General features: G+C 43.6%; 4 protein-coding genes across 4 annotated transcripts; 1 reads left to right on the top strand and 3 right to left on the bottom strand.

Annotated features, from left to right (window-relative positions):
• Positions 1 to 8,232: 8,232 nt before the first annotated feature.
• On the bottom strand, positions 8,233 to 10,340 carry LOC121435693 (saoe class I histocompatibility antigen, A alpha chain-like). The gene is made up of 4 exons (XM_041635157.1): positions 9,968 to 10,340; positions 9,455 to 9,733; positions 8,496 to 8,771; positions 8,233 to 8,381 (listed from the first exon to the last, which is right to left on the bottom strand). Exons 1-4 carry the CDS (start codon positions 10,260 to 10,262, stop codon positions 8,233 to 8,235), a joined length of 999 nt encoding a protein of 332 aa, XP_041491091.1. The 5' UTR covers positions 10,263 to 10,340.
• Positions 10,341 to 13,706: 3,366 nt separating this feature from the next.
• On the bottom strand, positions 13,707 to 17,726 carry LOC121435500 (patr class I histocompatibility antigen, A-126 alpha chain-like). Its single transcript, XM_041634884.1, has 6 exons — positions 17,660 to 17,726; positions 17,167 to 17,436; positions 16,701 to 16,976; positions 15,840 to 16,115; positions 15,601 to 15,708; positions 13,707 to 13,927 (listed from the first exon to the last, which is right to left on the bottom strand). Exons 1-6 carry the CDS (start codon positions 17,724 to 17,726, stop codon positions 13,884 to 13,886), a joined length of 1,041 nt encoding a protein of 346 aa, XP_041490818.1. The 3' UTR covers positions 13,707 to 13,883.
• Positions 17,727 to 30,460: 12,734 nt separating this feature from the next.
• On the top strand, positions 30,461 to 42,135 carry Zfp57 (ZFP57 zinc finger protein). The gene is given in 5 exon segments (XM_041635156.1): positions 30,461 to 30,478; positions 31,700 to 31,844; positions 36,306 to 37,209; positions 37,211 to 37,246; positions 42,096 to 42,135. Coding segments are annotated over 5 exon segments (1,143 nt in total).
• On the bottom strand, positions 41,513 to 57,315 carry Mog (myelin oligodendrocyte glycoprotein). The gene is made up of 8 exons (XM_041635105.1): positions 57,049 to 57,315; positions 54,714 to 55,061; positions 48,468 to 48,581; positions 46,236 to 46,256; positions 45,886 to 45,906; positions 43,964 to 44,080; positions 43,667 to 43,687; positions 41,513 to 43,192 (listed from the first exon to the last, which is right to left on the bottom strand). Exons 1-8 carry the CDS (start codon positions 57,128 to 57,130, stop codon positions 43,179 to 43,181), a joined length of 738 nt encoding a protein of 245 aa, XP_041491039.1. The 5' UTR covers positions 57,131 to 57,315; the 3' UTR covers positions 41,513 to 43,178.
• Between the last annotated feature and the right edge of the window lie 3,842 nt (positions 57,316 to 61,157).

Raw genomic sequence — 61,157 nt, 5'->3', positions numbered from 1 at the left:
GGGAGTCCCGTACACAGAAAAGTTGAGACTTTCTGTGCTTTTTTTTTTTTGTCTTTTCTTTTCTCGTACAATACATCCCAACCAAAGCCTCCCTTGCCAGTCACCCTGCAACTTCCCCTTCCTCCCAGTTCCCTATAACCTCCCCTTTCCCTCAGATCTACTCTTCCCCCAGTTCACTTTGTACAAAAGCGGGCCTCCCAATGATACCAACCAAATATCATAAGAAGGTGCATTAAGCCGGGCGGTGGTGGCACACGCCTTTAATCCCAGCACTCGGGAGGCAGAGGCAGGCAGATCTCTGTGAATTCGAGACCAGCCTGGTCTACAAGAGCTAGTTCCAGGACAGGCTCCAAAGCCACAGAGAAACCCTGTCTCGAAAAACCAAAAAAAAAAAAAAAAAAAAAAAAAAAAAAAAAAAAAAAAAAAGAAGTTGCATTAAGATTAGACATAAACCATAATATCAATGTTGGAAAAAGCAACCCAGTAGAAGGATCAGAGTACCACTAGCAGGCCCCACACCAGGTAAAAGAGTCAGAGACACCCCCACTCCCACTGTTAGGAACCCCACAAACAACCCAAGATAAATAACCACAGCATGTATGCAGAGGACTTTGTGCAGATCCATGCAGGCTCCATGATTGCCATTTCACTCTCTGTGAGGCCCTATGATCCCTGCTTAGCTGATTTTGTGGCTGTGTTCTCCTCGTGTCCTTGACCCCTCTGGCTCTTAATCCTTCTTCCCCCTCTTCTTCGAGATTCCCTAATGTTTGACTGTGGGTCTCTGCAATTGCTTCCATCAGCTACTGGAGGAAGCCTCTCTGATGCCGACTGGACTAGGCACCAACCTATGAGTATACAAAAATATTATTGGGAATCATTTCATTTGCTTTTTTATATTTTATTTTATTTTTCATTTGTGTTTGGGTCTACCCTAGATCACAGAGCTATCCAACTTCTGGGTCCTGGTCATCCAGGCAGTGTCAGGTTTGAGCTCCCTCTCATGGCTTGGGCCTCAAGTTAGATCAGTCACTGCTTGGGCCTATCTGCAAGCTCACTTATAAATGAATTTTAGCCTCCTTTCTCTTGTTCTCCCTCACCCACCCTTTCAGTATCTTTTCTCTCTCCCTCAGGAGCTCTACTTCCTGTGAAACTCTACATCCAGCACTGTCCATATCTCTGAACTGCAGTTTGAATGATTTTGATAATAAGCCTCTCAGCTATATTACCACAAAAACAATGATTGCTGAAAGCTTCCCTGAACAGCCCTTCCCTTATCAGGTCCATCTAGTACCTTACTTTTCATAACGATTGGACCCCAACACAACACATGGACTATGTGCAGTGGCAGCAACAGTCATCCTGATTGACAATCCTAGCCTCTTATACAAGGATCCTCATTCACCCCCCAGCTCTTAATGCTGCGGTGTCTACTCCCTTACAAGGCCTTAAGACAAAGTATCTATGGGCCAGCAGACCTCCTGTGAAGAGGTCCTGTCAATATTCCTCATCATCTTATATCACTTAACACTTTACATCTGTCTGTATCCATCTCTTAGACTAGATCCTCTTTCCCTCAGCATGAATGTTATAAAAATGGTGTAAAGAAACAAGAGGCTCTTGGATGCCTCTTCAAATAACCCAGATTTATTTCTCTGTGGTGATGCCTCTTAGAAAGCAGTTTTAGAAGACAAATTATAATTGGCTATGCCATAGTTTCCCTAGGACACACTAAGCCCTCTAGGAAGTCAGCCTATGCTAATGCAACCAGAAAGACCAGCTTCCCAGGCTGCTCCGGGGTTGTAAAAAGAATGCCACAGAGTAGCAGGATTTAGGATTTTTTTTTCCTGAGGGTCTTAGAAAGGGAATGAGATACACATGTGTACTGACGCTCACTCTCTTTTTTTCCTTCTCCAAATCCATCCCTCTCTTTGTCACATACAACTAATATATATTCAACAGAAATTCTTAGGCAATAAAAGGTTCACTTGAAGTTTACATTTCATTTCTAAAGTAAATGATAAGGAGCAGAGTTTCTGATAACACACGTGTAATAAATCTATCAGGTTCCTAATTAGTGGGGCAGCTGCAGCTGTAAAGAAAATCCAGCCACTCTGTTATCCACTGAGGAGAGAGCCTATAAAGGGTTATAAAGGGGGCTATAAAGTTCAACTATCGTGAAGTCTAGAAAATAGAGAAATTGTGCATTATATTCTATATTTCTAAGTAATAAACATTTTTAAACTAACATTTTGTGATTGACAATCATAAAAATGTCAGTTTCTCTTGAACATAGAGCTCTGACTGACAGGGAAGTGCAAATTGCAGCTGGCACAGCTGGGAGTGAGTCAGGACTTCAAGGGGCAGATGGGAGGCTCCTCTTTGGTGTGTAGCTCAATAAAAATCAATAAAGAAGAAGAAGAAGAAGAAGAACAAGAGATAAACTCAGGGACTCAATCGACTGCCCCCTTCTAAACATTCTGGATACTGCTCAAGACAATACAAGTAGGATTTGTTAAAGTAAAAATCTCAAGAGACAACACAGATAAAACTCTTGAACAAGACAAAAAGGCCTTGGTTGAGTCCCAAGACATTTCATCCCAATTAAATGTAATCTGATCCAAGTCAGTTAATTAGACTTTTCTATTCAAACTTCAACAGTTGAAGAACTGCAACATTTCCACTCATTTCATAATCTTATTGCTCAAGTAGGATAATCTTGATGAAAGTGTTAGAAAGGGCCGGGCGATGGTGGTGCACGCCTTTAATCCCAGCACCCGGGAGGTAGAGGCAGGCGGATCTCTGTGAGTTCGAGACCAGCCTGGTCTACAGAGCTAGTTCCAGGACAGGCTCCAAAGCCACAGAGAAACCCTGTCTCGAAAAACCAAAAAAAAAAAGTGTTAGAAAGGCTAAAACATTCCAGGTGATGTAGAACATCTATACCAACGTGTCATACAAAACAAATTCAAAAGTTCTCTTCAAGTAAAGAAACCTTTCAGTCCTGAATACATCAATAACAAAAAACATGGAAAAGAAAAAAATCTTTCTTCATAAATAATTACTGATACCTGGCAATATCTTTTCCCCAAAGCAAAAAAATACACCAAAGATCAATCATTTATAGTTGATAATAACAGCAACAAAATATTAGTTTCCAAGTATTTTTTTTTTTTTTTTTTTTATATTTATTTATTTATTATGTATACAATATTTTGTCTGTATGCCCAAAGGCCAGAAGAGGGTACAAGACCTCATTACAGATGGTTGTGAGCCACCATGTGGTTGCTGGGAATTGAACTCAGGACCTTTGGAAGAGCAGGCAATGCTCTTAACCTCTGAGCCATCTCTCCAGCCCTTTCCAAGTATTTTTATCTATAATTTCTTTGAAGGTCAAAAAGTAAAAACCACAGCAAACAAATAAACAAATGCACAAAATATCATGTCAGAAGGAAAAACAAATTCTTCTTAGAGACATGATTACTTGCAGGGAAAAATTTCTCCAGTTACTAACTTTAGAGTCTTTGGGGGCACTAGTTTATGGCCCTCTCCTACCAAAGTCTTTATGTCTTAAAAGAAAGAAACAATAAATCCTTGTCACTCTAGAGCCCACATGTAACAAAGAGCAAAAATGTATCCATCCCCAAACGCCTTTTTCACAAAACCTGCAGTAGAGCCCATAAATTCTTAAAACTAGGAAATCATTTACCCTTATCATCCACCTCCAAAACCAAGAATGACTTTTAATAATCAGTCCAAAGCTATGTTCAGTTTGTTTTCATTTCTCACTAACTTTTTCCTGTTTTAAAGATAAAAGGCAGAATCTTGACTTCTTTTGATGAGAGATCAGTACCCCCCCACCCAGTCATGGGTTCTATTGGGAATACAGATGTTTCTGTTTATATACCATATAACTGTCAGCTTTGTACTAGATACTAAAAACTACTATTGCATTTTAACTGTCTGTCAATAAACCCAAACTCCAGTACACTCAGGTGTCATTTAACATCACTGGGTGATTATTTCTGACCAAATAGAATATTCTGCAGATATCTATTAGATCTATTTGAGTTATTCTATAGTTTGATTTTGGAGGGTTATTTTTATTATGCTATTGATTTTAGGTTTGGATGACCTATGTATAAAAATAAGAGTGGAATATTGAAATTACCCACTACTACTGTATCAGGAACTCTGTCAGACCTTTTATACACTCATTAATGTTTGTTTTAGGAAATAGTCACTATTCAGAGCATATGTGGTATCATCTTTCTGAATAAACCACTTTTGAGTAATTTTGCTTTGAAATTTATCAAATATCAGAATAGCCATGCCAGCTTTGTCTTCAGTTTCCATTGTCTTGACTCACTGTTTTCTGCACGTTCACCACATTTCTGATGATGTTTTCTGGGAGAAAGCAGATAGATGGGTCTAGTGTTATGATCCAGTCGGCCAGTATATGTGTTACTTACAGGTCAGCTGAAACAATTACCATCATGAAGGTAGGTGCTAGGGGAGTTTTACTAATTTCTTTGGCTTTTCAGGCTATTTCCCTGGTTGTTTGATCATTATGTGCTCGGTTCTTTCACCCCTACTAATATTAGGGATTTGCTATTTTATGTGTTAGACCGGATAGATTTCTTTCTAACTCTCCCTTGTCTGTTTCTTCTATTAATTTTATGTTTTCTTGTCTTCTCACACTTAAAACCATCTTTCTACTTCCTCTGTGTATACTATTCTTTTAGGTTTAGTATTTTTTGGAATACTGGCTTGGTTTTGTCAAGACCTGCTTAGTCTATGCTATTTGAATCCTTATATTTTATCATTAATTAAGACAGATTAAATAAATATGATATTCTTAGATATCAATGAACTACTTTTAATGTTTAAAATAAATTCTTCCATTCTTTCCATGCTTTTTGCATAGCTGAAAAGGGATTTGATGTTATTCTGATCTGTCTTTGTTGGATAAACTATTTTTTCATTAAAGTTTTAAGATTAAAAAAAGAAAGAAAACAGATGTAGAGAACCACAGTCAAACATTAGGGAACCTCAAAGAAGAGGAGGAAGAAGGAATAGGATTGTAGGAGCCAGAGGGGTCAAGGACACCAGGACAACACAGCCCACAGAATGAATTATGCAGGGCTCATAGGCTGAAATGGCAATCATGGAGCCTGCACGGATCTACACTCAGTCCTCTGTGGTTGTTTAGCTTGGGTTGTTTTGGGGGCTCCTAAGTGGGAATGGGGTGTCTCTGACTCTTTTGCTTGCTTGTGGGACTTGCATGTGGGGCTTCATTCCTTCTACTGGGTTACCATATCCAGTCTTGATGTGATTGTTTATACCTAGTTTTATTGCAACTTTTTATGATGTTTTGTTGGTATTATTGGTAGCCCATGTTTGTCTGAAGGAACTGGAGGAAGAATGGAGCTGAGGGGAGGGGAGGTTATAGGGAACTGAGAGGAGGAAGGGGAAGTTGTGGGAGACTGGCAGGGGAGGCTTTGGTTGGGATGTATTGTATGAGGAAAAAAAAAGACAAAAAGAAAAAGGCACAGAGTGTCTCAACTTTCCCGTGTACAGGAGTCCCCTGGACATCTCAAGATTCAGGGTGTCTGAAGTGAGATTCTGTATATTAAACTTGGACTGAGCCTGCTGATGTTCAGCTGAGAAGCTGCAAAGATGTAGACCAGGATCTTCTAGGCAATGCATCAGACTACCTCACAGCCAGCAACAGGAGTCATTCTTGAAACAGTCTTGAATTACCACTTGCAATACCAGCATTCAGGATGAGGTAGGATGATTTATGGGAGTAGAAGCTGTATCACTCAATTTACTCATTAATGTAAAAACAAAAAACAAAAAAAAAACCAAAAAACAAAACAAACAGAAAACAAAGACAAAATAACCTGAAAGAAGCAACTTAAGGCAAGAAGGATTTATTTTGGTTTTGATTTAAGACAGCTCAATCCATCCTGGGAGGAAAGGCCTGGCTGGATTCATGGCAGCTGGAGCTGTGGCTGGGATGACTCACATCTCCATGCATCAGGAAGCAGAGTGTGGGGATGCTGGCTCTTATCTGGCTTTCTCCTTTTCCTCCCTGTTATTCATTCTGGGTCCCAGATCATGGGCTGGTGTCACCCACATTAAGTGCAGATCTCCCCTTCTCTGTTAATCTTCTCTGGAAACACCCTTCACAGACATTTCCAGAATTGCAAGTCCTGGGAGATTCTAAATCCAGAGCTGACACTGAAGCCCTCACAGCTTCATTTGAGTTCCAGACCAGCCTGAGGCACTGTATGACACCCTGCCAAAGAGAGAGAAAAATAGTGATATCTGAGCTCCCTGCTTTACAGTCTAAGTCAGTGGGGTCTGAGAGAGGCCTGGGAATTCTAGGAAAAGGTTTCAGGTCACTGTTGTCAATCATCACAGTAGCTCCCACAACAAACAAATGTCATCAGCCCTGAGTTGTCATGTTGACAGGTACATATCGTTTTCTCCCCTATGGGGTGTAGCCTCAGGCATGAGAAATAGGAAGCAATTAACACAATGTAAGTCTCTGGCTGATAGCTACTTATATATTTTATATTCCCTAGACTGATTTACAACTTATAGACAAAAATAATGAAATCCAAATTCTTATCATTTATCCATAAACTAATTCTATATGTAAAATTAGGGGCTTAAAAACTTTTTATCTTAGAAAAATAAAAAGCTGCAAACTTGAGTCTTCATATTTAGGGACAGAACACTAAGGTCCATCAACACCAGGACCTGTACAATGTGCAGGTACACACTGGTGGAGCTAAGGACTCAAGCTGTGCTCAGATGCAGGGATGTTTAGCAAAGTGATGGGGGGGGGGGGGACTGGGTCTCTGCTTCCTTTGTAGACTTTCAGGGAGAAGGGATTTCTAATGTCAAGACATGAGGTCATGGGGTGGAAATAAGATAAAAGTTAACTAACTACACCCTTTTTTATTTCTGGGAGGATAAAGACAGAGAAGATTGAAGACCAATTGGTGCCAGAGAAAACTCCTAGTCCTAGACCACAGATAATATTCCAGGGTATGATCACAGACAGACATAGAACATGGTCACGAAACATGAAAAAAGGATCAAGTATCTTCCCAGTCATTTCCCCCTCCTGGAGACTCCACCTCAGATTTGTGTCACACCACGAGAATATTCAATATGAATCCCTTGTCCTCTATTTCCAGGTGTTCTTACAGAGGTAGTTTTTTTCTGTTTTTTTTTTTGCTTCTTTTTTCCCCCTTTTTAAAAAATGGTCCCGAATAAAATGGGTGAAAGACACTTAAGGTAATGCTCAACATCCTTAGTCATCAGAGAAATGCAAATCAGAACAACTCTGAGATTGCATCTTACACCTATAAGAATGGCCAAGATTAAAACACTGATGACAACTTATGCTGGAGAGGTGGTGGGGTAAAGAGAACACTCCTTCATTGCTGGTGGGAATGCAAGCTGGTACAGCCCCTTTGGATGTCAGTGTGGCAATTTCTCAGAAAATTAGGAAACAACCTTCCTCAAGACCCAGTAATACCACTTTTGGGTATATAGCCAAAGGATGCTCAATTATGCCACAAGACCATGTGCTCAAATATGTTCATAGCAGCATTGTTTGTCATAGTCAGAACCTGGAAACAACCTAAATGCCCCTTGACCGGAGAATGGATAAGGAAAATGTGGTTCATTTACACAATGGAGTACTACACAGTAGAAAAAATTAATGACATCTTGAAATTTGCAGGCAAATGGATGCAGCTAGAAAACATCATTTTGAGTGAGGTACCCAGACCTAGAAAGACAAATATCATATATACTCACTTATAAGTGGTTTTTAAACATAAAGCAAAGAAAACTAGCCTACAAATCACAATCCCAGAGACCCTAGGCAACAATGAGGACTCTAAGAGTGACATACATAGATCTAAACTACATGGGAACTAGAAAAAGACAAGATCTGAGTAAATTGGGAGCATGGGGACCATAAGAGAGGGTTAAAGGGGAGAGGAGAGACAGGAAGAGAAGCCAAGAAAATGTAGAGCTCAATAAAAAGTAATTAATTAATTAAAAAAGAAAAAATTTAAAAAGCAAAGAGTTTTAGGAAGAAAACAAAACAAGACAAAAAAGGTCTGGAAGTGGCTAAGCACACAGGAATGGATACACTTTATAGTAACAAAACAGGACATGGGCACATTTACATCCAGGGCTTGAAATTTCTCAGGAAGGCCCAAATCTCAGACACTGTCCTGTCCTACCTGTACTCTTCCTCATCACAATGACAGCCACAGCTCCAGCAACCAACACTCCAAGGAGAATCAGACCAGCAATGATCCCCATGATGGGGGTGGTGGGAGATGGAGGAGGCTCTGCCAGAGAGAGTAGGAGAGGATAGAGGTGAGGGACCCTGACCCTGCTCAGGGTCTGCAGAGGGGCTCCTGCTTTCCCTAAGACAGACTCTGGGCCTACACACACCCCTTTACCCCATTTCAGGATGAGGGGCTCAGGCAGCCCCTCATGCAGCACATGGCATGTGTATCTCTGCTCTTCTCCTGAAGGCACCACCACAGCTGCCCACTTCTGGAAGGTTCCATCCCCTGCAGGTCTGGTCTCAACAAGGTCCATGTCCTGGGTCAGGTCCTCCTCATCCCTCTGCCAGGTCAGGGTGATGTCTGCAGGGTAGAAGCCCAGGGCCCAGCACTTCAGGGTGGCACCTCCTTCAGGTCTGGGGTGATGAGTCACATTTGTTTTTGGAGGATCTGAGAAGAGTCAGAGAAGAACAAACTTCTGTTCCTTCCTGAGGACAACTTGAGCTCTGATCATTGATCATACCCAGAGTTGGGCTTGGGATCTACAGAGAAGCACTTAAACTTCATGGGCCCAGAATGAGGACCTATCTATTCCTACAATAAGTTCTACGATAAAGGTGTGAACTTGTATACCTCTGAGTGGGTTAAAACTGAGTAGTTACACCTGATCTGTGAGCAATGGCAGAGACAGGGACTGAGATCAAAAGGGAATTACCTGACATGGGATGTCCTTCTGTACATGTGTTGCTTTTATTGATTAATGAATAAAGGAAGCAGTTTCGGCCAATGGCTTAGCATAGTAAAACTAAGCTGGAAGTCCAAAGATACACAGAGAGAAGGCAGAGTCAGAAGACTCCAAGTAGCCACCCAAGAAGCCGCAGGATGAAATAGAAACTAATAGAAATGGGTTAATTTATAGAGAGAACTAGCCAGTAATGGCCTAAGCCATAGATAGGCCAGACAATTGTAACTGATATTAAGTCTCTGAGAACAGGCAGGCAGAGAGAAACCGGTCCGGAGGACCAGCTGGACAGAGAAGATCCTTCCCTTGCAATAGGTGGCTTAGGAATTTGTTTTCTTTCTTCCCAGAAATTCTGCTCCAAGGCGGACAGAAACTACCCTGACCCTCTTACCTGCACGCTGCAGAATCTCCTTCCCTTTATCCAGGTATTTGAGAAGCCACGTCACACACTCTCCTTCCAAGAAAGATTTAAAAAGCCTTGCATACCCAGCTGCCTCCCACTTGCGCCTGGTGCTCTGAGCCTCCTTGGTATCCACTGCGATCCAGGAGCGCAGGTCCTCAGTCAGAGAGATATAATCCTGGGTATCATAAGCGATCTGCTCATACCCACGGAGTAGACGGTGGTCTGGCCCTACGTCGCAGCCGCAAATCTTCTGGATAGTGTGAGACCCTGTTGCAGCAAGGGAGGTCAGTACAGTCTCCTAGATTAGCGCCATTCAATACACATAGCCTGTGCATGATTGCTTAAAGCCTATTTCACAGTGAAATAAAACCCCAATAAATTTCCTCAAGCTTCCCCAGGATGGCTGAAACTTGGCGGATTTCACTAATCCAAGATATGTTCCTATGTCCCTCAGAATATTTGGAGACTGTATACTAGCATTACGAATCTACGGTCGCTCACCATTCTCTCTCTTGCTACGGTAGTTGAACAGGGTCCTCAGTTCGATTCGGCCAATTATTAAGATGCGCCTGCCGAGACGCGTCAATTCATCCAAATGCTCAGGATCCTGCGCCATGAATGGCACCCGCGGTTCCACTCGCTGACTCTCATTGTCGCTGTCAAAGCTCAAGATCTGTGTGTTGTCCACACAGCCTACGACCATGACCCGAGGTTCGCCGTGGCCAGGATTGTAGAAGACGGTGGAGAAATAACGCAGGGAGTGTGAGCCTAGGAGTGGCGCGCGGTGACCCTGCATCCGGCCAGATCGAGGAACAGGTGCACCCCTTGGGAGGTGTGCAGGGGGCGCAGGTCCAAACGTGGAGAGAAGGGAGCTTGGAACTGACTGCCCATCTCCGGGAGAAGGGAGGGCTCCTTGGGCGGGGGCGGAGACGCGGCTTTCTGGGTGTGGTCCCAGCCCAGTGACCTGGTTTCTTTCTTCAGAAATGGTTTCTCTCTCCACCTGGTACTCACCAGAGAGGGCCAGAGTTGGGGACAGGGTGGCTGCCAGCAACAGAAGAAGGACCCTTGGCACTGTGCACCCCATCCTCGGTGTTTGGAGAACTTGAAGAGATTGGGTCTTTGTTCCTCTCTGTGGAGTTTTATAGCATTGTGGGTATGTGGGGACGGATCACGATGAGTCTGAGTGGGTTCTCCGAAATTCCCACATACAGAAGAAATGAACATGTGGGTGTCCAAACATTACTGGGAAATAAAGGGTTCCCGTTTATGAATTCTTCTTTATTAAAAAAGAAAAAAATTAAGGCTAACAACAAAAACAATAACAAAACCAGACTCAGAAGACGCTCTGGCTGGCACCATTTCATTACTTTTAGCAGGGGCTGGGGTTAGGATGAGAACAGCTCTTGCAAGCCTTACTCTTGGAGTAATATAGAGAGGAGAGTGATGCCTTTGAGTTAGGGTCTGTAATAGAGGACTATAAACAGCTGTAGAAAGTGTAGAGGAAAAAAAGCATGCAGTTAAAACACCAATACACATAACATAAAAATAACAAAGTTTTAAAAAGAACAACTGGCCAGGTTGTGGTGGCACAGGCCTATAATCCCAGCACTCGGAGGCTGATGTGGGTGGATGTTGGCAGATCTCTGTGAGTTTGAGCGCAGTCTGATCCACAGGGAGAGTTTCAGGGCAGCCACGGCTACACAGAAACACCCTGTCTCAAAACACCAAAAACCCAAACTAAACCAATTCAAACCGAAGCAAAACATAAATAAATAAATAAATAAATAAATAAATGTGTCCTAGCCCCTTAAATATCCATTATTACTCCTCTCTCTATGTGACCTGACATCCTTGTGACTATTAGGTAAACCCCTTTGGAATGTACAAACAGACCCCTAGCTTCCACCAACTCAGGTCATCAGAGAGCATCTCAGGTCTAACAGATTTCCCTGCATGGATACAACCTGCCTGCCTGATGTTTCCACCATTATATTTCTAAGATGTGTTGTTTGTGCCTTGTTGTTGCTGTACTATGAAAACAATAAAACTGTTACCATTTTAGGACATGGAATTTATAGAAACTGAAATCTGTGTTCCAGGCTATTGTCACTTACATTTGACTCCAGAATAAACTACCTTTGAGTTGTGATCTCTGTTTTTATTTTTTACATTCACGGTGTATCAAGAGTATTCTGCTTACATAAGAAACATAGATGGTCATGCTTGTATCTTTCCACTGTAGTGGGAATCTAGTAGAGTCATTGTATCTAGGGTAAACATTACAATGTAATAGTTGTTTCTCACTGTTTCTAGGGTATCAGTAGAATGTATTAGTGTTGATGAATGTATCTAGAACTTGAAAAATCATAGTACAGTGATTGTTTTCTATGATTTATAATTTTTTTCTGAGGAAATTTTCAGTCCCTTGCATGACTTTGGTCACAAGACTATCTGGGTACACTTGCAGGTCTTGAATTATTTGGTATTGCAAACAGTACACAACAAAGATTAAAGTTGTGGGGGTGTGATTATTTTCTTCAGAGAATATATAGATCAAAGGGGCTTTGGTATAAGGACCTTGTTGTGCTCCAAACACAACCTTTGTGTGCAATCAATAAATTTGTTTTTAAGAGAGGTTTGAGGTTCAGTTCTCAGAATCTGTTTCCCCTGATACCAGAGAGCCTAAAATCACATTCTGGGTGACTCTTGTTCTTTGAACAGCACACACAACACAGAACATCCGACATTCTACAATGTCACAAGTAACAATAAATTCACTAAGTGTGATGGTATTCATTTCAGGAATTTAGCAGGTAATACTGATTTCCATGGTAATCTAATTGAAGCAGCACACAGGCTCTTTTATTCCATTCTCTGTTTTTTTTCTTAAAGATTTATTCATTTATTGTGTGTACAGTTTTCTGCTTGCATGCATGCCTGCAGGCCAGAAGAGAGAACCAGATTTCATTACAGGTGGTTGTGAGTCATCATGTGGTTGCTGGGAATCTAACTCAGGACCTCTAGAAGAGCAGGCAATGCTCTTAACCACTGAGCCATCTCTTCAGTCTTTTTATTTCAATCTTAATTACCAATATTAATTGAAATGTTACATATCACACAGTAAATATATGCACATATGAGGGTTATAGAATAGATAGATGCCAAGGTTAAGAAGGCTGCAGTAGTATTTTGTGATGCTTCAGAAGTGGGCTTATAGCAATGTAAATAGAGGGCTAGAGAGATGGCTCAGCTTAAGAGCATTCATTGCTTTTGTAGAGGACCTGGGTTTGATTCTCAGCACTCACATGGTGGCTCACAAGCATCTGTAACTCCAGTTCCAGTGTATCTGATGCCCTCTTCTGGCCTCTGCAGGCACCAGGGATATACCTGGTGCATGGCCATACATGCAAGCAAAATGTTCATACACAGAAAATAAAAATAACCCTTAAAGAAATGTAAAGAGTCTTTTTAATATGGTAGGGAACCCAAACAATGCACAGAAGAAGCTGATGCTCTAGAGTCAGACACTGAGCAGAAGACTGAAAAATGACTCTAGCTGCAGAGGTAAAAGGTGGGATCAGATCTAGGGAAAGGAATGGACAGATGGATGGACAGAGATCTAGATGGATGAAAGGAAGATGAGTAAATTATAATAAAACAGTCCACATCAGCATAGTCGAGCTGAAGTCCCAGGGACAGTGTGGAGTTCTCTGTCAGCCACTGGTCCACACACTGAGTGTCAAATGACAGATTGGTGTGGGGTCCATGGCATTATAGTGCTGGGTGTTCACGTATTTCTGGGATTTTGATAAAGATTGACTGGTGATGTCTCATAAGTTCTTGGGCCTGGTTCCCCTCACATGATTCTAATATACAGACATACTCCCACAGTCTCAATTCATCCCAATACATTTATAGAAGATTATATTCCCACACTTGCAACACCAGCTCTCGGAGGGAGGTGGGATGATTTCTGGGAGGAGAAGGTCAACCCAAACTGCTCTATCACTCACTTTTATCTTTCATATAAACCAAACAACAACAAACCTGAAAGAAGAAAGAAGCATCTTAAAGCAAGAAGGATTTATTTTGGTTTTGATTTAAGAAAGCTCAATCCATCCTGGGAGGAAAGGCCTGATTGGATTCATGGCAGCTGGAGCTGTGGCTGGGATGACTCACATCTCCATGCATCAGGAAGCAGAGTGTGGGGATGCTGGCTCTTATCTGGCTTTCTCCTTATCCTCCCTGTTCTTCATTCTGGGCCCCAGATCATGGGCTGGTGTCACCCACATTCAGTGCAGCTCTCCCCTCCTCAGCTAATCTTCTCTGGAAACACCCTTCACAGACAAATCCAGAATTGTAAGTCCTGGGAGATTCAAACTCCAGTCCAGCTGACACTGATGATTAGCTGTCACAGCTACATGGTGAGTTCCAGGCCAGCCTGGGGTACAGTGTGAGATCCTGCCAAAATAAAGATAAGGGGAGAGCTTGAAGATGGTTCAATAATTAAGAACATTTGTTGATCTTGCAGAGAACCAATGTTCAGTTCCCAGCATCTTCATGGTGGTTCACAACAGCTTGTAACTCCAGTTCCAGAGAATCTAATGTCTTTCTGGCCTCCCCAGGCTGGTGCACACATAATACACATAAACACAAGAGGCAAACTTACATACACAAAATAAAATAAGTAAAAAATTCTTTATAAAGGCTAATTGGCTGGAGAAATGGCTTAGTGGATGAGCTAAGATGGTTTACTGGCTGCTATGGCAGGGGACCTGGGTTCAGTTCCTAGTGCATGGGTCCAGTTCCATGGCTCACAGTCATCTCTGACTCCATTCCTAGGGATCCAACATGTTTTTCTGACGTCTGAAGTCTCCTTTATGCAGGTAATATGCATGCATACATGTACACACACATAAATAGGGAAAACATTTTTAAAGCCTTTCTCAAGGCAGGGAAGGAGGACTATCTGGGCTCTATGCTCAACTACCCAAGACAGGTCTGGGAAGAAGACTGAGTATTTTAGAAAAAGATTTGTGGTCACTGATATCCATAATCATCCACAATGAAAATCAACCTCAAATGGGAATATAATATTCCCCCCTGAGATTGTAAGTACAAGGACTGTATCTGCCCTGAGTTTTCATGTCAGCAGATACCTATTGCTTTCTCTCCCATTGATTTTAGTTACAGGTGGAAGACTTAGGAAGCATTTCACATAATGGAAGCTTCTAGCTATTTGCTATCTGAAAGTCTCCTCATTGATTCTTTTACTTTTAGGTAAAGATACTAGAATTCAAATTCTTGTCACTTATTAAACATAAAGGAATTATGTATATGATATTGGACCATTAAAGGTCATTTTATTATGGAACCAAATTTGAGTATTCACAGCTAGGAGGAGAACACACAGGCCCATCAATGTCAGGTGCCACACAGGATACACTGTTCCTGCCGCAGGACATAGGTGCTGGTCACTGTGGTTGGGACCATTTCCCTGCAGCTCCTGGAAATGCTGTGGCAATGTTAGCCCTGCTAAAAGCATTCTCTGTGGTTTCAGCTTTTCCTTAACACTGTGTGCTGAGACAATGTCCAGCATGTCGTCCTTTGACCCGTGGAACCAAGGACTCATGATGTACTCAGATGCATGAATGCTTTTGGGAAGCTGATGGTGACTTGGTCTTTGCTTCCTTTCTAGACTCTCAGGGAGTATTCCCTGAAGTATGCAGAGAGTTCAAGAGCTGAGATAGATCATCAAGGGATGGAGACAAAATGGGAAAAGTCAGACTAGACTTTTCAATCTGTAGGAAGAAAAAGATGGGGAAAGATGCAGAATGGGAAATCCTAGAATTCCTGGGTTCAGAACCTTGGGAATGTTTTTAGAATTATTATATGAAGATCTAGAGCCAAAACAGGAAATAGGAGGGAGATATGCAAGAAAACCCAAGCCCTAGCCTGGAGATGGGTCCCAACCACAATGGCATGTCCAGTCACATCAGTGTGAGATATCTGTCACCTATTTTCAAATATGTTTTAGAAAGAAAGCACAGGTCCAAACTAGATAATCACACATGTATGTATGCATCTTATAATAACGTTAAGACAAAAGCCCTCGGATAAGACACATTCCCTACCTCTGCTCTTCCTCATCACAATGGCAGCTGCAGCTCCAGTGAACACAGCTCCAAGGAGAATCAGCCCAGCAGTGATTCCCAGGATGGGGATGGTGGGTTGAGGAGGTTCTGAGAAGGGAAGGGAAAGAAAGAAAAGGAGTAGGCGCTGGCCCGCTGCTCTTAGTCATAAGCCCCCCAGGGTCTCCAGAAGGGTTCCCACTTTCTCCAGTGGTCATCTCTGTGTCCACACCGCTCCTTACCCCATTTCAGAACAAGGGGCTGGGTTAGTGCTTCATGCAGCACATGGCATGTGTATCTCTGCTCCTCTCCTGAAGGCACCACCACAGCTGCCCACTTCTGGAAGGTCCCGTCCCCTGCAGGTCTGGTCTCTACAAGATCCATGTCCTGGGTCAGGTCCACTTCATCCAGCTGCCAGATCAGGGTGATGTCTGACGGGTAGAAGCCCAGGGCCCAACACCTCAGGACGCTGTCTCCTTCAGGCCTGGGGTGATGGGTCACATGTGCCTTTGGAGGATCTGAGGGAAAGAGTTGGACAATTCAGGTATCTAAGATTCTTTCCTGAACTGCACAGTACTTATGTGACCGAACGGAGTGAACTTAGGTAGGTGGAGGAATATTACAGTAGTCTAGACTTAGGCATCTGGGATAACCTACTCCTTGGAAAGCTCTAGAATCAGGATGATTCAGACAATAAGAGTTGAGGACCCTCAAAGGAGAAAAGGAACTTCTGGTCCTGATTGTGTGAGGGCTGAGAGACTCAGCATCCCTGGAGCCAGACTCCAAAGACTTTGGGTACGGACAGAGAGCGCAGCCCAAGAGAGGCTCTCAAAGGGCTGCAGACTAGGAGCTGCTGTTGGTTATTTCAGGGATCTTCTCTCCTTCCTTCCTCAGACTGACTCGCGACCGTCCTGAGAGAAGGTGGACTCCTCGGGAGAGTCTGTCTCTGTCTGGCGTTTGATCAGGTAACCCAGGAACACTCTTCCCTCTCCAGATGCAAAGAAGAGAAACAATATCCGAACCCAGTCCATTTTCCTCCCTTCTGAGTGGACGTGAGCCCCAGTCAGAGAACAGATGGAGGAGATTCCTCACGGCCCCTGTACCTGCTCTGAGCAGAGTCTCTTTGCCAATCTCCAGGTATGTGTGGAGCGACTCCACACACTCCCCCTTCAGGTAGGTTCGCCTTTGCTCCGCCACACCAGCTTCCTCCCACTTGCGCTGCGAGATCTGAGCCGCCGAGTCACCTGCGATCCAGGAGTCCAGGTCCTGGTTTAGGGCGAGGTAATCTCGGCCGAGGTAGGCGTGCTGCTCACACCCGTGGAGGAAGAGTCCCTCTGGCCCCACCTCGCAGCCGGACACACACTGAAAGACGTGAGAGCCTGGCCCCGCCCCCGGTCTTATTTGAACCAATAACGGTACTGAAAAACCCGTCAAGGAACCCTTTGAGGTCCAGGGTTTCCGCGAACCCAGCAGCCTCTAGTCAAACCTCACACCTGAGGACCCGGGAATTCGGTGTCGTCCATGAGGATGAGGGATTGTGACCTGGGTCCCAGCCCTGGAATCTCTCACCATCCTCGCTATGGTTGTAGACGCCCATAGCCTCCCGCAGGTTCACTCGGGAATTTTTTTCAATTTCCTTGACGGTCCGGGTCTGCTGCTCCCAGTACTCTGGCCCCATCTGCTTCACCCACAGCGCGCGGGGCTCCATTCTCTGGCTTTCCTCCTGGTTGTTGTAGCACAGGAACTGTGTGTCGTCCACGAAGCCGACGAAGATGAAGGAAGGCTCTCCCAAACCAGGCTGGGACACGGCGGTGGCAAAAAACTGCAAGGAATGAAAACCTGGCGGCGGAAGGCGGTGAGATCCTGATCCTTCTCCCGGGACCTGTGCAGGTGATTTGGCCATGAGGGGAGCAGGGGGCCGGGCTCAGGATGCAGGCAAGAGAAAGGAGCGAAAGAAGCGGGAGGGTCTGGCAGGGCGATTTGGAGAAGCGGCCTCCAGGGTGCTGTCCCCGCCCGATGCCCTTGCTCTTCCTGCCAACGGTAGTTTCTGACCCGCACTCACCTGCGCGGACCTGGATCAAGGCCCAAGCTCCGATGAGCAGGAGGGCAGAAAGCGCGGAACTTCCCATCCTCGGTGTTTAGAAGGCTTACAGTGATTGAGCCTTTGTTCCTCTCTGTGGACGGTTTAGTATTGTGGGCTATGAGGAAAGACCGCGGTGACTGAACGGCTTTCTCCAGAATTCAGACATGCAGAGGGACCAAGACAGCTGACAAAAAGTGGTGAGCTGGAGAATCAACTCAAAGGAATCCCTAACCCCCGGGCTTCTTATCTCCCCAGATACCTCCTTTGCAGACCAGACCTGGGAGTGAATCCTGAGACCAGGGAATTTTACATCCTGCACCTAGTGCCAGGAGTTGTGTCTGAAATTCTCAACATTTTGTTCTCTGCATCTCTAAATGCGAGGCTCTCAGATGTTGCATGTTACATCTGCTCACATTCATCATATTAAAAATCAAAAACAGTAGGGGCTGGAGAAATGCAGAAGACGTGGTTTCCAACATCCATATTGGGCGATTTTGTTTTGTGGCAATATAAATTAAGGTTCCTAAAAATTTGACAGTCTACAAACGAGGAGTAGAGACACAACTACCTGTAAGCAACTCCACAGTTTCTGGGTTCTAACTCCCTCTCCTGGCCTCCTGACTCCTTCAAACAATTGGTGCACATACAGACAAGCAGGCACACACATATACACATGAAATAAAAATAAATAAGTCATAAATAAGTCTTTTTTTCTTGTTTTTTTGAGACAGGGTTTCTCTGTGGCTTTGGAGCCTGTCCTGGAACTAGCTCTTGTAGACCAGGCTGGCCTTGAACTCAGAGATCCACCTGCCTCTGCCTCCCAAGTACTGGGATTAAAGGCATGCATGCACCACCACCTCAGGGCCGGTCAATAAGTCTTTTTAATTGATAGGTCAGGTGTGGTGGTGTCGGCCTGTAATCTCAGCACTCGTAGGCCTTCATACATTTGAAGCCAGCATAGACGGCATGAGATCCTGTCTCCGCACAAACAAACAAAACACACAAAACAGGGCATTTAAAAAGTGAAATTGCCCTTTTTATCCTGTGAACAGTTGGTGTTAGATAATACAATTATTAATAATTCCAATTGCAATTGAGTTTTTCAGTCAGGAATCACATTAATGTGCTAACAAATCACTGTCAGGAGTGTTACAATAAATATGGCAAGTGAATTATAAAAGCATGGCAATATTCATGGATGCCATGAAAGTGTCTAGGTGACTCTGAGGGTCCCACAGAACACGCTTGAATAACTGCTGGTCTATGTCGAGCCTCTTCAGATAACTCAATTGTGTCTTTGTGGTGATGTCTCATAGAAAGCAATTTCAGAGGAAAGAGAATACTTGGCTGTGCTCTAGCTTCCCAACAAGTCCCCCTCCTGCTTTCACAGTACTGTGTCCATCATGAGCATCAGGGCAGGTGAGGAACCTAGTATAAGAGGCTGGCAGACTAGGGTGGCAGATTCTGTCAGGGCACATGGGCCTTGGGCATGCCTGCTATCAGAGTGCCACAGTACAAACCTGGGAGGCAAAGGGTTGTCCCATAATGCCTTTAGCAACCCCATTCTGTGGCAGTACAGTTCAAAGGTTTCTCAAAATCAGGTAATCTAGAAATAACAGGCAGGGACAGTATTAAGTGGAGGATTTCAGAGGAAGCTAAGGCAGAGAATGGGCTTTAGAATGAGAGGGGGGCACAGAGTGAGAGAGGTAACACCCCAGAGTCCAGTGGGGTGGTAGCCAGTTGCTCCCTAAATGTACCTAACTGCTTCTTTGGAGGACTAGTTTGGAAAAAAGGAAAAGCATTTTGAGTTGAGGTTGGAGTCTCCTGCGGTAGCTCATGCCCTAAGCTAAAACAGGTTTTTGAAGACATTGACATTTAGATCTGGTGGCTTTACATCCACATTCAGCAGGAGCTTTCTGGATAATGTCTATAAGGACACCCAAAAATAAAAATTAAAGCATGGTAGTAGTGCATGCCACGCTTTTAATCCCAGCATTTGAATTGCAGAGGCAGGCAGATCTCTGAGTTCAAGGCCAATCTGGCTCCAAAGCTACAGCTAAACCCGGTCTTGAAAAAGCAAACAAACAAACAAAAAGCAAAAGATAGAATGAGAGAGAGAGAGACAGAGAGAGGAGAGAGAGAGAGAGAGAGAGGAGAGATCAGCATATTGTAAAGTGCTGGAGCCTTGGGTAAAGGCAATGGAATCTTAAACTTCTTTAGGTATTGAATATCCTGAGGGAAATTCACACACCTTTCATGTACCTAAGGTAGAGGATTCCAGATTAACTTTTTCCCTCTAAATGCAAATGCAGAGAGAAATAGGAAGTCTGAGTGTGAGGGAATCACTGTAAACTATGGCCCAGCATCGTGGGGGAATACAAAGAATCATAGCACTTAGGGTTTGTTTAGCTGTTTTTTTTTTTTTTACAAATCAATATATTTGATTTCTGAATCCAACTGCCTTCTTCCTTTACTGACAAGATTGGCTTTATAGGATGAATAAGTGGAAACAGAAATCCAGTTGGAAGGGGGAATTTACTACAGGTTTTTTCTTTCTTCTGAATCTTGTGCGAGGTCAGGTATGAGGCTTCTAAAGGGACAGACTTACTTCCTTTTCAGAAGGGATATGGGTCTGTGGTCAGCAGCAGTCCAGCCTCATTCGCGTGTGATGCCTAGAGCTAGATGAAACTTCCTATCACATTTTTTCCTTAGGTATTAAATCCAGATAAATTTCCATAAAGGCAATAAAGAAGGAAGCTTGGGGTTTTCTCTGAAGACATGGGGATAACACTGGTGACACATACAATAAAAACACTTCCATTAATGGTGACGTTAAACTTATATAGTGAAATTCTCTCACATGAACTGGTGAGAAAGAAGGCAGAGACCCCGCGGGCCCGGGGCACTAAGAGGGCCTGATAATATGACGTGGACTCTGATAGTTGAACGGAACCAAAAATGTCAGATATTCACAATTTCTATGACCCAGGAGTAGAGAAAAGCACACCTGTGTCAATAAAATCCAGTTCTGAATCTTCTCTTTCATTTCTAAGATGTAACCAGAGATGTAGTTGGTTACCCATTCGTGTGTGTGGTTTCATCTTACTGGAGGGTCCTGATCTTTGAGGGGTGTACCCTGTAAGTGTTCTCCCCAAAGCAATAATGCTGTTTTTGTATGTAGGAGTCTATCTATAAGGCAAGATTTGATTTTTAAACATCAGTGATTTTTTAAAATTTTAATTAGATTTACCCTCACTTCATTTTATATGCGAGTGTTTTGCCTGTGTGTATGTACGTGCACCATGTGATGCTTACATACACAGAAATCAATAGGAAGCATAGGCTCCTCGGGAATGGAAATTACAGACGATCATGAACCACCATGTGGATGCTGGGAATTTAACCAGGATCCTCTATAAGCAATGAATGCTCCTAACCACTTCTCCAGCACCAAAATTTGTGTGTTTAAAAAAATTCTTTTCCTGGGGCTAAAGAGAGGGCTCAGCAGTTAAAGGCACCGGCTGCTCTTCTAGTGGTCTTGAGTTCAATTCCCAGCCACTACATGGAGGCTCACAACCATGTAATGGGATCCAGCGCCCTCTTCTGGCCTGCAGGCATGCGTGCAACAGAACACTGTATACATAATAAACAAACAAATAAACCTTTTAAAAATTGTTTTCCTTCTGGGTGGTGGTGAGTGCTTTTAAGGCCAGCACTTAAGAGACAGAGGCAGGTGGATCGCTGAGTTTGAGGACAACTTGGTCTACAGAGTGAGTTCCAGGACAGCCAGGACTACACAGAGAAACCCTGTGTCAGAAAACCAAAATAGATGGATGATGATGATGATGAAGATAGATAGATAGATAGATAGATAGATAGATAGATAGATGGATGGTAGATAGATAGTTGGTAGATAGATAGATGGTTGGTAGATGGATAGATAGATAGATAGATAGATAGATAGATAGATAGATAGATCTTTTCCAAGCCGTGGTGGTACACATCTTTAATACCATCACTCAGGAATCAGTGACAGATGGCAGATCTCTGTGAGATCGAGGCCAGTCTTGTCTACAAAGTGAGTTTTAGGACAGCCAGAGCTACACAATGAACCCTGTCTCACTCCCCCCCCCCCCCCAAACCAAAATTATTTTCACTTCTTGCTTTCCTATACACCGTTTCCAAAGAATTGTGTGGGTGCTTTATTGGGTCTCAAAGAAACCCAAGATAAGTCTCACTCAATACCTGTAGTTCCTCCCAGCCTTGACCCCCCCCCCCCCCCAGCCCTTCCAATCTAGGGTTTCACTTCCCTTCCTCAGCTTCTCTTTCCTATATAGTTCAGTCATTTCGGCTATACACTTTCTTGATGTCCTGGATCACCCTATGTCTCTTGGTCTGTGCCCCCCCCACTTCCTCTCCTGCTCTCCCCCTGTCTCCTCTCCTGGCTGGTTCAGTCTATAGGCCCCATACAGTCTGGGCCCTCTGGATGCATCTGGCTGAACTCTTCCCGGCAACCGTTGCTAGCAGCAGTCCCGTCCTCATTTTCATCCACACTTCCCTCTATTTACAGACGGAACAGTTCAGCCGGCTATGCATTTCCGGGCCTATTGCTTAATACTAGGAAATTAATTCCTGACCACAACAGAAAGGAGGAAACTTTTAGGCTCAAGTTCCTCCAGGTCCAATATAAATATGTCTGGAAAACTTGATAATCTTTTAAACAAAATCCTTGAGATAAAAAAAGCAACAAATCACAATGCAGATTTCTAACCCAGGTGTTACAGCTCACACCTCTAATTCTGAAACTGTGGAAGTCAGGCAAGAGGCATTGCTACTGTTCTAGGCCAACCTTGGGCTACACAGCAAGACCTTATTTCAAAACAGTAACAACAAATAGGCAGACGGTGGAGCCCACCCCACAGGGGGGCAGCAAGTGCTGCAGGTGGTAGGATTGGAGGAGCTGAGCTGACGTGGTTGGTGGAGCCCAGATGGCGCCATCAGGAGACCTGGACAGGGCACAGAGCTGCAGCAGTTAGTGTTTGCTTTGCCCTTGCTGGGTTTTAAGCAAACCAAAATATCAATCTTTTGCCATCTTTCCACTCCTCTTTTTTCTTTTGAAATGGAAATATTTACTTTATGCTAATCTTGGAGTATCTAAGTCCCCCACCACTTGTTTTTTGTTTGTTTGTTTTTTCTGTATTTTGTTTGTTTTTTGAAACAGAGTTTCTCTGAGTAACAGCTCTGGTTGCCCTGGATCTTGCTTTGTAGACCAGGCTGGCCTCAAACTCACTGAGATTCCCTTGTCTCTGCCTCCCAAGTGTTGGGATTAAAGACTGTACCAGTACCACCCAGCTATTGTTTTGTTTGTTTGTTTTTTTTAAAACAGGGATCACAGTTAAGAGTATGCCTTGAGCTTCAAAGGAGATTTTGGACTTAGACTTCTGAACGTTTGAGCTGTTTAGCTGTGGAAACTGGGTTTGGAGAGATGGCTCCATGTTAAGACCATTTACTGGTCCTCCAGAGGAGCTATATTGTTCCCAGCAACCATCTGCATTTTAAATAGTGACATGGATTTGAAACTTTGTGGGATCTAAGGGCAGAATATTATGGATTAAAGTGCTAGTTTGGGTGTAAAGTTGACCTGGGATGGACTTATGATTAATCTTCGTTTTAAAAATAACTTATTTAATTTTATTTAATGTGCATTAGCGTGATGGTGTCTGACTCCCTGGAACTGGACTTACTGACAGATGTGAGCTACCACGTGCATCCTGGGAACTGAACCCCAGTCTCTGGAAGGGCAATCAGTGTTCTTAAGGGCTGAGTCACCTCCCTAAGTCCCCTGATAAATCTTCTTTATCATCTCCTTTGGGTTTGGAATCACACCTCTGGGCGTACCCTTGAGGGAACTTTTAGAGCCGGGAAGGCCCACCCTGAATATGAATGGTCCTCGGACTGAATGACAATGGGAAAAGGAGAAAGTCAGCTGGGCTCTGGTGCTCTTTCTGTTTTTGCTTTGTGACCCACCCAGACGGGAACAAGTTCTCACCACCACCACTGCAAAGGTCTACTTCCCGCTGCGATGATCAGCCGTGAGCAAAATTAACCTTTCCTCCCTTACATCACTAAAATACTTGGTAACAGAGATGAGAAAAGAAATTTTATAGTAATCATTATGTGTAACAGAAACCCTCATTTGTTGTTGACAGGGATACAAACAGTACGGCCATGATGGGGGAGACATTCAGCAGTTTCTCTACAGTACATAATGGCTACTCTTAGAGGTATTTGCCCAGGGCAAGTCAAGAGGTTGCTTGACACAGTGCAGGGAGCATTTTATCTCTCTGAGTGTCTTAAAAACGTGGTTCCTGTCAAACTCAAGTCAAAGAACATTCTTAATACACTGCCCCAGTCCTCAAGTGTCAAGGCTATCAAAACCAAGGAAAGTCAGAGAAACTGAGACACCTTAAGGATCAATTGAGACCGAATGTGTGGTGCCTTATGTCACATCCTAGAAAAGACAAAGGACAATGGTGATAACTGGAGTGTAAATGAAATAGGTATAGATGAATGTGTCAATATTGCTTCATGAATTATAAATGTATGGTGATGCGAGATTTATTTTCATGTGCGTGTGTGCTTGCCTGAGTTCATGGGGAGCACACACAGGCAGTGCCCTGGAGGCCAGAAGATGCCTGAGCCACTATGTGAGCATAGTACCGAACCTGGGTCCTCTGTGAGAGCAGACAGTGCTCTTAACCACTGATCTCTATCTCCAGACTTGCAGGATGTTTTAAGCAGAGAAGCTGGAGGCTCTGTGCCTCAATTTTGCAGTTTCTTTAGAAATCTAAAAGCATTCTAAATTTTAATTTAGGATTTATTTGTGTATGTGTGTGTGTGTGTGTGTGTGTGTGTGTGTGTGTAAGAGGAGCTGGAGGTACAGGCTTGCTGTGAGTCATCTGATATGGGTGCTGAGAATCAAATTCAGGCTCTTTGCAAGATCTGTAAGTGCTCTTAACCATCTGTCCAGCCCCATACAATCTAAAATTTAAAAGATCATGTTTACAAAATAGTCTTCAGGGGCTAGAGTGTTGTTCTTTGCTTAGTCTATGCCCTGGGTTGAGTGGGTTGAATTTCCAGTTTTGTTCCTATGTGTATGTGAGCACGCCCCTCCCCCCAAGTTCCCAAACCCTCAGGGATCGAACAGAAAATGGAAAGTAATGTTGACATCAAGGGGTTGAGTAGGGAAATACTAAGAGAGACACAACAGGACTCCTTATAACCGCTCTACTTTCTTCCAACCACTGTGTAGTCCTGGTCACTCAGAGGCATCTTCATCCCCTACACCCTGGCCCAGCCTTCAGTAGGCCCTTACTGGCTGATTCCCTAACAACCCTGCTCTCCTGGTTTACACAATCTAAGAGGATAGAGCAGCAGCGCCCTCGTGTGGCCATGATATTGAAGACAGACGACCCCAGGTCTTTATCTTCCCGCGGAAACTTCCCCGTGGCCCAAAGCTTTCAGCAACCAGAGCCTCTGGCTCAGTATTCAAAACTGTGTCAGGTTCAGGGTGTGAGTGCTTCCCAAATCCTCGCAAACACAGATGCGTCCCTCCCTTGAGTGCTGGAGGACGCTGACTCGCGACAGAAGGCTGCAGGTTGACTACACAGCTCGTTCCTGCTCCCATTGTGCTGGGATTTCCCTCCTGAGAACCAGCCCAGAACTCCACAAATAAGATGGAGGAGGAGCCAGAGACACCCAGGGCTTTGTCCTGGGAAGACAGGGAGGCCCCGGAAGTGAAAAACGAGGCGTTGAGACCAGGAGAGAGTTCAAAAGGAATGAATGGTGGGCGGAAACCTGAGAGAAAGGGATACAGGAAGTCCAGACTGAAACAGCAGTGCTTCAGGGGTGGGTTCAGTTGCAGACAGGCTTAGGAGCTTCTAACTGGAGTGCCACTTTTCAGATGGAAATGACCATTGGAATGTCAGGTTCTGAGAGGGGGAGAGGTAGGAGAACAGAGGGCAAGAGATATCAAAACATTTTAAACAATTTCTTTTTCATTGTGTTTTATGTGTGTGGGTATATATTTCGCCTAAATGACTACTTGCACGGTTGGGACTCTCAGAGGCCAGAAGAAGGAGTCTGATCCCCTGGAACTAACTGGAACCACCCAGGGATGGGATCTCATCTAAGCGGAAGTATCTGACATTCCAAACAGCACAGCCATTAGATAAGATTAAGCAAGAGCAGCAGATGTCCTTGAAACCAGCCTGCACCAATTCCCTTCTTCCAAGACAACCCACGACAAATGTCAGTCAATCAGGGTCTTGAACCCTGAAAATTCCCTCACCCCCAATCTCTACTATGATAAAGAAAATTCCTATCCTGCCCAGGCTGGGCACTCTCTGTTTCTACCGCTGGGTTGGACACAGGAAGGGTTCAATCCTGAGCTTGAATGAATAAAGCTCTTTGCTTTTTAATATGAATCAGATTCTTTGGTGGCGATCTGAGAAGGACACTTTTCTGCTTCAATGTTGGTTCGTCAAGGGGGCAGGGCAGATAAAGGTATAGATCTGCAAATCCCACCAGGACAGTTTCTGCCTTTTAAAGGTAGACCGCCTGCATGATCTGGTTTTTCTACACCCTTGTATACTTACTTAGGTAGCCAGCCTGGAGTTTGGATAGAGTTTATGTTCCAATTTTTGTTTGTGGTACTGGGTAAGGAACCCAGGGCTTTGTCTATGTTAGGCAAACACTCTGCACTGAGAGCATCAGCTGCTATGTTCAGATTTTGGATCTCGGTCCTTCTGTGCTTGCCTGTGATCTAAATACTGTCAACATTAGAGCCACTGGGGCTGCAGTAATTTGCTTAGAAATTTGTAAACACACAAAGGTACTTTCTTAAAGTTTCTTTTGCTAGGCCTGGCGGCGGTGGTGCACACCTTTAATCCCCGCAGAGGAAGGCAGGCAGGCGGGTCTCTGTGAGTTCAAGGCCAGCCTGATCTACAAGAGCTAGTTCCAGGATAGGATCCAAAGCTACAGAGGAACCCTGTCTTGAAAACAAACAAAATTTAGTTAGAGTGGAAAGGATTTATTTGGCTTACACTTTCAGATCAATGTTCATCACTGAAGAAAGTTAGGACAGGAACTCAAACAGGGCAGTAACCTGGAGGCAGGATCTGATGCAGAGGCCATGAGATGATGCTTACTGGCTTGCTCCTCATGACTTGCTCAGCCCCCTTATAGAACCCAGGATCAGCAGCCGAGGGAGGGCAGCACCCACAATGAGCTGGCACTGGAGAGTGGATCAGAGGTTGAGAGCAGTTGTGTGTCTTCTGTGTTCTCGTTTTTTGTTTTGTTTTTACTGTGTAGTCCTGGCCGGGCTGGAACTCACTTCCACCTGCCTAGTACTGGAATTACCAAAATTGAGACACGCTTTCAGGAATTTTGGGAACTGGGATTTCCTAGCCTATGAGGTAGGTGAGACAGTGTAGACCGGCCGGAGGCGGGGCAAGAAGGCTTGGTATTGTGATAAATTTCTGACCTCGGCGGGCAGCCACCGGGGTGGGTTACCTGCAGAGCAGAAGCAGAGTGACTACAAGTCAAAGCGTGGCCACTGCGTAACGGATCCCTGACTTGGGGCAGAAGAGCCGTCCTTAGTTCGTGCCACTGTGTTCCGGTCAGGGCTCCAAAGCAAACGGCCCTTCAGGGAGCTGCGGTCTAGGGAAGGGGAGGGGGAGGCGGGGGTGGGGGGTGGAGTTCTAGGCGTGGTTGTGCTCGGTTAGGGGCCACCACTTGGAGGTCGAGCACTGGGGAAGACTGCACGCCAATCAAGCGACTGCAGGACTGATGGGCCCGATGAGAACGTGAGAGCCCTGGGCTGAGCCACGAGGGGACCGACCGCTAGCTGGTAGAAGCCTCCCTGCCTGGCAAGACCGTGGAAAAGTTCACTCGGCTGAACCCCAAGGTTTTCTCGACTGGGGTTGGGCACATCCAGCAAAGCCTACATTGCGCGGGCGTTTCTCAGGTTGTGTGTGTGTGTGTGTGTGTGTGTGTGTGTGTGAGAGAGAGAGAGAGAGAGAGAGAGAGAGAGAGAGAGAGAGAGGCGGGGGGGGGGGGGCTGGGTAAGGGGCTCTGATTTAGAGAAAGAGACTGAGAGACGGGATGTTTTGCTTCAAGGCTGCCTAATCGGCCGCCCGAGCGCAAGGATTACGAGTGTGTGCTATGTGGACCAGCCTGACCCCTCAGATTTGTGGAAACTGTGAATAAATTTTAGTTGGAGGAGTGGATTCGGGATTGAGAGGTGCCCGCGCATTCTCTCCAGAAATTTACCCTATGGAAGGGCGGGGCCAGGACAGGACACAAGTGAACCCACTTCCTACTAACAGCCAAGTCTTATTCAGTCTTCTTTCATACTCAAGGTTCCTGGACCAGAAAAGTACAAAAGGAGGTAAACGAGGAAGGAGATGGGTGGAGGTAAGCAATACCTGTGAGTCTTCTCAAGTAGCCTAAATCCGTATCAAGGACGGCTCCCCGTTATCCTGTGTTCCTTTTTTTTTGAGACTTATGTAGCCCAAACTGTCTCAGAAGACTGCTTTCTACTATCGTGTGTGTGTGTGTGTGTGTGTGTTGCTTTTTGAGACTTATTTTATAGCCCTGGCTGTCCCTGTTTTAGTTTACCAGGAGCTTGGGTAATGAGTCTAGGTCACAGACTGGAGAGATGGCTCAGAGGTTAAGATTACTGGCTGGTCTTCCAGAGGTCCTGAGTTCAATTCCCAGAAACCACATGGTAACTCTGTATCTACAGTGAGATCTAGTGCCCTCCTCCGGCATGCAAGCAAAACACTATATACATAACAAGTAAATCTTTAAAAAAAAAAATAGGCTGGGTCACCAAGCTCCAACATTTTCCTGCAATTGTGGAAATTTGATGAAAACAGAGGTCTTCCTTGCTATAAACTAAGGACAGGTCCATTAATACTAGTATAGAGCTGTTTGGAATTTAATGGCTGAAAAGTGGGAGAGGAAGCTTGGTCAGTACCTCTCAAGCATCAGCCTTGAGTGGTCTTTTTTATTTATTTATTTATTTATTTATTTTTATCTTTTTTGGATTTTCAAGACAGGGTTTCTCTGTAGTTTTGGGTGCCTGTCCTGGAACTAGCTCTTGTAGACCAGGCTGGTCTCGAACTCACAGAGATCCGCCTGCCTCTGCCTCCCGAGTGCTGGGATTAAAGGCGTGCGCCACCACCGCCCGGCTTGCTTTGTTTTTATTTTTATTTATTTTTATCTTTTTTGGATAACCTTGAGTGGTCTTAAGAGAAAGAAGGAAGATGAAAGGTGAGAGAGAAGGAAGAAAATCAACTTCAGATCCAGCTTTCCTGGCAACTTCTTGGGGATCCAGTTAGCAATTCCTCTAATGCCTTGTTCCTGCCTGGTGTTTTCACTTAACCAAAGAAGTGGGCAGCAAGGAAAGGGCCGCTTGTTTTTATCCCTTTATGCTTTCTTTAGCATCTAGAGAGAGGAGGAATAGGTGAGTGGCTGTCCATAGGAAGAGGCCTTTTTTTTTTTCTTCAATGAGTGTAAAATTTCCCAAGTGAACAGGGAACTTAAATGCTGTTGGATTATTATCACTGTTCTATACAGGGATCTGGTCGTAGAAGCCATGGCTGACTCATGATGCCAACACTTAAGATGGTTCGAAATAATGGGAAAGTCTTAACATTCATTCAGTTTGTTTTGCGGGGTTTGATTTAACTTGTACTAGGCTAACAGTATTGGTACATAAGGGTACTCTGAGGTTCTCTGCATGCTGGATAGTGGTCACAGGCTGCAGTTTCCAAACAGCCAGCAGATTAGGAGGGGAAAGGAAACACTCTACAGTGTGCTATGTACTAAGCTATGAGGTTCTGTAGGCAAGGTGCACTATTTGCATTTCTGACCTAATAATATATATTTTTTTAAATATTTATTTGTTTATTATGTATACAACATTCTGTCTGTGTGTATGCCTGCAGGCCAGAAGAGGGCACCAGACCCCATTACAGATGGTTGTGAGCCACCATGTGGTTGCTGGGAATTGAACTCAGGACCTTTGGAAGAGCAGGCAATGCTCTTAACCTCTGAGCCATCTCTCCAGCCCCGACCTAATCATATTTTTAGCTTAAGTCATCAGGGGATAGATCAGTTATGAACAATGTAAATAATGGATCTATATATTAAAACTCTAAGTCACAGAGCTTGGGGTGTGTGCAATGATCAGTGGTACAGCACTTGTTTTGCATGGACCAGACCCTGGGTCTGAGCCCCGGGGGACCACACACATATTCAGGTAACAGAATCTATGTTTCAATCTTTGATCCTGTAAGAGGTATTGACTTTTATGTTTCCAGTGAAATCAAGTCAGGGAGGATGAAGAGATAGACTCAGTAGTTTGTGATAATTTCTTGTATGTGCTTTTCAGTAGCACTGCCCTAGAACTAAAGAACTCATTCTCCCATCGGTCAAATATCCTTGAGTGAATGACTTAATGCCCCTCCACTTGAGGTTTGGGAAGATGGAACCATTATCAGCTACATTAAATTGTCCTGTTGAGAAGGCTCCATCCCAGTAGAGGAAGTTAGTGGCTGTGTGCTAAGGAAGCACTTGCTTCTTATCCTTTTGCTGATATTGTATATTTTCCTCCTAACTTCAGGTTTCTAGAAGTGGGAACCAACAAATAGTGGCTAGAAGCAGTCTGGAGTAGACATCAAAGACTTAGTACCAGCCTGGCATCATCAAACAATGGGAAGCAAGAAACAGGTAACCAGAGCCCTGAACTCTACTGCCTGGCTTTGAGAGAACTAAAGTTACCAGGTGTGAAATAGGAGAATTGTAAATCTGACCATTCAAGGAAAACAGTCTTTTAGAGTAGATACTTTGTTAGAAGAAGCAGTATCAAATGCTGGGGCCTTGTAGGACCTCCCTATTTGCCCAGTTCCTGGGAGGTAGAGAGTCACAAGGAGTCCAATTAGTCTTAGGGATCAGGCCAGAAGAGACTAAACCAGAAATAGACACAGCTAAAGAAAGACATGCCACCTTGGAATAGGTAGTATGTTAGCCTCTCTACAGAAGCATGGAAGAAAGATTATGGTGGAGGATTAGGGGAGATGGCTCAGTGTATAAAGTACTTGATGTACAAACTTGAGAACACAGCTGAGATTTTCAGTCCCTACATAAAAAAAAAACAGTCACACACACACATAAATAAGGTGCAACCGGATAATTTTCAAAAAGCTAAGGTAGAGGAAGACACACATGTATATAACACAGAGATCTCAAGTGAAATCTAACAGTGGAAGAGAGAAGATTGGGTGGAGAAATGGAGGCCTTAGACTCTCTGGGGTCTTTTACCATTCCCCTGCCTCTTGGAATTTCAGATTTTCCCAGGCCAAACAATAGGGGAGAAAAGAATTTCATGATTTTCTCTGATACCACCCTAGCATCCTGCACAGGTTCTGTAAGAGTAGCAATTAATATTCCTTCCCTTCTCTTCATCATATTCAGTGATTTCTTCCTTCCTCTGTATCACCCTTCCTTTTGGCAAATCACAGACCCTGATTTTGTGCCTTCTTCATACTTGTTCTTTCTTCATGGTCTGAATTCTCTAAACCTCGAGTATATCTCAGGATTTTATAGTGGACATCACCATGCATATAGGGCCAAATAAGTCTTTCATAAGATGGTGACGAGAAGCAGGCTTGGAAGAACTCTTGCCTCGGAAGCTTAGGCATACAACAGTTTTAAAGGCAGAAAACACATTGTTGGGTATAAGTTAGGGGAACCTGGTAATACTTGCTTTAGCTGCAAATTTCAGCAGATAGTTTGGTTATGCTTTGGGCTGTGGTCGGGATCATAGAAAATCCTGAACGTGTTCCCAAGGCTGATATGGCTGTTTAGAGGGTCCCTAAGCAGACACAAAGTCAGAGCAAAATGGTGTTACCTCAATCACTTCAGTTTTCTGTGTTTGTTTATATTCTTAAGCCTGCCCAGCCCCTCCAGAGACCAATCACTTGTGAGGACGTAGCAGTGTCTTTCACCAACGAAGAATGGGCATGTCTGACTGAGAAACAGAAGATCCTTTACCGGAAAGTGCAGTCAGAAACCTTTAAGAACCTGGCATTTGTAGGTAAGAAACCATGACTTCCTCAGCACTCTCTCTGTCCTATACCCTTAGAATATATGTTGGATTTGTTTTGCTCAAGGAGATTAAATTAAAGTTGATCCCTAGTTCTATACCTGGAAGGTCTGAGTCTCAAAGTGGAGACTTATATATGAGCTCGCATTGGAAGTGGAGGTAGAAAGCCCAGGACATCAAGGGTGGTTCTCAACTACATGGGACAAAAAGCCTATGCAGGCCCTGCAGAGAACCTGAGTTCAGTTTCCAGCCCTCACATGGTGGTGTACAAACATTGTAGCTCTAGTCCCAGGGGTCCCACCCCTTCTTCTGACTTCTGTGGGTACCAGGCATGTAAGTGGTGTGCATACATACAGGCAAAACACCTAACACACACACACACAAAGCAAATTAAAATAAAATAAACCTTAAAACAAACAAAAAGCACCCTGTAGAAAGTCAAAGATAATGTTTTGTGTGTGTTCATGTATGTGCAGGTATATTACATGTTCACGTTGGAACTTTATTCCTCAGGACATCATCCACCCTGTTCTCTTTGTTTTTAGCAGGGACTTACTAATCTGGAATTCACTGCTGCAGTGAGCCCTAAGAATCTGTCTGTCTCTGTTTCCTGATATAGGCTTTATAGCCAAGTTCCACTATGCCTGGTTTTTATTTTTGGGTGTTCTTGGGGTTAAACTCAAGCACTGAAGATTGCAAGGCAAACATTTGATGTACTGAGCTACTTCCCCAACCCCAAGATGATTTTTTTTACATTTTTTATTGATATTTATTGAGCTCTACATTTTTCTCTACTCCCCTCCCTGCCTCTCCCCTTCCCCATTCAATCTTCCCCAAAGGTCCCCTGCTCCCAATTTACTCAGGAGATCTTGTCTTTTTTTACTTTCTACTTCTCATGTAGATTATATCCATGTAAGTCTCTCTTAGCGTCCACATTGTTGTCTAAGTTCTCTGGGATTGTGGTTTGTAGGCTGGCTTTCTTTGCTTTATGTTTAAAAACCACCTATGAGTGAGTACATGTGATAATTGTCTTTCTGTGTCTGGGTTACCTCACTCAAAATAGTTTTTTCTAGCTCCATTTATTTTCCTGCAAAATTCAAGCCGTCGTTATTTTTTTCTGTATAGTACTCTATTGTGTAAATATACCACATTTTCCTTATCCATTCTTCAGTCAAGAGACATTTTGGTTGTTTCCAGGTTCTGGTTATGATAATCAAAGCTGCTATGAACATAGTTGAGCACATGTCCTTGTGGCACAATTGAGCATCCTTTGGATATATACCCCAAAGTGGTATTACTGAGTCTTGAGGAAGATTGTTTCCTAATTTTCTGAAAAATAACCACAGTGACATCCAAAGGGGCTGTATCAGCTTACACTCCCACCAGCAATGCAGAAGTGTTCCCTTTTCCCCACAACCTCTCCAGCATAAGTTGTCATCAGTGTTTTTGATCTTGGCCATTCTTACAGGTGTAAAATGGAATCTCAGAGTTGTTTTGATTTGCATTTCTCTAATGACTAAGGATGTTGAACATTTCCTTAAGTGTCTTTCAGCCATTTTAGATTCCTCTGTTGAGAGTTCTCTGTTTAGGTCTGTACTCCCATTTTTTATTGGATTATTTGTTCTTTTGATGACCAATTTCTTGAGTTCTTCATATATTTTGGAGATCAGACCTCTGTCTGATGTGGGGTTGGTGAAGATCTTTTCCCATTCTGTAGGCTGTCATTTTGTCTTGTTGACCGTGTCCTTTGCTTTATAGAAGGTTCTCAGTTTCAGGAGGTCCCATTTATTAATTGTTTCTCTCAGTGTCTGCTGCTGGGGTTATATTTAGGAAGTAGTCTCCTGTGCCAATATGTTCGAATATACTTCCCACTATCTCTTCTATGAAGTTCAGTGAGGCTGGCTTTATGTTGAGGTCTTTGATCGATTTGGACTTGAGTTTTATGCATGGTGATAGATACGGATCTATTTTCATTTTTCTACATGTTGATATCCAGTTATGCCAGCACCACTTGTTAAATATGCTTTCTTTTTTTCATTTGATATTTTTTGTTTCTTTATCAAAGATCAGGTGTTCGAAGATGTGGATTGATATCAGGTCTTCTGTTAGGTTCCACTGGTTGTCCTGTCTGTTCTTATGCCAATACCAGGCTGTTTTCAGTACTGTAGTAGAGCTTGAAGTCAGGGATTGTGATGCCTCCAGAAGTTCTTTTATTGTAGAGGATTGTTTTGGCTATCCTGGGTTTTTTGCTTTTCCATGTGAAGTTGAGTACTGTTCTTTCGATGTCTTTGAAGAATTTTGCTGGGATTTTGATGGGCATTGCGTTGAACCCACGATTTAAATTTGCCTGTTCAGGCCTGGTGTGTTGACAAAAGCCTAAAATCCCAACACTTCTGGGGCTGATGCAGGAGGATCACACATTTAAGCCTCAACCTTGGTTATAGAGATGGAGGCCAGCTTAGGCTACATAGACAGACTATCTTGAAAACTACCTGTCTATACACCCAACAATATTTACTTAATCTTGTATACAAGGCATTATACTAGAAGCTGATTTTTTTTTTATTTCGTTTGTTTTGTTTTGAGACAGAGTTTCTCTATGGGACACTTCTGACTGACTGTCCTGGAACTCACTCTGTAGATCAGGCTGGCTTGAACTCTCTGAAAATCACCTGCCTCTGCCTCCCTAGTGCTGGGATTAAAGGTGTGCACCACCACCTCCAGGCTAGAAGCTGCCTTCTTAAATGCCTTTCCTGCAACCGAGTGTTGTAAATTGTTGTATTTAAAATAAAACAAAACGTGTTTTTTTTGGTTTGTTTTATGTGTATGAACATTTTGCGTGTATATTATGTGTGTGTCTCTCACCCACCCAAAAATATACCTCCACTCACTGCCTAAATATTTTCTGCCTATACCAGATCAGTACACCATGCAAAAAGAAAGAAGACAGAAGAGATCAGCTCTCTGTCCCCCAAAGGCAACAGGTAAGAATGGCAAAGGAAGCTGGATACGGTAACTCACATCTGCAACCCCAACACCTCCGCCTCATAGTGTATTTGAGGCCCTCTCATCTCACAAAACCAAGGGTCAGCAAAACAGCTCAGTGGTTAAAAATGCCTGCCACCAATGCTTGCAATTGGAATTTAATATGTATTTGGAAGGAAAGAATCAGTCCAACAAGCTGTCTCCTTACTGCCATAAGCATGTTGTAGCGTTTATATGCACACATACAATATAATAAAAGTGTAATTTTAAAATTGAAAAGTAAATGCCAAAAGAGAAAGGAAGGTAAAAAGGACCGAGAACGACCGCAGAATTCGGAGCTGTCCTAGAACATCTGAGCTCAGTAGATCATCTCAATATCTGTACCTTGGGACTTGAAGAAACCTTGAGATCAAAGTTTAAGTCCACTGACTTTATAATGGAAAACCAAGACTTCCAAAACAAGGAATCTAGTTTCTAGGACTCGAGATCACATGTGGGTCGCTGTGTTAGTTACCCTTTGGTTAACAAGTTCTTCCCAAGAGAAAGTGGAGAAACAATGTTGAGGAGGAGAAGAATAAGCTTGTTCCTACGGTAAGAACAAGGAAGGCTTAGTCTTTGAGAGGAATGCTAATTTAGGTTGGTCACACCTCCCAGTCTGAGACAGTCTTGCTGTGCTGCCTCTTTAACCCAGGTAATTGTTAATAATCAATAGCATAACTTTTCACCACCAATTTACATGATACAGCAGTCTTCCCTTGGCCTAGCTCACTGGGAGAGAGAACACTTGCTTGCATGGTTTGCCTTCCCAACACTGGGGTGAGCTCTCTGTTCTGAAGGGATTTTGTTTCAGTGGTTTTCAAAGCTACAGCCACAATTAGCTCTGGGCCCAATTTAGGTGTTTTTTGTTTTTACGGAGCTGGGGATTGAACCCAGGGCTTTGTGTAAACTAGGCAAGTGCCCTACTGCTGCTGAGTTACATCCCTAGCCCCTGAGTTCTGATTTTTTTTTATACTAGACACAGTAATACATTAAACTAGAATACTATCAAAATTGGATAATATTAATCTATGTTAGAAAGTTATGTGAATGTGGTCTTACAGAAGGGAATTCAACCCTTAATATTTTGGGACTGTGACAGACACATGTGAAGTCGGGGATGAGGAAAGATCACTGCTTACTATGTGGTCTTTCACCTGTGAGAATATGAGCAATATTGAGCTTGAGAGGATAGATTTACAAGATATAAGCTAGTATTTAGATATTTGAGATCATAGAAGATACCTATGAAATTTTTACTAGCTTTCATTATTCTTTTTATTGGTTTTCCCTATTTCTATCCCATAAGATCCAAGGATGAATGGTTGAGTTTAAAGGTTGGGGAAATGGAAAGTGACTCCTACTGAGTGAAAACCTTGTGTTGGTGACATTGTCAGTGGCAAACTGTGTATTTTCCCTCCTCCACCACAGGAAGCAAGAAGAGGAGTTCTCAAGATCCTAGCTCAAATCTGGAAGATGAAGAGAACAATGTTAAAGAGAAGGGCTCTCTTGCTTGTACAGGGATGTTCAAAGGTGGACCACTCTATTTCTGCCTGACCTGTGGCAGATGTTACAAAAAGTACATCAACCTCTTTAATCACCAGTTTAAGGCCCAGAAGACTACTAGCCACAAAGCCGTGGGCTCCAAGCCTCAGCATCGTAAAGAGAGGACTTTCTCTTGCCAGCTCTGTAACAAGATCTACCGCGATCCTTCTGGACTGAGCCGGCACCGACGCACTCATTTAGGTTATAGGCCCAGTTCATGCTCTGTGTGTGGAAAACGCTTCCGGGATCAGTCTGAGGTCAAACGCCACATGAAGGTACACGAAAACAGGAAGCCAGGGACTGGCAACCAGGAGCATGAGGTGAAGAAGGTTCCACTTGAAACAGCTGGATCCCAGGGTCCCAACGTCAGGCATCGGAAAGTGATCCAAGGACCAGTGGGCAGACCAGTGGCCAGGGCTAAGGCAAGCTGCAACAGAGACTCATCTCTGAATGTCAGATCCAGCTCTGTTCCAGTAAAATGCTCAAGAAAAAACATCCATTGCCCCTATTGTTTGATAGGTTTTACCAAGAGGACTTGCTTCTTAACCCACCTCAAAGTCCACTTCACAAATGAGCCCGACCAATACCTCCATCACAGAGAGTCCTCCCACTCATCCGTGGTGGTAGGTTCCCAAAAGAACACCCACAGGAAGCAGGATATCTACTGTTGCCCTGTCTGCGACGTCCTCTTTAGGGAAAAGGAAAGCCTGCTGGATCACATGTGCTGTAAAGAACCAGGTAGATCCATTAAGTGCTGGGAAATCCTGGGTCATTTGCTTGCCTTTCTTGATCCCTTTGAAGCCAGGAAATATTTCAAAAGTAAAGGAGTCCTCAAGGGAAGAAAAGAAGAAAAGGTGAAATCCAAGAAGACAAGATGACTCATGCCTGCGGTGAGAATCCCTGAAACATAAGTGAAGGACAGGTCAAGGCTGTGGTTTGTTGACAAGGTTCAGGCAGCATTTCCTGTCGCTGGACTTCTTCAAAGCGTGGTCCCAGTTAAACTCAAGTCAAAGAACATTCTTAATACGCTGCCCCAGTCCTCAAGTGTCAAGGCTATCAAAACCAAGGAAAGTCAGAGAAATTGAGACACCTTAAGGATCAATTGAGACCGAATGTGTGGTGCCTTATGTCACATCTTAGAAAAGACAAAGGACATTGGTGATAACTGGAGTGTAAATGAAATAGGTATAGATGAATGTGTCAATATTGCTTCATGAATTATAAATGTATGGTGATGCGAGATTTATTTTCATGTGCGTGTGTGCTTGCCTGAGTTCATGGGGAGCACACACAGGCAGTGCCCTGGAGGCCAGAAGATGCCTGAGCCACTATGTGAGCATAGTACCGAACCTGGGTCCTCTGTGAGAGCAGACAGTGCTCTTAACCATCGATCTGTATCTCCAGACTTGCAGGATGTTTTAAGCAGAGAAGCTGGAGGCTCTGTGCCTCAATTTTGCAGTTTTATTTTTAGAAATATAAAAGCATTTCTAGTTTAAATTCAGTTTAAGATTTGTGTGTGTGTGTGTGTGAGAGAGAGAGAGAGGAGCTGGAGGTACAGGCTTATTGTGGGTGCTGAGAATCAAATTCAGATCTTTTGCAAGATCTGTAAGTGCTCTTAATCATCTGTCCAGCCCCATACATTCTAAAAATTTAAAGATCATGTTTACAAAATAGTCTTCAGGGGCTGGAGTGTTCAGTGATACATTGTTTTCTTTTCTCTGTGCCTTCTGTTGAATGGGTTGAATTTCCAGTTCTGCTCCTATGTGTACGAGCATGCCCCCTAACCTTACCCAACTCCCTGCCCAATAAAAAACAGTTATCAACCTTCAGGGATAGTACAGAAAGTGGAAAGTAGACATCAAGGGGTTGGAGAGGAGAATACTAAGAGAGACACAACAGGACTCCTTATAACCGCTCTACTTTCTTCCAACCACTGTGTAGTCCTGGTCACTCAGAGGCATCTTCATCCTCCTACACCCTGGCCCAGCCTTCAGTAGGCCCTTACTGGCTGATTCTCTAACAACCCTGCTCTCCTGGTTTACACAATCTAAGAGGATAGAGCAGCAGCGCCCTCGTGTGGCCATGATATTGAAGACAGACAACTCCACGTCTTTATCTTCCCGCGGAAACTTCCCCGTGGTCCAAAGCTTTCAGCAACCAGAGCCTCTGGCTCAGTATTCAAAACTGTGTCAGGTTCAGGGTGTGAGTGCTTCCCAAATCCTCGCAAACACAGATGCGTCCCTCCCTTGAGTGCTGGAGGACGCTGACTCGCGACAGAAGGCTGCAGGTTGACTACACAGCTCGTTCCTGCTCCCATTGTGCTGGGATTTCCCTCCTGAGAACCAGCCCAGAACTCCACAAATAAGATGGAGGAGGAGCCAGAGACACCCAGGGCTTTGTCCTGGGAAGACAGGGAGGCCCCGGAAGTGAAAAACGAGGCGTTGAGACCAGGAGAGAGTTCAAAAGGAATGAATGGTGGGCGGAAACCTGAGAGAAAGGGATACAGGAAGTCCAGACTGAAACAGCAGTGCTTCAGGGGTGGGTTCAGTTGCAGACAGGCTTAGGAGCTTCTAACTAGAGTGCCACTTTTCAGATGGAAATGACCATTGGAATGTCAGGTTCTGAGAGGGGGAGAGGTAGGAGAACAGAGGGCAAGAGATATCAAAACATTTTAAACAATTTCTTTTTCATTGTGTTTTATGTGTGGGAATAATTTTGCCCGAATCGACACTTGTGCACCACTTGGCATTTCTTGTTTGTTTTTGACAAGATGTTCTCATGTAGCCACGTCTCAAACTTGAGATCTTACATCACTAAGAAAATCCCTGTCACTGAGTTACATCCTCAGGCCGATTTTGTTTGTTTGTTTTGGTTTGTTTAGTTGTTATTGTTTTGTTTTAACATACTGGTATTTGCTTATACTGTACTCCATTATGCCAGCCTTGTCTGAGCAGTCCGGGGTGAGCATGCTTCATTTTTCCTAGTTTTAAAATGGGACATTTAAGTGTCTCTTTTCTACATGTGTGTGATTTACTGATCAAGAAGTATTTGGTCAGGATCAGCAGCCAAGGGAGGGCAGCACCCACAATGAGCTGGCACTGGAGAGTGGATCAGAGGTTGAGAGCAGTTGTGTTTCTTATGTTATATGTAGGGTTGTTTTTTTATTTGTTTTTTTTCCCTGTATAGTGCATGCTGACCTGGAACTCACTTCCACCTGCCTAGTAGAATTAGCAAAGTTGAATTAGGCTTTTAGGAACCCTCCCTGTTCCCCACCCCCAAACACAGAAGTAAATACTTAATTCTGGAAATTTGGATTTCCTAGGGCAGGTGATACCATTGATGATCAACCGTCGGCGGGGAAAGAAGTTGTGGTGTTGGGCTTCTTAAGAACTAAATTTCTGACCTTGGCGGGCAGCCACCCGAGGTGCGTGGGTTACAGGCATAGCGGGATCAGAGCAACTGTGAGTGTGGCCATTGCATAATGGATTCCTAACATGAGGCAGAAGTGCTTGCCTGAGTTCAAGCCGCTGTGTTCCCATACAGCCCGGCCATTCAGGGGACTGTGGTCCTCTGAGGATGAGCGCTGGGGAAGACTAAGCCAGTCGAGGCACCGTTGGACTGCCAAGCCCCAGGCAGGGCTGATGGACGCTGGGAGAGCACGAGGGCCCTGAGCGAGCAGGGAAAAGCTCACAGGGCAGATCCCTGGGTGTTTCACGGCTGGGGTCATCCACATCCAAGAAAGTCTACAGCGTGCAGGCATTTCTCCCAGGTTGTGTGTGTGAGAGAGACCGGGCCTCAGGGTTAGAGAGAGATGGACCTGTCATGCGGCAAGGCTGCTTGATCTTCATGTGTTGAACTCCTGAGGCAGGGATTACACGTATGTGCCATGCACCCAGCCGGACTCCTGAGGCAGGGATTACACATATGTGCCGTGCACCCAGCCGGACTCCTGAGGCAGGGATTACACGTATGTGCCATGCACCCAGCTGGACTCCTCAGATTTGCGGCAACCATGAATCATTTAGGTGGAGGAGTGGAATCAGGATTGAGAGATGCCCGCACATTTCCTCCAGAAAATTACCCTATGGAAGGGTGGACAAAGCCAGGGTACAAGTGAACCCACTTGAAACCTCCTCGCAATTAACAACCAAGTCTTCTTATTCAGTCTCCTTCCACGCTCAGGGGTCCTGGACCAGTAAAGTACAAAAGGAGATGGGGGAAGGAAAGCAATACCCACAATTCGTGGAGATTCTGTCTTAGTCTTCCTGGTTCTCGGGCAATGGACTGGGTAACCATGGTTACATCTTCCTGCAATTGTGAAGACTTGATGATAGCAGGGGTCTTCCTTGCTAAAAACTTAAGGACAGGTCCTTGAGAACACTACTATAGAGCTGTTTGGAAGTTAATGGCTGAAAAATGGGAGGGGAAGCTTGGTCAGCACCTCTCAAGCATCAGTCTTAAGTGGTTTTAAGAGAAAGGGAAGGGGAATGAAAGGCAAGAGAGAAAGAAGGAAGGAAGAAAACAAACTTCAGATCCTGGGAATGCAGCTTTCCTGGCAACATCTTGGGGATCCAGTTAGCAATTCCTCTAATGCCTTGTTCCTGCCTGGTGTTTTCACTTAACCAAAGAAGTGGGCAGCAAAGAAAGGGCCGCTTGTTTTTATCCCTTTATGCTTTCTTTAGCATCTAGAGAGAGGAGGAATAGGTGAGTGGCTGTCCATAGGAAGAGACTTTTTTTTTTTCTTCAATGAGTGTAAAATTTCCCAAGTGAACAGGGAACTTAAATGCTGTTGGATTATTATCACTGTTCTATACAGGGATCTGGTCGTAGAAGCCATGGCTGACTCATGATGCCAACACTTAAGATGGTTCAAAATAATGGGAAAGTCTTAACATTCATTCAGTTTGTTTTGCGGGGTTTGATTTAACTTGTACTAGGCTAACAGTATTGGTACCTAAGGGTACTCTGAGGTTCTCTGCATGCTGGATAGTGGTCGCAGGCTGCAGTTTCCAAACAGCCAGCAGGTTGGGAGGGGAAAGGAAACACTCTACAGTGTGCTATGTACTAAGCTATGAGGTTCTGTAGGCAAGGTGCACTATTTGCATTTCTGGCCTAATCATATTTTTAGCTTAAGTCATCAGGGGATAGATCAATTATGAATAATGTAAATACTGGATCTATATATTAAAACTCTAAGTCACAGAGCTTGGGGTGTGTGCAATGATCAGTGGTACAGCCCTTGTTTTGCATGGACCAGACCCTGGGTCTGAGCCCAGGGGGACCACACACATATTCAGGTAACAGAATCTATGTTTCAATCTTTGATCCTGTAAGAGGTATTGACTTTTATGTTTCCAGTGAAATCAAGTCTCCTGATAATTAAAGATAGCTTTCCCTAGCCTGCTGCCTGAAGGTCCCTAACCACTAGAACCTCCAACCATTCAGCCCACAGACTAATATTTCCTCTACCAACCAGTCCCCAGATTAATCCCTCCTCTCTGAATTTCCCCTAACTCCGTTTAAAAGGAGCTTTTTAATCTTATCTGGGGTCACCAGGTGGCACCCCAACATTAGAATTAATAAAGTGCTCTTGTTTTGTATATGTGGCTGGTCTTTCCTTGGGGCTTTTCTTGGACTCTAACATCCTTGAAGCTAGAAAATATTTTAAAAGTAAAGGAGTCCTTGGAAAAAAATGAAATCTAGGAAGACAAGATGAATTTTGCATGCAGTGAGAATTCCTGAAACATAAATAAAAGGCCTGTTTGGGGCTGGTGAGACGGCTTAGTGGGCAAAGGCACTTGCCACTCACCCTGACCTCCTGACCTCACCCATGCCCTTCCCACGTATCTCCCCACCTCACAAAATAAATACAATTTTTAAAACAAAGAGAGTCATCTTAGTCTTTGCATTTCGGATTTTCTGAAGGCTGGCCTCTGGCTCAGGAGGTTTGGATAGGAGAGTTGAGTGGGTGACAAAAGACTCCACAAGGAAAGGAAAAGAAGTGTGCACAGTAAACTTGTATTATTAATTAGCACCTAGCTTGTTTGTGTCTGGTAGACCATCAAGCAGTAATTGCTGAATAAACAGTGCATGTTCTGAGAGGAATGAAGATGGGAGAAAATAGAGGCAGGGAGTATAAAGGACGCTAAGGGAAGCAGAAAAGAAAAGACAGGGCGCCCCATTCTCAACCCTTGTTTCCCAAGGTCCTCCTTTCCACAGGCTGCCCAAGCAGGATGGTGTTCTTCTCAGAGTTTGTTAGATCCCATCTGTGGGTGTGGGTTCAGGCTCCATATTCATACTCTGTCTCTCTTATTGTGAGATCTTCTGTCCCTGTCCCCTACTATCTACGTTGCTGCTCTTCCCAGACAAGGCTGCAATCTTGGGAGAAACATCCACCATTTGTTCAGCTGGTGTTTGTAATGTAGAGGTGCTGGGTATCCTGTTTGACAGAATCGCTCCTGCATTACTTTGACACACAGGTGTCTTCTGACAGACTGCCTGCCCTCAGCTGTGGGGTGCTTCCTGGAGGGAGACTGAGACAGGGCAAAAAGATGTGGGAGGCAAAAATTAGAGGAAGGAAGGAGCTGAGGAAAGGAAGATAGTTGAAGAAGGGAAATCAAATTCTATTTGGAATCCGGGGTGTTTCTGTCGATGTAGATTGGAAGGTGCCTGTAGCCCAGAGGCTAATGAGAGACGTCCCCAACGACCTGTCTCTTGGACTGCCAGGCTCCCCTTCATTCCAGGAAGTGGCACCATCACTCAAAAGGGGTTTCCTAGAAGAAAGACAAGTAAGTTAAAAAAAAAATCTGCCAGTGGTTTCTTTCATGATGTCATTGAACCTAGGAGACAGACAGTCCTCAGGGGTCATGTTATCCCTGCCTCTCCCACCTCCCTGTTGGTCTTGAAGTGGGTTCAGGATCACTATTATGGAAAATGCCAGAGGAGAATGCAGAAATGGGATTCTTGCCAAGGGGTTCCCTTCCCGCTTCCTTCAAGGAGGAGTCCTTCCAGTCCTTCCTGGGATTATGATTCCTCAGTAACCATCTTCCCTACTCTGGCTTTTTTTGGTTCAGTTTAGGAGAGTGGAGAAAGGTTGGGAATGGTGGCACATGCCTATGATCCTAGAACTTGGAGACAGGCAAGAGGATTGCCATAAGTTCCAGATCAGGCTGGTCTACACAGTGAGTTTCAGAGGCTCACACTGAGACTGGTCTCAAGAATGGGGAGGGGTGTTGGGGAGAACTTACTTAGCTCTTCGAGAAACTGTCCTGCAAACAAAGAGAAATGAGTAGGTGGGTGATCAGTGGGAGATTCCCCCCTACACACCTCACATCCTCACTAGATGACCCTCCCTTTCCACTAAGGGACCCATGCATCTCATTGATTCTCAGTTTTTTTTCTGAGAATTCTGATGTGAGCATGGGGACACAGGAGGAAGGCAATCCCAGCCCTGGAATGTAGAACCTTGGTTCCACTTTTCCCCATTCTGGTCTGCCTGAGTTCCCTGCTCCATAGCGGTCCTGTTTGCTGCCCAGATACGGCACCTGCTAGTCTTCGGTGCAGCCAGTTGTAGCAGATGATCAAGGCAACCAGGGGTCCAAGAACAGGTACAATAACAAACAGTGTTACCTTCCAGCAGGGCACCCTCAGGAAGTGAGGATCTGAATGGTAGAGAAAAACAGAGTTTCTTTCCCTCTGTGCCACACCCACTCTTTTTAACCTGAACCCCCCAAGCACCAAAGAACTCTGGGGACAAACTATAGTTCCTGAATTTGGATGATGTGCCTTTAATTTCATTAACTTCTAATTGAACTCAGCTTTTCTTTTCAGCTGATTTTACTTAACATACAAAACAATGGGTTGCATGACGCTTTCATACATATTCACATTCGGCAACTCACTAACTTCCCTTTCACTCCCATCCCTAGCGTGTTTGTTTGCTTTTTTTGGGGATAGGGTGTTTTTAATACAATTTCTGTGTGATTATTCAGGCCTGGGCGGCTGGGGAAATGAAAGCGCCGTCTCCATTTACAGGAATGGCTTAGTTGGTAAAGGCACTTACTGCTAAGCCTGCAGACCTGAGTGTGATCCCCAGAACCAGCATGATGGAAGAAAGAATCAAGCCCTCTGACCTCCGTGTGAGCACTTGCTCATACTCCCCCCACTAAAAATATTTTATTTCTCTTTGGGTGATCAAAGACTACACATGTGACATTCACACACTAGCCCAATGCCAGGTACCAGGAGAACTGAACAAGGGTAGTCTTGGCTTCAGAAAGAAAGGCTGCTCAGGAAGATTGCTCATAGGAGGAATTTTCTGTGTTCAGCTTAATTCTTTTTTCTAATCTGTATGGAATTTATTCAACAAACATTTGGGTATTCTTTTGTTGATGCTGTCCTTAGGGACTGTGCAATCTGAAGTAAAGAAAATGCAAAGATGATTATTGAGGGGTTAATACTCTAGCTGGTGCATGCATGGTGGCATATGCATGTACCAGCACTTGGGAGGTGAAGGCAGAGGGATCAGAAACCCAAGGTCATCCTTCATGACGTAGAGAGTTTGAGGCCAGCCTGAGCCATATGGGATCCTTACTCACAAAAGGGAAGGTACTAGTGTGGTTTTACTTTTTCCACAGAGAAGCCACGTGCTCGGGTTGTACTCGTGAAAACTAACTTTGCCATTTAAGTATAGTAGATGACTTAAAAATGTAATTTTCTGGGTATGACAGACGTGTCTTTAACCCTGTACTGGGGGGAGGCAGAGGCAGGTAGATCTCCGTGAGTCCAAGGCCAACCTGATCTACATAGTGAATTTCAGGTTAGCCAGGGTTGCATAGTGACACCATGTTTCACAATTTTTTCTTATTTATGTATGTATTGTATGTACAGATGTCTGCTGTGGGTCAGGAAATAGATCTCAGTCCTCTAGAGGAGCAGCGGGTGCTCTCAACCACTGAGCCATACCTTTACCTCCAGTAGTTCTGAAGTCTTGTCCAAGTAGATTTTTTTTCCACTAGGCAATCAAGTTTATGTGAAAAGGTGAAAAGGATCTGTTTACCTACCTTTTATAATTCACAGGATGGAAAAAAAAATGTGTATAAGAAGTTTACATTTGCTGGGCGGTGGTGGCGCACGCCTTTAATCCCAGCGCTCGGGAGGCAGAGGCAGGCAGATCTCTGTGAGTTCGTGGCCAGCCTGGTTTACAAGAGCTAGTTCCAGGACAGGAACCAAAAAGCTACGGAGAAACCCTGTCTTGAAAATCAAAAAAAAAAAAAAAAAGGTTTACATTTGTGGAATTTAGTGTAGTACCTCACACTAGAACGTGGTACATAAGTTTTTGCTGTATTCCTGCAGGTTTTAAATGTAAAGAGAAAAGGTGGAGTGACCCCACAAAGGGCCACTAGTTCCCCAGGCTGCAAGTGAAATCCCACAGTGCCCTGGGAGGCTGGGAGATGTCTGAACTTACCAAAAGTCCGATGGAGGTTCTCTGAAAGAGGAACAGATGAAAGTGGATTCAGATGGGCACAGAGAGGGGATCCTTGCCCTGAATCTATTTCAATCACTTAAAGCTGGTTCATAAGATAAAAAGTAAAACATAATGCAAGTTTGGGATTTTATGTCTGCACTGACTGAACTCAGGTGAGCCAGTAGGATTTTTAATTCTCAGCTGCTTATAGTTTTAAATATTGATGTTCCCTACTGGAGGGAGCACAGAGCCCTGGTAGTGAGGCAGAAATGTTCTGAAGAAAGGGGCATTTTGGTTAAATTAAAAGACTAGACAGGAGGAATTGGGGAGGGAGGGTGCCTGGAACTCACCAACTTCTGCTCGAAGTTTTCCTAGAACAGAAAAAGGCAATGTTTTAGTTCCTGGTCTGCTACTGTGTGAGGACCCTTCTGCACCGAGCACCTTGGACCTCTGTGCGGACAACTCCTTGATAGCTTGGGGGAGTCTTTGGGGAGTGGGAAGAGCTCGCGACTTAAAACCAAGTATTTGGGCTCTTCCTGTGGGTGTTGTCTGAATTGAACGACAAAAAGAAAAGAGGAGCCCGGATGTGAGAGCAGTCTGGCTCTGCTGCCTATCACCCCAGTGATCGCCACAGCCGATTTTGCTGATCCAGCTGGCGAGGTGAGTGTTCCCTTCTTTTCTTACAACCCCATATGTGTCCCTCCCAAAACCGCTTGTTTGGTCAGAGAGAATGATCTTCGAGAAGAGCAGGGCCTGCTGTTCTTTGGTTAACGGTGTACAAACAACTACACTGCATAGCTAGAACCTCCAGAAAAGCTTTAAAGAATGCAGAAGTCTTCAGGACTAATTCTCAGGAGCCAGCAATACTCAAACCACATAATTTTTTTTTCCTAATTTTATTTTAAATTCTCTCTCTCTTTGAGGTGCGTGTGTGTGTGTGTGCGTGCATGCACACTAGCATGCACATGAGTACGTGTGTCCCTGGAATCCAGAAAAGGTCAGATCTCCTAGTTATGAGTAGTTCTGAGCTGCCTGACATAGAGTGCTGAGGATGGAACTGAGTCCTCTGTAAGAGCAGGACAGACTTTTAGCCCCTGAGCTGCCCTTCCAGCACTATATCGTAAGTTACTTCTTCTATTACTCCTTGCTCAGTTCACATGGCCAAGTAGAGTACCATATTGTAAATATAAAGCCAAATCCTACTTGAATGAAAAGCTAGACATTTATTGAGATACTACTTTATGACTGCATCTACCGCAGGTGCTTTCCATGATGTTATCCTCTTGTAAGCATCCCGCAGTTTAAGAGGGAAAACACTATCCCTACTCGGAGACTTGAAGAACCTAAGAATTTTCCTCACAGTTTGGTCTCTACAATAGAGTTGGATCCTAGGCTGCCTAGCTCTGTCTTCCTGTTCTATTCAGCCATGATGGCAGAGGACCTTTTCCTTGCCAAGGAACAAGTAACCAAACATCTGAGATGGTTTTAAGGTAAGAAAAAGATCTCACTGTGGGGTTGGGGACACAGTACACTGTGGAGCACTTGTCTATTGTACACAAAGCAGGATCACTGTTGGTCTGATATCTCTCTCCTCATGGCCCAAACCCCCTTTGCTGCCGTATCCTCTTAATAGCAGGAGGAGGTGGAAACACGAGACTTTATGCTGTGGTACTGGGAAGGACACAGTCTAAGAAGACTCTGCCTGGAGTTTCCGGACACAAAAGAACACTTCATCAACAGCTGAACTTGTGTCCACAGTTTAATGTAAGAGACAGGGGAAACACTTTTTTCAATACACTCTATATGGCAATGAGTTTCATTTCAGAATTCTTATTAAAATGTGAAGTAGTGGGGCGGGAGACAAGGCTCAAGGGTTAAGAATGCTTGCAACTCTTGCAGAGGACCCAGGATTCAGATCCTAGAACCAGCATAAAGCATCTTACAACCACCTATAATTCCAGTCCCAGGGACTCTGACACCTTCTTTTCCCTCTTAGAACACCTATACATACATGTGCACATACAGACAAGCAAGTACAAGCAAATAATAATAAAATTGAAAGTTTAAAATTTTGCTTTATTTTATTTTAAATTGTGTGTAGGTATCTGTACATGAGTGCAGGTGCCTGAGGAGGCCAGGGATGTTAGAATCCATGGAGTTGCAGATGGTTATGAGCTCTCTGGTGTGGGTACTGAGTCCCTTAGAAGAGAAGCAATTGCTCTTAACACTGAGCCGTCCCTCCAGCCCTTAAGATTTATTTTTTTTATTGTCTAGTATTTTTGATCTGGCTGGCTTTGAAGAGACTACTCGCCTGGTTTCATGAAGCTGCTCAGGTCTATGGAGGGCTGAGTTATACTGCCTGTAACAGGCTATTTGAGCAAGTCACTGAACCATCCATGGACTCAATTTCTTCCTCAGCTAGGAGGCTGTTACATGTCAGTCTTATTTCCCAGGGAAATGCAAGGTCCTCTTTGAAAAGGCTCAGTAAAACTTGTTATGTAGTTCTGAACTCAGAAGCCTTAAAGATGACCTATCCCTGAAGGCCAGGAAAGAATCCCGACAGACCCAACTGCTGCCCATACCTCTGAGTCTGTGCTGCAGAAAGAGGAAGACGACACCCACGGAAACCTGCAGGAGGAGTGCAGGCAGAAGTGCGATCAGCACCAGGACCCCAGGGTTGATCCAGTAGAAGGGATCTGAAAGGCAGAATGAGCATCACCCAGCTTTCTTCCCCAGCACCCTATTCAGAGACTGTGCTGCAGTAATGTGGGTTGAATAAGGGAATCAACCTTAAGATTAACAAGATTGTAGGTGGATTTTTCTGTCCCTCTGCCCAGCTCTCAAATCACAACATGGAGACTTATTAATTATGAAAGCTTGGTCGATAGGTTAGGCTTGTTTCTAACTAGCTCTTATAACTTACTCTATTTTTTATTAATTTACTTTCTGCCTTGTGGCTTTATTACCTTCACTCTGCACTGCTCATGCTACTTTCCTGTCTCCTCTGTCTCTGTCTCATGACTCTCCACATTTCTGCCCTTCTTTCCCCCAGTGTCGTCCTGAAAATCCTGCTTAGATATTGGCCGTTCACCTTTTTATTAAACTAATCTGAGTGACAAGTCTTCACAGTGTACAAAAAGATTATGTCACATTTACCCCTTTTTGCTAAATAAAAGGAGAGGTTTTAATTCTAACATAATAAAACTATAAACAATAAGAGCAATTATCAGGTAAAAATTACATTTACAATGTCCAGTCCATTTGTATTTGGCATATTTGGAGAAAATACTCCATTATTTATTCTATCTTGTTGAGTCCAAAGCTCTGACCTAACTTACCTTCTATCATAACTAAGGAAAACTGTAACTGTGACTATCTAGTCTTTAACTCCATCAAAGACCCCAGAAGGATATAATATTTCCTGAGTTAAATAGGAAGTGCAGAGGAAGCAACTTCCAAAACTAAAAGAAACAAGAGAAGCGGTTTCTTGTGACTGTTTGGACAGCCACCCAAGGTTCCTCTGCAACACTGGAGCACCCATCTTCAGCCTAGAGGACTAGAATATTGGACAGGTGTTTTGTGAAGCAGACATTTTTGAAGTACTGTCCTACCATGTCTTGGCAAAGTTTGACAGTTGCTTTTCTTGGGTTGGGGGAGAGGTTATGCTTTTGTTTCCACAAGAAACAAAAGGCTGTGGATTACTTTCAGATTAACAGAGATCAGATTGGACCAGGGAAGACCTCCTGGGAATCTTGGCTACAGATAGGGGGGGAGAAAGCCAAAAAGACTACAGAAGAGGTGACATGTAAACTAGTCTCTTCACATGGGAACAGCTCTGAGATGAGATGAGACATGCTAAATCTTATTACATGCCATCCTTTCATACGGCATGGATAGAGGTTTATATTAAAGTTTGATTTTTTTTCTAACAGACTTATAGTTGACAGATGCCTTTTACCTGCTCAAGCATAAAACAAAACAAAAAAAAATAATCTTTAACTGGCTTGTGTACAATACACAGTCCATACTTGTGTTAATTTAGATATGTATATCACCTTATAAAGTTTGTGTTTTCAGAGCAAGGGACCAGACACCAGTGAAAACGGATGACCCAAGTAACCCAGCCTCTCAGAGTGTCTCTATTGCAGTTTCCTCAGAGTTCTGTACCCAAACCAGCTTCACGGCTGCTGGCTGCTCACAGACTATTTTAGCCAGGACTTGACCATTATCCTAATTTTCTTGTGGTCCCCTCAAAGATTCCAGTGCCCCCAGACAACAAGAAGCAGTCTAGAGAACCCAACACCCACATTCCCAAGAGTTGGGGTGGATGGTTTTTGGCCATTTGTTGGTTTGTGGATGTTTATCATTGCTTAGAGGAGTTGGTCACAAGTTGTTAAAAAAGCAACCACTAGTCATAAATATTTTACATTGGTAAGGATTTTTGCATATTGATACAAATTTGATGTTATTTTGTTATACTGTGTATATGTTTCTATGCTTGTCTAAGGTATTTTTATATATCAATACAAATTTAAAGTTACTTTTGTAAGAGCATACTGTATATACATTTCTACCTTTGTTTAACTTATTGCACCTATAAAGCTCATTTAACAATGTAATGTCAGTTTCTTATCCTTGAACGTTATTGTTACAAACTATAATAAAGAAATACAGGTTATTAGTCACCTATAATAATCAAATTTGTAGTCATATTAGATATGTTTTCAGGGTCAAACAGAGATATATTTTAATAGATAGATGGTCTTCAAACACTTCAAAGACCTACAGAATATGGCATTTAAAATGTTTTATTAGCACAGGGCTTTTCATGACAATGAGACATGTCTGTTCCTGCCAGCATCTTCAGAGAAGATAATGGGTATTGAAGGAACTCCATATAGAGTTTGCTTTCAATGTGGTAAAACTAGCCATTTGGACAAGAAACTTCCCTTGTCTTGACTGCTTACAGTATGCTGTGCAAACTGGACAATCAGGACACAAAGGAAAAGATTGCTGAACTTTGCCAAAATAAGGTAAAGTCCTTCAAAATTCCTGCTTCATAGAAAAGTTTGCAGGAAAGTGACTGCTAAACTTTGCCCAAACAAGGTGAGATAGTCCTCCAAAATTCTTGCTTCACAGAAAAAACTACCAGATATTCTAGGCCTGCAGGCTGAAGATGGATGCCCCAACATTGCAGAGTGGCTGCCCAGGCAGCCAAATATCTCTGTCATTTCTTAGTTTCGCAAGTGGTTTGCTCTGCACTTCCTGTTTACTCAGGTAATAGTATATCCTTCTGGGGTCTTCGATGGAATTGAAGATCAGATAGTTATAGTTTTCCTTAGTTATGATAGAAAGTAAATTAGGGGGCTGGAGAGATGACTCTGTGGTTAAGAGCACTGACTGCTCTTCCAGAGGACCCGGATTCAATTCCCAGCACCCACATGGCAGCTCACAACTGTCTGGAGATTGCAGGGGATCTGACACCTTCACACCAATGCACATAAAACAAAGTTAAATAAACCATAAAAATATTTTTTAAAAAAGTAAATTAGGTAAAAAACTTTGGACTCATCAAGAAAAGATAGATAACTGAGTATTTTCTCTAAATTAACAAATATAAATGGACTGGATATTTTAATGTAAGTCTTACTTGATAATTGTTTTTATTGTTTCACTTGTTAAAGTTAATACCTTTTTGAAGATGGATGCTTAAAAGAAATCCCACACTAGCTCAGAATTGAGAATAATAGAGGGTTATTTATTTAGGGGTAGACTCACAAATCAATATCCTCTCCTGTAACAGAGAACAACAAGCAAATCCTGCAGCCAGAAAAGAGGCTGGACACATGCTTTATATCAGGATAAACAGTATAAGAGGCCATGTCCCAGTGGGCGGGTAACTTAAGGGTTACTGGCTATAGGATTTCCTACAGCACCTCCCCTTTTTGTTTAAATAAGAGAGTTTTAAGCCTAATACAAAAGTATACGCAATAAGATCTTTCTATTTAGATAAAACTTGATAATTGTTCTTATTGTATATAGTTTTACTATGTTAGAGTTAAAACATTTCCTTTTTATTTAGACAAAAAGTGGAAAATGTAGAATAATCTTTCTGTACACTGTGAAGACTTGTCACTCAGATTGGTTTAATAAAAAGCTAAATGGCCAATAGCTAGGCAGGATTTCTAGGCACAGAGGACACGGAAGAAAAAGGGTAGAAGCATGAGTCGGATGGAGAAAAAACAGCAAGGAAAGTACAGAGTAAAGGTAATAAAGCCACAAGCCAAAAAATAGTTTGATAAAAATGGGTTAATATAAGTTGTAAGAGTTAGTTAGTAATAAGCCTAAGCTACCGGCTGAGCTTTCATAATTAATAATATGTTTCTAGGTCATTATTGGGGAGCCAACAGTCCTTGATGGAAAAGTCCAACTACATAAAATGCTGACACAACCAGGCGTGATTTCACAAGCCTGTAATTCAGCATTCAGGAGCCTGAGGCCGGAGGCCAACCTACAAGACCTGTCTCAAAACCAAAGCAAACAAACAAAAAAAAAAAAAAAAAAGAGGGCAACAATGGAAAAACAAGGCTGGCCTTATTTTTGATGGTACAGCAGGCTTGTCTCTAGAGAGGGGATAATGTGGACATTGATTTTGTTTTGTTTTTATTTTTTTTATTTTCTTTAAATGTTTATTTATTTATTATGTATACAATATTCTGTCTGTGTGTATGCCTGCAGGCCAGGAGAGGGCACCAGACCCCATTACAGATGGTTGTGAGCCACCATGTGGTTGCTGGGAATTGAACTCAGGACCTTTGGAAGAGCAGGCAATGCTCTTAACCTCTGAGCCATCTCTCCAGCCCCCCTTGTTTTGTTTTTAAAACAGGGTAAATCTGTTCTTGTCTCTGTCTCCTTGCTCTCCAGCCTCTAGCTCCCAAATGCTGGGATTGCAGGCCTGTGCTATGCTTCCCAAATTTTATTCAGTGTTGTGAATGGAACTCCAGTCCTTCCTCTCTCCCTGGAGGGGTTTGGAATGTGGAAACCCCTCCAAGAAAAGCATTCTCTCTTGAGACAAAGTGTTCCGTGTGTTCTGCCCCTCTCCATCTTTCTCTGTGCTGGGCCCCAGTGAGTGTGCTGGAGTTGGCAGCTGAACTGGGAATTTGTTGAGCAGGATGAGGGAAAATCTGTATGCTGAAGTTCTGACTCCCCACTTCTTTGTGAGTAAAAATTTCCCAGCAAAAACAACTGTCTGAAGAACATTCCGCGGCACACAGCTATTTTCATGTCCCTGCAAGCTGTCTCTAGAAATAGCGCTTTGTTACTGGGCGTACAATGCGTCTTCTGGTCTCAGCCTGGCAACACTCACCCCCACCTCAGACACAAAAATGATGGATTGTCTGATATTCATGCCGCAGGTGGTGAGGAGGAAGGGAAAAGGATCAGAGGTTCAGCACTCAGAATACTCTTGTTCTTCAACTACATAGCAATCAACTTTCAAAGCTCTATCTATTTCCCTATCCACAGTTTAACCACTCTAAGGCAGGATAAATAATAAATAACTCCAAAATCAGCTACCACACCGAGCAGACTGAAAATAGAATCATGAAAATGAAGCAATTATGTGAAAATTACATATACCCATGTGTGTGTTTAATTTTTATTTTATTTTTATTAATGTGTGTATGTATGTGTGGGTGCCTTTGGAGGCCAGAAGAAAGTCTTCTATCTCCCAAAGCTGGCATTATGTGGGTACTGGGAACCAAACTCTGGTCCTCTGCAAGAACAGCAAAAGCTCTTAACCACTGAGCCATCTCTCCAGCCTCTTTTTTGTTTTGTTTTGTTTGAGACAGTCTCCTATAACCTAGACCAGTATTTGACTTCTCATCCTCCTGACTTTAACTTCTAAGTGTTGGAATTACAGGATTCAGGTCCTAAAACCAGTTTATGCAATGCTGGGGATTAAACCAGTGTCTGCTTATATTGTAGGCATGCTCTCTACTAACTGAATTATCCCTGTCATACACACAAACACACACACACACACACACACACACACTATATTTCTGCCATATAATGCACACACATATATACACATATACATATATTGAGTATATATGTATAAATGTGTGCATACATGTATGTAAATACACACTCAAACACGGGTCCATGCTTTTGTTCCCTATATTCTATGGCTTGCTTATGCCATTCAACAAGTTCTCATGGGAAGCACCCAAGCTATCTGGTAGGGTTCTAAAACAATCACTTCAAGCTGAGCATGGTGACTCATCTTTTAGTCCCAGCACACCAGAGGCTGTGGCTGGAGGGTTGCCCAAGTTATATATATCAAAGCTAGCTGTGGTGGCACATGCCTTTAGTCCCAGCTCTTAACACTTAGGAGGCAGAGAAGGGAGAATCACTGTGAGTTTGAGGCCAATCTGGTCTATATAATGAGTTCCAGGTCAGCCAAGGCTACATACTGAAAAGCCATCATTAAAGGAAAACAAAAGCAGCAAGCAAGCAAAACACAAAATAAAACAAAACAAACAAAACCAAACAAAAAACTGAAGTACAAAAGCATTTGTCTAGCTTAGATATCATCTTTTATCTAATTTCGATTTCTTAACCCATGAACACACTGACTTTGATCCCAGTTTCTTTCCCAATTCAAATAACAAAATAGCCAACAGCCACAGCATAGGAGTCCCTGTTTACTGGAACCGATCTCAGAAGTGACATGTTTGGATGGAGAGACCTTAGCGAATGACTGAAGATAAAGGGGAAGTCAACTACTCAACAGGTCATGCTGCATATTACCTCGGCAGGCTCACCTTCCACTTTCAACTCCATTGCTGCCTCCTCTTGGTAAGAGTGGTCTCTGAAGAAGCAGGTGAAGCCTCCTTCGTCCGAAAACCTCACCTTCTGGATCCTGAGGGTAACCTTTCCCTCGCTGATGTTATCTTTCAGAAGTTCTGTGCGCCCCCTATATTCAGGTGCCTGCTCTGCGTCTTGGTCTTTGCCATTTCTGTAGAGGTGAACCACTCGAGAGAACGGAGGGCGGTACCACCCCACCTCCATGCCCGTGGCATTCTTCCCGGGAGATATGCGGCACGGCAGTTCTGCTTCGTCCCCAACCAAAGCCCGGATGGGATGCGCCGGTCCTATCACTCTGAATTGTCCTGTCCAAGACACCAAAGAAAAGAAACCAAGAGTCAGATGTGGTAAGTTCATCATAGAAAAGCTACTTTAAAAAAGAATAAGAGAGAGGAAACTCAATTTTTAATTTTTATTTTACGTATGCTTGAGACAGGGTCTCGCTATGTATGTAGCTTTAGCTTACCTGGAACTCAGAGATCTGCCTGCCTCTGCCTCCCATGTGCTGGAATCAAAGCTGTATACCACCACACCCAGTGATTTATTGTGTGTGTGTGTGTGTGTGTGTGTGTGTGTGTGTGTGTATTTGTCTACATTAGCACTCACGTGAGTGCAGGTGCCCTCAGAGGACAGAGGCATTTGGTCCCCTGGGTCTGTAGTTACAGGGTATTGTGAGTCACCCCGTGAATGTGGGTGCTGGTAACAAAATCCAGTCTTTTGTAAGAGAAGTACATACATTTTACTAAAGAGCCATCCTTTCCAGACCTTATATATCAATTTTGAGACAGGGTCTTGCTCAGGCTGGCCTTGAACTCCAGGCAATCCTTCTGTGGCAACTCTTCAAGTGCTGGAATTATGAGCATGTGCTACCATGCTTGGCTTAGGACAATCAATTTTTTCTTTCAAAGATTTTGTATCTGTGTCAGTGCAGGTGAATGTATGTCACCTTTGTGTGACTACTCTTGGAATCCAGAAGAGGCGATAAGGTCCTCTGAAGCTGGGGTTACAGGTAGTAGTTACGAGCTTCCCCATAGATATTGGTTCTGAGAACCCAACCTGGATCCTCTGCAAAAGTAGCAAGCATGCTTAACTTCTGAGCCATCTCTTCAGTGTCTCCTCCCTATTTTTGAGTCATGGTCCTTGTAGCCCAAGCAGGCCTTAGTGTTCTCTGTAGCTCAGGGTGACTTGAATTTCTGATCCCTGAATGCTGTGATTGCAGGGACGGTGATGTCAGGTTGAGGAGTTTTAAATGGAATACAAGAGCTTCAGCCAGCCTTATTTTTAAACTTTGAACATATACAAAGTAAGCAGTCTCTAGTTAAAGACATGTTCTGAATGTCTAGGATAGAATGTTCTAACATGAAATCATCTGTTCAATGGCTTCTGCTTTTTTACCAGCTGTGTTCATCTCTGACTCTTCAACTCTTTCTTCCCTCCCTGTCCTCACACCTTGTTCCCTACCCATTGTGAAGTCGTGCACCTTGGGGACAATTGCTTCGCCCTTCTTTATCATCTGTACCTTCAGGCTCACGCCAGTTCTGGATCCCTCTCTGAATGTCTTCCCAGGGAGGTTCAGCTACTGGGTTCTTCCTTATATCAGGGCGTCTTTAGGGGGTGCATGGTCTAGGCCTCCACCCATCACATGGCTCCCTGAGATAGGACTCTGTCTTCAGTTTCTCTTATTTCTCCTCCTAGTTGGGGAACAGGATCCTGTATAAAAATTTATTGCTGCCTGATTCTGCAGAGCAAGATCTCAAACTTAATGAGATGCTATAACTCAAATATTAAAAAAATTAACTTTATTTTATTTGTGCTATTGTGTTTTATCATTCAGGTCGTTGAACATAGAGGCAAGGACCTTTACTGCCTCATTAATTCTCAGCAAAAAGTTACTGAGATTTCCCACAAGCAGGCATTGCAGTAATGTGCAGAAGACTTTCTGTCATTTAAAACTCTGGCAGGAACTCCAAGAATTTAGTTTTTTTTCTCCTTTGAAAGGTGAAAACCCAACACTTGGGCTAGGGATAGAGCTCAGAAGTAAAACATGAACTTAAGGGAAGTGAAAGCCCTGAGTTTGATTCCCAGAGCCATATAAATGGGGTAAAATTTAGCATACACAGGCCCCAAATTTGACTCAACAAGGAGTAAGGAAGGTTTCTAAGGAGGGAAACCATGCCAGCAGATCCAAGTATAGACAAGAAATTCATACAGACATTTGAGGATGATTAGGTAAGCCCCAAACGTCCCCTTACTGTTCTTAGGTCTATGTAGGTCTAGGATTAGCGTGCTTACCTGCATAGCTGGAGGACAGCTGGAGGAGGAGGAGCAGGGAGAAGAGGCAGCTAGACAGAGAAAAGCTCCACAAACTGGCCATCTTTGTGGTTTCTGGGGACAGAGTCCCTGGAAGTAGGGTTAGGCCAGGCTGAGGCCCCCAGGCTGCATGTCGGGAGGATCTAGGAGGGCACTATTGCCCAGGCCCTACCTCCATCCAGGCACTGCCACAGCTGTGCCCAGAGGAGTGGCCCCACGTCACCCCTGCCAGACATTTGCACAAAAGGACTACAGATCCACTGATGACCAGGGTTTGCCTCCTCTCCCCCCTCACAGCATTGGAGCAGCGGCTGACTGGTACTGGGCCGTTTCCCTTTTCCCCTCCCTGGATGCAGTCGTGGGATCTGTAGAGTCTGTAAGGCTTGTTTAATTCCTCTTGCTACCAAGAACTATCTGAGGGAGAGTGACCACTGAAGGCTTTTAAAAATAAAAAAAAAAAAACCAACAACACATTCAGTCTTGACTTGTGGTGTCTATTGTCTTTGTGTGGGTGGCATATCATGTATACCAGCCTGGTCACAAACTAATATAACACAGGGTGACCTTTAACTACTGATCCTCCTGTCTTTATATCCTTCCTACTGAGATGCTAAGATTTGTAACCACCACACCTTGCCTAGTCTCCTCTTCCTCTTCCTTTTCCCCAACCCCCATTCTGAGACAAGGTCTCCTTCTGGTTGACTGCCCCAGAACTTGACAAGTAGACCAGGCTGGACTTGAACTCACAAAAATCCACCTGCATCTCTGTCTTGAGTGCTGGTGTTAGAAGTGTGTGTCCCACCATGCCCCACCTCTTCTTCTCTTTTGCATATATTGTAAGTGTGATATGAATTATCTTTTTGGTTTGTTCAAACGTGTGTGCATACGTGTGGGGGCCAGAGGTTAACATCAAATGTTTTCCTCAATCATTCTCCATTTTATTTACCGAGGAATATTTATTTTCAGTCTCTCACTGAACCCATCTGAGCTGGGATTATAGGTGGACCCTCATATGTGCCCAGGGTTTTAAATGGTGATGCTAAGGATCTGAACACCAGTCCTCATTCTTGCATGGCAAATGCCTTACCCGAGTCATCTCCCTGGCACTACCATTCTCTTCTCTGTTCCAAACATGCTCTGTCCTGTGGCAAATCCAAACTCTCACCTTTATTCTTAGATGTGGGACAGTTCGCTTGAGTTTAGCCAGCTTCTAATCAGGAAAGGATGCATGTGACTTTTTCTTGTTGAAGATTGGTTTTTGTTTTGTTTTTGTTTGTTTGTTTAATTTTGAGATAGGGTCTTACTCTGTAGCACAGGCTCACCTGGAATTTGCTATGTAGCCCAGGTTAGCCTCAAATTTTCAGGGACCTTCCTGTCTCTGCTTTTATCATGCTGGGATTGCAGAGGTGTGAGCCATTGTTCCCAGCTCTCAAAGATTATATTTGAGAAAGTTGCAAAGTGTACAATAAGAGCTGATAGTCGTTTGTGCCCAGTAAGGCAGCACTGATGAGAGAGAACCAGCAATTGTCAGTTCACATGGGCTGCAGGAACAGGTCCTGCATGCAGACACGTGCCCAGCCTTAGCATAGTTCACTGCTGAAAATGATATCTGTAATGAAGATACGACCTTTTTGTTCTGTTGTTTTGAAATAGGGTCTTACCTGGCTTGTAACCCAGGATCCTTAGTCTTCCAAATGCTAGGGTTATAGGTCTGTGCCATCATGCCAGGCATGGCCTATTTTCTTTTTCAAACATGGAATTAGGTTGGGTTATGGTTGTTGCTTATTATTACTATTGCTATTATTATTATTATTATGTGTGCATGTCTCTTTTTTATAAAAATAGCATTTGTTGCTATTTTTGTTTTTGATGACAGCCATTTTGAGTGGGGTGAGATAGAATCTCAAAGTTATTTTAATTTGCATTTCCAATTTTTCTAAAATTTATCTTGGAGATCTTTCCTTATCAACACCCAAATAATAACCTTGTTATTTTACACAAATGCACAGTATCTTATTGTGTAAACATTTCATACATATCTAACTAGGCATTCCACAATGTTTAGGTTGCTTCCATTAAAAATTAATATCCTAGGCTGAAAAAAGAATTATTTAGTTAAACAACCATTTAACAGCATGATATATACTGGGCTTAATTAATTAAATATAATAATCTTATAGGGTTTAGGGCTCCCAGAAGCAGGGTAAGAGACACATTTATTAGTAACCCCCTAGCAGTTTAGGATGCTCAGTCTCCTCCCAGGGACAGAAATAACTCAGGTAGCCAGGCGGTGGTGGCACACGCCTTTAATCCCAGCACTTGGGAGGCAGAGGCAGGCGGATCTGTGAGTTCGAGGCCAGCCTGGTCTACAAGAGCTAGTCCCAGGACAGGCACCAAAGCTACAGAGAACCCCTGTCTCGAAAAAAAACAAAAACAAAAACAAAAACAAAACAAAACAAAACAAAAAAAAAAAAAAGAAATAACTCAGGTACCATGCTTCTGTCCAGCAATTAGAGTCCTGAAGTTCCCAGTCATTGGCTTTTTAAGATGTTTATTATGGAGGAGGAGTCCAGTTCTAAAGCCTTCCATCTGTTAACAGCTTTTATAAAAGAAAGCATTTAAATGGGGCTTGCTTACAGGTTCAGAGGTTTAGCTCATGATCAGCATGGTAGCATGGTAGCTGGAAGTTCTACATCTGGATCCATGTGGAGAAAAGGAGACACTGGGCCTGGCTTGAACTTGAAACCCCAAAGCTCACCCCCAGTGACATACTTCCTCCAACAAGGCTACATCTCCTAATTCTTATCAATTAGCGCCTTTCCCTAGCAGCCAAGCATTCCAGTGTATGAGCCTATGGAGGCCAATCTATTCAAAGCACCACATCTACTAATGATTAAAATGTTACATTTTAAGTGTTCTCAGCCGGGCAGGCAAGGAAGTGTATACTATAATGTCAACACTTGCTATAGACAGGCTGCTACCTGGCTACAAAGTACAGTGAAATCAAGGACAGCCTAGACAACAACATGGAAACCCCAAATAAAACAAAACAAATGAAAACAAAAAAGAAATTTCTTATGTGTCTTCTGTTATTGTAATAATATTATTATGAAAAGTTATCACATTTTTATGTTTTAAAGAGGAAATCACTTTAGCATTTAGTGAGTCAGGGGAGCCAAGCACTAGCTTGCTTTCAATTCTAAACTGGGAGGGTTTGGAGTACTGGTTTTAGGGTATCAATAGCTGTCCTGTGGAAGCCGCCTCTAACCGGATTGGCAGATGGGGGAGGGGTGCGGGTGGAATATCCGGGGCAGCCTAGTACGAGAATTCGAAAGTACATTTTATTATGTCTTTTTCAGTGTAAAGAATTTCTTCTGCCTGGTCTACAAAGCGAGTCTCAGGACAGCCAGAGATACACAGACAAACCCTGTCTCTAAACAAAACAAAAACAACAAAACCAAAAGAACAAAAGAGGAATTTCTTTATTGGAGCTGCAGTCATCGTGGGAAAAGACTGCTGGAAAGAATTTACCATTCTGGATAGGAAAGCCAGCAGAGAACTTTTTCTTTCAGCATCTTTACCTTCTCCTCCCCATGCCTCCATTTCTGGGTTTTTTGGTGGAAACTTTACCTAACCCCTGGCGTCCATATACCGAAAGAGTCTGGAAAGTGCTGGTGGAATTGCACTCCAGGTCCCCTTCTCCATCTCTCTCCAAACCTGCCACATCTCGGAAAGCCCCCCAAATGATGACCCCTCCCCCAGAGATGCTCAAGACCACTCCCACAGGTTTTTCAACTGCCCCCCACCCCGGAAAGCAGACATAAGGTTTTCCGGTCTCTCTTTCCCGTCTCCTCTCTGGGGGACTGCAAAATCATCTGGGAGAGTTTTATCCATTAAACCTGTACTTTTTCTGATTCGCTTTGATTTGGTCTGATCAGGACTGCTGCGTTGGCAGAGAGGTTTATCGGGGTGCAGGAACTTTTCAACGGGATATCTTTACTGCAGGCCCTAGCTGGGAGGGGGCAGAAGACACTTCTAGCCTGCCCAGCAACAGCTGATGTCCGTCGCCTGACCACCAGAATTGGTTGCTA

The sequence above is a fragment of the Microtus oregoni genome, unplaced genomic scaffold (assembly GCF_018167655.1).
Source record: "Microtus oregoni isolate MIOR12 unplaced genomic scaffold, Mior012 000046F_ref0000063, whole genome shotgun sequence".
Taxonomy (NCBI): domain Eukaryota; kingdom Metazoa; phylum Chordata; class Mammalia; order Rodentia; family Cricetidae; genus Microtus; species Microtus oregoni.
This window is presented reverse-complemented; position numbering and strand designations above follow the sequence as displayed.

Coding starts and splice junctions, on each gene's coding strand:
- LOC121435693 (XM_041635157.1), bottom strand. CDS start 10,262: ATGCAGGGTCACCGCGCGCCACTCCTAGGCTCACACTCCCTGCGTTAT. Junction 8,772..9,454: donor GGAGATTCTGCAGCGTGCAG/GTAAGAGGGTCA, acceptor GACTCTTCTCAG/ATCCTCCAAAAACAAATGTG. Junction 8,382..8,495: donor GCCCCTCATCCTGAAATGGG/GTAAAGGGGTGT, acceptor TCTCTCTGGCAG/AGCCTCCTCCATCTCCCACC.
- Mog (XM_041635105.1), bottom strand. CDS start 57,130: ATGGCCAGTTTGTGGAGCTTTTCTCTGTCTAGCTGCCTCTTCTCCCTG. Junction 46,257..48,467: donor TCTGCAGCACAGACTCAGAG/GTATGGGCAGCA, acceptor TTTCTGTTCTAG/GAAAACTTCGAGCAGAAGTT. Junction 44,081..45,885: donor GAACCTCCATCGGACTTTTG/GTAAGTTCAGAC, acceptor TCTACCATTCAG/ATCCTCACTTCCTGAGGGTG.
- LOC121435500 (XM_041634884.1), bottom strand. CDS start 17,726: ATGGGAAGTTCCGCGCTTTCTGCCCTCCTGCTCATCGGAGCTTGGGCC. Junction 15,709..15,839: donor GCCCCTTGTTCTGAAATGGG/GTAAGGAGCGGT, acceptor TTCCCTTCTCAG/AACCTCCTCAACCCACCATC. Junction 13,928..15,600: donor TGTGATGAGGAAGAGCAGAG/GTAGGGAATGTG, acceptor TTATTTTGGCAG/GATCTCACACTGTACCCCAG.